At 45.8% G+C, this 72,089-nt stretch overlaps 2 long non-coding RNA genes across 2 annotated transcripts; one reads left to right on the top strand and one right to left on the bottom strand.

Annotated features, from left to right (window-relative positions):
• Window positions 1-22,306: 22,306 nt before the first annotated feature.
• On the bottom strand, window positions 22,307-30,847 carry LOC146337723 (uncharacterized). The gene is made up of 4 exons (XR_014785065.1): window positions 30,702-30,847; window positions 26,082-26,168; window positions 25,914-25,985; window positions 22,307-23,623 (listed from the first exon to the last, which is right to left on the bottom strand). It is a non-coding gene; the product is annotated as an uncharacterized LOC146337723 (long non-coding RNA).
• A 5,618-nt stretch (window positions 30,848-36,465) lies between these two features.
• Window positions 36,466-42,469, top strand: LOC146337722 (uncharacterized). The gene is made up of 4 exons (XR_014785064.1): window positions 36,466-36,530; window positions 38,536-38,688; window positions 39,653-39,802; window positions 42,026-42,469. It is a non-coding gene; the product is annotated as an uncharacterized LOC146337722 (long non-coding RNA).
• Window positions 42,470-72,089: the final 29,620 nt, after the last annotated feature.

Here is a 72,089-nt window from a genome sequence, read left to right as displayed (position 1 = left end):
ATGAATGGTGGTATATATAAATTAGGAGTGCTCGAAAGTCACTTACCTCATCTCGCAGCTTGCTTCGCGGTGGGGGGGAGGCGCTTTGCTTCTCCCCCCGAAATTCAGGCCGGGGGGCAGGCGCCTCGCCCGACCGAAATTCAGGCCGGGGAGGAGGCGCCTCGCCCGGCCACGAAATGAAAAGTTAAAAAAAAAAAAAAACACCCCCGTGATAGGCTACGTGATGATTTACATAGCCTATCATGGCTAGATCTGCAAAGTCAGCCGTGATAGGCTATGTTAATCATCACGTAGCCTATCACGGGTGACTTAAAAAAAAAAAAAGCGCGTACGCTAATGGCGGCCCCCATAGGGAGCCGCCATTCACATTCCTTATTTGGTCGCTGTAGTCTACGTAAATCTTTACGTAGACTACGGTGAAAATAAGGGCAACGCAAATAGCATTGCCCTTATTTTCGCCATAGTCTACGTAATCATTACGTAGACTACAGCGACCAAATAAGGAACGCGAATGGCGGCTCCCTATGGGGGCCGCCATTAGCCGTACGCCTTTTTTTTTTTTTTTAAGTCACCCATGATAGATTACGTGACGATTTACGTAGCCTATCATGGCTGACTTTGCAGATCTAGCCATGATAGGCTATGTAAATCATCACGTAGCCTATCACGGGGGTGTTTTTTTTTTTTACTTTTCTTGGAATGGCGGCGGCAGCTGCCGCCCCCGCCCCTGTCGAAGCCCTGCCGAACTGCCGCTGCGACCCGCCACCGGGAGCGACATTTGGGAAAGGTAAGTCCCATCCTGGGGGGGGTGTGGGGTGCGGGGGGGGGGTGCGGAGAATTTCTCCCCGAAACTACTTCAGGGGGCTGAATACGTTGGCACTCGGCCCCCCGAAGTTTTGGCAAGAAATTCTCTGACACCCCTAATATAAATGTCCTAAATAAGCAAGGATGTCTGGAAACTGCACCATTCTTACCATGCAGAATTTCTTCTACCATGCTTCTGAGAGCTCCAACTGAATTGGGGGGGTGGCCTAAGTACTCCCAGCGGCTGAGTGGGCGGGAAGCTTCAGTCAGCTCCCAGCTGAGCACAGCAGAGCAAGCTGCTCCAGGGACTACAGAAGCAAGCAAACTCCCAGAGAGCGAGCGACCAGAGCGAGCCAACAGGGGGAGCAAACAGGAGTTGGCCAGGGGAGTTGCAGTGGTTGAAGAGACAAAGGAGACAAAGGAGGCAGAGGCTAAGAGGTAAGCAGGCTGCAGGAAGCCCAGGGGGCTGCCCTTTATCCTTCCGAGTGGCTGTGAGCTCACCAGATGCCTCTGAGAGCTCCAACTGAATTGGGGGGGGGGGTGGCCTGAGTACTCCCAGCAGCTGAGTGGGCGGGAATCTTCAGTCAGCTCCCAGCTGAGCAGAGCAGAGCATGCTGCTCCAGCTGGTCCAGGGACTACAGAAGCAAGCAAGCTCCCAGAGAGCGAGTGACCAGAGCGAGAGAACAGGGGGAGCAAACAGGAGTTGGCCAGGGGAGTTGCAGTGGTTGAAGAGACAAAGGAGACAAAGGAGGCAGAGGCTAAGAGGTAAGCGGGCTGCAGGAAGCCCTGGGGCTGCCATTTATCCTTCTGAGTGGCTGTGAGCTCACCAGGTGCTTCTGAGAGCTCCAACTGAATTGGGAGTGTGTGGCCTGAGTACTCTCAGCAGCTGAGTGGGCAGGAAGCTTCAGTCTGTTTCCCGCCTCCCAGCTGAGCAGAGCAGAGCAGAGCAGAGCAGAGCAAGCTGCTCCAGCTGGTTCAGGAACTACAGAAGCAAGCAAGCTCCCAGAGAGCAAGTGACCAGAGCGAGCGAACAGGGGGAGCAAACAGGAGTTGGCCAGGGGAGTTCGGCAGGGAAGGTCAAGGGGAAGGCCCCTAACATTTTTTTTCATTTTTTTTCAATTTTTTAACTATTTTTTTCCATTTATTTGTCTTGTAACACACACTTCCACACCAGTGGGACTCTGCTTTTAACCTCTACTGAGTAGAGGAGCAGGCACAGGCTAGTCTAGAACAATCACAAAGCTAGACACAAAAAGGGAAAAGAGGCAATGGAAGGACAGGACTCTCCAGTGGTGGTGACCTGCAAGGTGTGTGCAATGTTTGTTTTCTTGCCTGAGAACAACATGGCCTACCTGCAACAAGTGCAAGTTGATCACGCTGCTGGAAGAAAAAGTAAGTGGACTGGAGCAGCGACTGTCGACCCTCCGGGGAATAAGAGAACACGAAGAGTTCTTGGACAGAATGGGGGAACTACAGCAGCAAAGGGAAGACCAGAAGCTTGAAAAGCATCAGCAAGATGAGGCAGTGGGAAATGCTGAGATGAAGAAAAATGGAGTAGAGGATACTCCTTGGAAAAGGGTGGCAGTTAGGAGAAGAAGAACTAGATGTCACTCTAGTATGTCGCGAAGACCCGTGGACTCGCCAGGTATGTTGTCTCCCGGCGGGACGAATTAGAGACTGAAAGGTTGCCTGCACTCATAAAGCCCACTGACAGGTATCCCTTTCTTATCATCCATGTGGAAACAAATGATACCGCCAAGCGGAGCTACAAAGACATCACGAAAGAATTTTGAAGCTTTGGGAAGGAAACTCAAGAACTTTGGGGCCCAGATAGTTTTCTCATCCATCCTTCCAGTAGTTCGAAGAGGGATAGAAAGGGAAAGACAAATACTCCGGGTGAATGACTGGCTACAAAGGTGGTGCCGGAATTTGGATTCTGGGACTACGGGCTACACTTCCTGGAAGATGGGCTGTTGGCAAGGGACAGGTTTCACCTCACAAAACCTGGGAAGGATGTGTTTGGCCACAGCATGAAGAACTTCATCAGGAGGGCTTTAAACTGAATCCTATGGGGAAGGGAGATATAATGTTGGGGGTAACAATGGACGTAGGCGTGTGCACTACGATGGAGAGAACAGCTCTGATAGCGCCCAATAATAGTCTTCAGTCACATGTAGGAAGAAAGCCAGACTATGAAGCACATGGTCTTCGATGTCTATATACTAATGCCCAGAGTATGGGAAACAAACAGAACAAACTTGAACTCTTAATACAAGAGGGAAATTATGACTTGATAGGGTTAACTGAGACTTGGAGGAATGACTCTTATGACTGGAATACAACAATTGAAGGATATAACTTGTTCAAAAAGAATAGGAGGAACAGAAAGGGAGGTGGGTTGCACTGTATGTGAAAAATACATATCTCTGCACAGAAATACAGGATGATGAGCTTGGTAGCCCCATCAAGAGCATCTGGATCAAATTAAATGGTGCAAAGAATAAAAGGAACCTGGTGGTCAGAGTCTACTACCTGCCACCCAACCAAGGAAAAGACGAGGATGAAACTTTTGAAAAGCAAATAGCCAGTGTTTTAAAGGAGCATGATGTAGTAGTAATGGGGGACTTCAATTTCCCCGAAATTTGTTCGGAGACAAATTCTGCAAACCATGGCCCCTCCAGGAAATTCCTGACTTGTGTGGCAGATAACTTCCTCCTACAGAAAGTAGAGGAAGGAACTAGAGGATCAGCTATCCTTGATTTGATCCTAACCAACAGAGATGACTTAGTGGATAAAGTAGCAGTTACAGGAACTCTGGGGGAAAGCGACCATGTTGTACTTATTTTATTTATTTATTTATTTATTTATTTATTTCTATACCACCCAATAGCCGAAGCTCTCTGGGCAGTTCACAAAGATTAAAACCAAACAGCACACAATAAAATATGTACTTGAGTTCTTGGTTCTAAGGGAAGCAAAAGCCGAGTGTAGCCAAACGCGTAGCCTGGATTTTAGGAAAGCTGATTTTAATAAACTCAGAACAATGATCAGTAAGATCCTATGGCAAGTGACGCTAAGGAGAAAAGGAGTCCTAGATGGGTGGGAGCTTTTAAAAAAGGAAATTCTCAAGGCACAATCACAAACAATTCCAACAAGAAGAAAAGGTGGAAGACAACAGAAGAAGCCAATGTGGCTTCACAAAAAGCTTAGGGATGACCTGAAAACAAAAAAGGACACATATAGGAAGTGGAAAGAAGGCCAAGTAACAAAGGAAGAGTGCAGGCAGGTAGCACAGATTTGCAGGGATGGCGTCAGGAAGGCTAAAGCTGAGAACGAGCTGAGGTTAGCAAGGGATGTTAAAAACAACAAAAAGGCTTTCTTCAGCTACGTGCGTAGTAAAAGGCAGAGGAAAGAAATGGTGGTTCAGCTATTAAATAAGGATGGCAAAATGATAACAGATGACAAAGAAAAGGCAGAGGTGCTCAATTCCTACTTTGGCTCAGTCTTCTCCCAAAGGCGGTCTATGACCCCCCTGGCAAAGGCGAAGTACAGGCTGAAGGGGCAGGACTGCAGCTTGAGATCGATAGGCATATGGTCAAGGAACACCTAATTACTTGGAATGAGTTCAGATCTCCAGGGCCAAATAAACTCCATCCTAGAGTAATAAAGGAACTGGCAGAAGAACTCTCAGAACCGCTGTCTATTCTCTTTGAGAAATCATGGAGGACGGGGGAAGTGCCAGATGACTGGAGGAGGGCTAACGTTGTCCCTATCTTCAAAAAGGGTAAAAAGGAGGAACCTGGGAACTACAGACCAGTCAGTCTGACATCAGTCCCTGGGAAAATTCTGGAGTGGATGATAAAGCAATCCATCTAGAAGCACCTTGAAAACAATGCCATGATTACTCGAAGCCAACATGGATTTGTCAAAAACAAGTCCTGCCAGACAAATCTAATTTTTTATCAAGTAACCTCCCTTGTAGACTGTGGGAATGCTGTAGACATTATACCTTGACTTCAGCAAAGCTTTCGACAAAGTGCCCCATGATATCCTGATGAGCAAACTAGCTCAAAGTGGGCTAGCTTATCAATGGGACCTTCTCAAACTGGGCAGAGGTAATGAGTGGGGTACCGCAGGGCTCAGTCCTGGGCCCAGTGCTCTTCAACATTTTTATTAATGACTTGGAGGAGGAGGTGCAGGGAATGCTGATCAAATTTGCAGATGACACAAAATTGGGAGGGATAGCTAATACTTTGGAAGATAGAAACAAAATTCAAAGTGATCTGGATACACTGGAGCGCTGGGCAGAAAACAACAGAATGACATGTAATAGGGATAAATGCCAAGTTCTGCACCTAGGAAAAAGAAACCAAATGCACAGTTACAAGATGGGGGATACGTGGCTCAACAACACTACAAGTGAGAAAGATCTTGGAATTGTTGTCGATCACAAGCTGCATATGAGCCAACAATGTGATGTGGCTGCAAAAAAGGCCAATGCTCTTTTGGGCTGCATTAATAGAAGCATAGCTTCCAAATCCCGGGAAGTACTAGTTCCCCTCTACTCAGCACTGGTTAGGCCTCATCTGGAGTACTGTGTCCAGTTCTGGGCACCACAATTCAAGAAGGATGCAGACAAACTTGAGAAGGTTCAGAGGAGGGCAACAAAGATGATCAGGGGACTGGAAACAAAGCCCTGAGAAGAGAGACTGAAAGAACTGGGCATGTTTAGCCTTGAAGAGAAGACTGAGGGGAGATATGATAGCACTCTTCAAGTACTTGAAAGGTTGTGACAGAGAAGAAGGCCAGGATCTCTTCTTGATCATCCCAGAGTGCAGGACACGGAATAATGGGCTCAAGTGACAGGAAGCCAGATTCCGGCTGAACATCAGGAAAAACTTCCTGACTGTTAGAGCAATATGACAATGGAACCAATTCCCTAGGGAGGTGGTGGGCTCTCCCACACTGGAGGCCTTCAAGACGAGGCTGGACAGCCATCTGTCAGGGATGCTCTGACTTGGATTCCTGCATTGAGCAGGGGGTTGGACTCAATGGCCTTGTAGGCCCCTTCCAACCCTACTATTCTATGATTCTATAATTCTAGGTCAGACTGACTCAGTATTTCTAAGAACTCTTCTTCCTATAGTGACTTGGCTGGAAACAATGACAGTTTTCATCTATATTGTAACCAGATATAGTATTGGGATAGACCTGTTAAATAACCTTGCTTTGATATTTGCAAAATGATAAAAAGAGAATTTATTGGACATGGGTTAAACTATGAAAAGTAGGAAAAATAGTTTTGTAACACACTGAAAACAACAACACTCCTAACCCTTCCAAATGACTTTAAGCTGCATTCTAAAGCACACTTCTTAGGGAGTTATCAGTGGAATAGTTATGGATAATTGTGGAGAAAAGGAAAGGGACGCTGGTTTTAGCTGTGAAGTATAGTATGACCTATGTATGTGACCCTGAGGTTTTACAACCCTTTCTCCTGTCTGCAGTGGCACCTTTGAGATGCAAAACATGTTTTGGCTGTGGAGAAAAATGTAGAGATGAAGATGTGAGGATGGAGATGTGCAAAGAAGGTCAAGATGCTTGCCTTGCCATGGTTAGTGAAGTACGAAAGTCACTTACCTTTTAGAGGAATCTTTTGCGGTGGCGGGGGGAGGTGCTCCATCCCTCCTCCCGGATTCATCGATGGGGGGGCGGTGATCCGGTCCTCCCCCCTGGAATCCTTGACAGCCGGCTCCGGGCTGTCTGCCGCTGGATTTCCGGCTGTGGACGGGCTGCTGCGGATGCAAATGGCAGACGCCGTAGCGGCTGCCATTTGCGTCCAGCCAGGCAGCCGTGATAGGCTACGTAAGAATTTACAGCTACCCCCGCCCCCCCCCAAAAACACCGAGCATACGCAAATGGCGGCGGCTATGGCGTCTTCCATTTGCGTATGCTCGGTGTTTTTTTGGGGGGGTTAGCCGTGATAGGCTATTTAAATTCTTAAGTAGCCTACCATGGCTGCAAGGATGGCAATGGTGGCGGCAGCAGCCCGGCCATGGCCGGCCAGGAGACCGGCCGCTGCTGCCGCCGGAGCCACCGCCGCTGGAGCCACCAGAGCTGCTGCCGCTGGAGCTGCCGGAGCCGCCGGTGCCAGAGCCACCGGAACCGCCACCGGAACTGTTGACGCCGGAACCACCGAATCCGCCCCAGGTAAGTGCTGTCCCAGGGGGATTCCGCGGGAGGGCGGGGGGGCAGGAGGCCATTCTGCCATGGATTTCGGGGGGCCGAATGCACTGGCATTCAGTCTCATTGAAATCCGTGGCGGAATTCTCCGCCATCCCTACCCATGGTTGCTAATTACGCAGTGTTGTTGTTGTTGTTGTTGTTCAGTCGTTCAGTCATGTCCGACTCTTCATGACCCCATGGACCATAGCACGCCAGGCCTTCTTGTCCTGCGCTCTCTCCTGGAGTGTGCTCAAGTTCATATTCATTGCAGCGGTGATGCTATCTAGCCATCTCATCCTCTGCCGTCCCTTTCTCCTTTTACCTTCAATCTTTCCCAGCATCAGGGTCTTTTCCAGGGAGTTTTCTCTTTTCATTAGGTAGCCAAAATATTTGAGCTTCAGCTTCAGTATCTGCCCTTCCAATGAGCACTCGGGGTTGATTTCCTTCAGGATTGACTGATTTGACCTCCTCGCAGTCCAGGGGACTCGTAAGAGTCTTCTCCAGCACCACAGTTCGAAAGCATCAATTCTTGATCAATTCGAAATCACCGTCTGCGGTGATCTTGGAGCCCAAGAAAATAAAATCTGTCACTGCTTCCATTTCTTCCCCTTCTATATGCCAGGAAGTGATAGGGCCAGGTGCCATGATTTTAGTTTTTTTAATGTTGAGTTTCAAACCAGCTTTTGCACTCTCCACTTTCACTCTCAACAAGAGACTCTTTAGATCCTCTTCGCTTTCTGCCATTAGGGTGGTATCATCTGCGTATCTGAGGTTGTTGAGAATTCTCCAGGCAATCTTAATTCTGACCTGTGATTCATCCAACCTGGCGTTTCTCATGATGTACTCTGCATATAAGTTAAATAAGCAGGGCGACAATATACAGCCTTGTCGTACTCCTTTCCCAACTGTGAACCAATCGGTTGTTCCATGTCCGGTTCTTACTGTTGTATTTTGACCCTCGTACAGGTTTCTCAGGAGACAGGTAAGGTGGTCTGGTAGTCCCATCTCTTTAAGAATTTGCCACAGTTTGTTGTGATCCACACAATCAAAGGAGTGAGAAAAAACTTTGTCCGTGCTTTCATCATTTGGTCTCTGGGACATCCAGGAATGACTGACATGTGTCCGTGGGGATCACTACGACCTGAGTTCTCCTAAAGTCTTATCTGTAAAGTTATAGCTGTGCATTCTTCACTCAGTCATGGCTTTATACTATAATAGTGACTACTTTTAACTCGGATACATTAAAGTTTCTAACACGTATGATTTACACTTAAGTTTTTAAACCCTAGAAATTGCAGGTTGTTCCTTCATCATTTTATACGTGACGTAACCTCCTAGACCCAGGGTCAGATCTTGCTCCATTTATTTACTTAATTTTAACCTTAATGTCCACCATGTGAAGTGTTAATTTGGTCCTGCTCAATTTCAGAACTTAGAATATTTGGGTTCAAAACACCCTAGTGGGTAAGCATACCATTCATTCATTCATTCATTCATTCATTCATTCATTTATTTATTTATACATACATACATACATACACACACACACACACACACACACAGATTCAGAATTTAAATGAAATGCACACATTTTTTATTTTATAATAATTTTTATTTGCATTTAAAAACAAAAGGGGAAACAAAAACAGCAACAGAAAAAAAGAAAGAACATGACAAAAAACATATCTATTAACAATAACTGTTCACATCCACAGTGAAAAGAAAAAAAAAGAAAAGAAAAGAAAAGAAAAGGGGGGGGGAAGGCGTCAATAGTACAGTTTTAAATATATACATTAAATAAATAAGCATCCAGATGAAATTGATGACCATTTGGATACATGTAGAAGAACAGTAAGGGCGCAATCCTATGTCCCTTAGATGGTATTTGGGGGACATAGGATAATTTTGTTTCTGGGATCCGAGGGCAGAACCAGGGCTCTGACCTCAGAGCCCTGAAACTGTGCTCCCCACCCCTCCCCGGCCTTCTCATGGCTGGTGTGGTTCTCTCCATGCTGGCTACATCTCTGCGCTCAGAAACAGAGTGCGGAGATAGCAAAAAGGGTGCATTCCCAGGGGTGGGGTGGGGAGACCACGGAACCTACATTACACAGCTTTCTATGTGCATCCTGGCCTCCTTCCCCCCCCCTTGCACCTAAGTGGGTGAAAGTGCCCATCTCGGGAAAATGAAGGGTGACCAGAGAATGGAGGCTAGGATCGTCACTGTGCTCTGGCCGCCTTGCACTGGATACCCGGCAGCCTCCAACTGCGGAGGCTGCCGACTGTCATGGTAGGATTGCGCCCTCCAAACTTCTGCCCATTGAATGATAGGTAGAGGGTGCTTATCCTTCCATGCTTGGAGTATGGATCTCTTTGCAACTGTAAGGGCTCTCAAAGTCCACTTTTGCTGTCCATTTATTAAATCACAGGAATATAATTTAAAAGCACACAAACCTGGGCAATTATTACAAATAGGAGTGTCAGAGAATTTCTCGCCGAAACTTCGGGGGGCCGAGTGCCAACGTATCCGGCCCCCCGAAGTAGTTTCGGGGAGAAATTCTCCACACACCCCCGCCCCCCGCAACCCCCCCGGGATGGGACTTACCTTTCCCGAATGTCGCTCCTGATGGCGGGTCGCAGTGGCGGTTCGGCAGGGCTGCCGCCGCCGTTCCAAGAAAAGTAAAAAAAAAAAAAAAAAAACGCCCCCGTGATAGGCTATGTGACGATTAACGTAGCCTATGATGGCTAGATTTGCAAAGTCAGCCGTGATAGGCTACGTAAATCGTCACGTAGCCTATCATGGGTGACTTAAAAAAAAAAAAAGCGCGTACGGCTAATGGCGGCCCCCATAGGGAGCCGCCATTCGCGTTCCTTATTTGGTCGCTGTAGTCTACGTAAAGATTACGTAGACTACGGTGAAAATAAGGGCAACGCTATTTGCGTTGCCCTTATTTTCGCAGTAGTCTATGTAAAGATATTTGCGTACGCGCTTTTTTTTTTTAAGTCACCCGTGATAGGCTATATTAATCGTCACGTAGCCTATCATGGCTGACTTTGCAGATCTAGCCGTGATAGGCTACGTAAATCGTCACGTAGCCTATCACGGGGGCATTTTTTTTTAACTTTTTATTTCGCGGCTGGGTGAGGCGAGGCGCCTCCTCCCCGGCCTGAATTTCGGCCGGGTGAGGCGAGACGCCTCCCCCCGGCCTGAATTTCGGCCAGGCGAGGCGCCTCCCCCCCCGTCCTGAATTTCGGGGGGAGAAGCGAAGCGCCTCCCCCCCACCGTGAAGCAAGCTGCGAGACGAGGTAAGTGACTTTCGAGCACTCCTAATTACAAATTCTTCAAGAACAAAATTTACGCATGCAATGACTTCCAAACAGAAAGATGCCACCACAGAGCATGCCCACACCATATGCCTCAATGAGGCATTGTCCTCATTACATTGGCAGCATCTAGCAGAGGTAGCCAGCCTCTTCTTAAGAAGCCTCTGTGGTGTCCAACATTTGCAAAAGAACCTTTTTCACTGTATCAGCCTCCATTTTAAATCTACAAAAATAGCACATATGGAAGCAAGGGCAACTTTCCATTGCTCAGGTTCGATAGAGCCTTCCAGTTCCCTATCCCATTCCTCTCTAACGTTCTGAACTAGGGGTGCACGAAAGCCACTTACTTGGTCTCGCAGCTTGCTTCGCGGTGGGGGGAGGCGCTTCGCTGCTCCCCCCAAAGTTCAGGCTGGGGGGGAGGCTTCCCTCGTCGCCCGGCCAAAATTCAGGCCGGGGAGGAGGCGCCTCGCCTCACCTGGCCGCGAAATAAAAAGTAAAAAAGACCCAACACCCCCATGATAGGCTACGTGACGATTAACGTAGCCTATCACGGCTAGATCTGCAAAGTCACCCGTGATAGGCTACGTGACGATTTACGTAGCCTATCATGGCTGACTTTGCAAATCTAGCTGTGATAGGCTACGTTAATCGTCACGTAGCCTATCACGGGGGCATTTTTGTTTTTTTTTTACTTTTATTGGAATAAAAGACACTGCCCCTGTCGAAGGCCTACCGAACCGCCGCCGGGACCCACCGCCGGGAGGGACATTCGGGAAAGGTAAGTCCCATCCTGGGGGGGCAGGGGGCAGGGTGTGTGTGGAGAATTTCTCCCCGAAACTACTTCGGGGGGCCGAATACGTTGGCACTCGGCCCCCCAAAGTTTCGGGGAGAAATCCTCCCCCATCTTATTCTGAACATCCACTTTATTACATTCCAAAAGAAAGTGACAAAAAGCTATAGGCCCAGCTTTATGTAAAGAACCAGTTAGCTCTTCCAGCAATGCAGGGGAGCTGAAGCACTCGTTGCAGGCTGTATGTAGACACAAGCAGGTGCTGTAGTTGAAGATATTGCCTCCCAGCATTAGACATTAAATTATATGTCAGCCACAGTGCTGACTGAGGTAAAAACTATTCATTCAGTCTTATTAGTTGATCTAGGACACAATCCTACACATAGAGAAAAGACCTACAACTCCCAGCATTCCCCAGCCAGCATGGCTAGCTGTCTAAACATGCATTTCCCTGTCTAAACACGCATAGGATTGTGCCCCTAAAGTATAACGTACGAAACTGACCAAGAAGTACTAACATTCAGAGTATGTTCCCCTAAATTTATCTTACGTGTTTCAGTTTCTGGTAGGGATGGAAGAAGTCCCTTACCTGGTCCCGCAGCTTTTTTTGGGGGGGGAGGCGCTTCGTTTCTCCCCCCGAAATTCTTGGCGGGTGGGGAGGTGCTTCGTTTCTCCCCACCAAAATTCTGGCCATGGGGGAGGCGCCCCATCCCTCCCCGCCGAAATTCTGGCTGGGGGGGAGCGCCCCATCTCCCCGGCCACGAAAGAAAAAAGTAAAGTAAAAAAAAAAGTGATAAGACTACATAAAGATTTACGTAGCCTATCACGGCTAGATTTTCAAAGTCAGCCCTGATAGGCTACGGAAATCTTTACATAGCCTATCACGGCTGACTTTGAAAAAAAAAAAAAGTGCGTACGCAAATGGCGGCGCCCATGGGCGCCACCATTTGCATTCCTTATTTGGGCACGGGTAGTCTACGTAAAGATTTACGTAGACCACGGCGAAAATAAGGGCAATGCTTATTCCCGTGCCCAAATAAGGAACGCAAATGGCGGCGCCCATGGGCGCCGCCATTTGCGTATCCACTTTTTTTTCCAAAGTCAGCCGTGATAGCCTACGTAAAGATTTACGTAGCCTATCACAGCTGACTTTGAAAATCTAGCCGTGATAGGCTACGTAAATCTTTACGTAGCCTATCACGTGTTTTTTTTTTTTTTAACTTTACTTGGAAATGGCAGCGGCGGCAGCCAGTCAGAAGACTGGCTGCCGCCGCCGCTGGGACCCGCCGCTGGGACCCGCCGCCGGGACCTGCCGCCGCGAGGGACATTCGGCCATGGTAAGTCCCATCCCGGGGGGGCAGCGGGTTGTTGGAGAATTTCCCCATCTATTTCGCGGGGCCGAATGCATTGGCATTCGGCCTCCCGGAGATTCGTGGAGAAATTCTCCGACATCTCTAGTTTCTGGTGTTCATCCCTTCTGGTGGATGGCTTGATACCCAAGACTAGAGACAGGAACACCTAAGACGAGGGACAGGTGAGAATTTATTTTCAGTTTGGTTTTGATAGGATTTTGTCAAAATTTGCGAAGTTCTCCATATTAGATAGCTATTAGAAACTAGAAATTAGAAACAACTGAAAGTGGGAGAAATCAAAACTGACAGATTTGTCCATCCAAGCCCAGGGCTTGAGTGCTTAGCTCTTAAAAGTCTGGCTTTGATTCTCTGTGTACTCAACCATGTTAGTGCTGATTTAGGGTTGCCATCTCTCTTTTTTCTGACAGGTTCCACATCTTTCTCTCTCTCTCTGTCACACACACACACACACACAGACACACACACATATGTCAAGCAGGTACAACATGCTCCTCTCCATGCCTGGAATAGCTGTATCTATTGAGTTTGGCTGGTGTGGAAGGGTTAGACTTTTGTTTTGGTTCATTTTGATAAGAATTTACTAAAATTCACAAATTTCTTCATATTCAGAATGGAAAGCACTTAAGATTTTTTTTAAAAATGAAATGCATGAAGGGGGGCAGATTTGACCATCCCCAAATGAGACCACAATCACCCAGTCATGCTGTACTAGGTCTACCCAATCCAACACCAGCTCCACCTTTCCCCCCCATGCTTCTTGTGCTGAAGAACATTCTTTTACAAAAAGGTGTGTGTGTGTGTGTGTGTAACTGTTCTTTGATATTTCAGCCTCATGCAGCCTTGAGGGGAAAAAAACAAGCCATGGGGTAAGCAAAATGGGAGTTTTATCAGGAATGTTGGAGAAATCCACAATGGAACCAAATGAGTTTGGATTTTATGAATCTGATCTGTGGATTCCACAGTGGACCAGTTTTACCCCTGCTGGGCAGATTCTGTGGACACATGGAGCATTCATTTAACCTTTGGGAATTTTGCACAAATTTCATCCTAGAAAAAAATAACCTGGCTGAAAATCCACATTTCCCCTGTAGGCTAAAGCATAAAAATGCTCGTGGGGGGGGGGGATTTTTGCATTTTGGAGGAATTTGTGCATTTCTGCATGTGCCAATTTGTGCCAATTCAGAAACTAAAAAAAAAAAAGGATCCTGTCCATGGGTGAATGATGGCATCTGACAATTGGCAAGACACAGATGGAACTGATTACACAATTGGTACATCCCTAAGTTCTATTCCAAAAAGATAAACTGCTCCAATCTTGGCTAAAACAATACAACTATTAAAAAAACACACATGCACATCTAATGAAAGGGTCAATGATCCAAACATAATTTCCTTATAATCTATATATGACCATAACACAGATTTCATTAATAACACCCCCCAGGAGTGAATACACTTACACTGTGTAACCCAATTTGATAGTGCTTGCGTTTCAGTCTCCAATCTCCTGTGCTAAAATGGATCAAGGAGAAGAAGCCAAGCTAATATGTGTTCAAATCCTGATTAGAGACAGCTGTATTTCAGAGTATCAATACAAGGCCAAGAAACTCATTCAAGCCAAAGGGAGTCATTGTATTTAGCCTCAAAACCTATTTGGCCTCTTTCTCCAAAACAACCTTGTCTATCTGTTTATAACTTCTCTCTATTGTTCTGAAACAAAGATTTCTTACTCTGTGGGATTTGTCTTCCCAATAATGGACCAATAGTGGATGTCTAATATTACTGATCTAGTCTCATGTTCTGATTTTCATATTTCATCTAGTATTGTATGTAAATACAAAATTAATTCCAAGGAAAATTCTAGCATATACCACAAATCTGCCTTCTTCCCATCAGCAGGATTTACACACTATATCGATTTTAAACAATGCTCACAATATCTACTGTGTCCACTGGGAAAATTTCCTGTTGGAACACTTGATCTTAGTAAGAGAAATGTCCATGAGTGTTTTTTTCCCCCTGAGATTTATCACTTCTTTTTTTAAAAAAATACTTCTTATTCTATTTTTTAACTTTATAAATGAAATAAACAATACCAACAACCTAATCAATAACTACAATTTCCCAACAATACAGTATTCTTAGGAGGACACAGCAATAATGAAAAAGAAAAAGAAAACAGAAGAAGGAGAAGGAGAAGAAGGAGAAGGAAGGGGGAAAAAACATGAAAAAAATATAAAAAAATATTTTAAAGAATTAATTTTAAACTACATTACACAGAAACTTCAAATCCCATTCTGCTTAAAAATTATACCTATAACATTGGCAATATTACAATTCAATACAGCATAAATAATCAACCTAACATTTCAATATCATATCATCAGTCTTATAGCAAGGAAGCAGGCCTACAATTAATTTCCAGTAACCATACTGTATATTGCCCTTCGGCTAGCATATAATAATAAAGCTTAACAATTTAACCAGGCAAAAATCTTACTAACCAGTAATTATAGTAATAATAATAAAAAAGGAAGGAGATTTAAAAGGATACATAATAATAATAATAATAATAATAATAACAAATCACTAATAAGTTTTATAATGTTATATAATAATAAAGCTTAAAATCAACCTCACAACAATCACTAATATATTTTGTACTAGATATATAAATAAGTGTACACATTTCTATACTCCCTCAGACAGTAAATTTAAGTATGGTATATCATATCCATTTTAAAAAGAAAGGATTTAAAGAAAAGAGAAAAAGAGAGGAAAAATAAGACAAGGGGAAAAAAGAGAGAGAGAGAGAGAGAGAAAAAAAAATCTCTGGCCTAGCCTGAATCTTCCAGACTAAACATAGCCAGTTAGCAAAACATGTTTGTAGATTCATGGTGCTGGAACAGAAATCTCACGTGATTTTCCATTTAGCCATGCCTCCACCATTTCATGATTTAGGAACTTCTTCATCTGGCCTTCAGAAAAAAATGCAAAATGCATGTTTAGACAGAGAAAAGCTGGCTGGGGAATGCTGGGAGTTGTAGGCCTTTTCTTGGTCTAAACATGCATAGGATTGTGCCCACAGAAAACTCCATCACCTCCTCCAGATTTCCTTGCCAGATCAGAAAGATATCATCCATGTATCTGCCCCCAAATTTGACAAAGTTGGAGAAAAGATTGCCAGAAGAATTTATGTACAGATCTTCAAAGTGTCCCATCTATATCTGTATCTTCATCAGCCAATTCTGCTTCCATGGGGGCCCCATTGCTATTCCTTGTGCCTGCCAACAGAACTGTCTGTGGAATGACAAATATTTTTAGAGAGAACCAGTTACGTGAGAGCGGCTATGTGATGCATAGGTGTCTTTCTTGCTCTAGAATCCTGAACACAGAATAATGCTTCTGCTTGGGCTATATTTCTATATAACAAGGTGACATCTAAGGTTACCTTCATTAGAGCTAATAAGGTCCAACTGTTACAAAAATTGTGTTCTTTTCCCTGGTAGACCTTCCAATTCGTTTACCAAGAACGAGAGGAGGCAGAGATCTGGTCCAACACGATTTTATTCTGCAGAATAAGGCAACCCTTGGGGCTAACACTCCATCAAAGGTTACAATCAAGTGATGTGATTCAAAAGTTTATATAGGCAAGACCTTTGGGGCTGTCTTACGCTTGCGCTGTACTAATCTCTTTGTCTAGCTGAGAGGGAAACAGAAGACAGGCAGCACCTTTGACATATCTAGGCATGCGCAGAGAGGTAGCCTTGTACTCTAGTAAACACATTCTTGGCATTCCTGAGTCTCTGATAAGACGCTGTGTCTTTGTTTAGCATGGCAGTCTCACACTGAGGTAAAACAGACATAGCCTAGCTTATAAAATCATGGGATAACAGACATACTACAACTGAAATTTCTATAACAGTCCCCCCTCAAAAGGCTTTTCTTAAATCTCATACCTCTCTTTGGTCCAGCAGTGGACTACACACTTAAAGGCACAAACCAGCATCAATAGTATCATAACAAACAAGACTGCATTGATTACAAGTTGTTTTAACCATGCAAAATCAGGGAGCCAGGAAGTCAACTATAACCAAGGATCACTTGCTCCTGAATAATTCTGTCCAATCATATCTTGTAGTTTGGCAATTTCATCTTCTATGGTTTTGTTTAAATCATGGAACTTTACTCTACACCCTTGCTTCACTAGGGTGCAGAAGCCACCTTGGCGTGCTAAGAGATAATCTAAAACAAACTGATACTGGGCCACTAGCTGGCTGAGATCTTCAATTTCAGATTTCATGGCCCTTACCATTATGGCTGTGGCACTGATGGTCTCTTCTAAATGGCAAGTGAGGCCTAGGATACTTTTTCTGCAATAATTTCTGGGTATAAACCCAGGGTAAGCAATCCTGTAACTAGTTCACCCCCTACCTTGTTTGGTTCTGAATGTGACAGTTGTTTTCCAATTATTACAGTGTCATCACAGTTTTTACTCATTTGTTTTATAAGTTGCCCTATTTTTCTAGTGGTTTGCTACTTTAACAGTGGCCTTCAGGTGGGTCAGCTTCCAGTGTGACCCTCTCTGGTGCAGGTGATGCTTTTATGTGGGTGTGGTGGATCCACTTCTTTCTTCTAGCGACTTTTATAGCCGTGTGAGTGGTGAGTAGAACCTGGAATGGACCCTTTCATTTTTCAGTAAGTGGTTCATCTTTCCAGGACTGGATCAGCACCTAATTACCAGGACTGAAATTATGCACTGGAGCATCTAAAGGCAAGGATTCGTATGGTGCTAGGAACCTGTGAAGACAAGACAAAACAGACTGCAAGGCAGTAACATATTCATGGATCTTTAAAGCCCTTACTTTTAAGTTTATATTTAAGCTATCAGCCATAGGTAACATCTGAGGTGGGCGCCCATATAACATTTTAAACGGTGTCAATTTAATACTTCCCCTGGGGGTGCACTGTATTCGAGTTAAGGCGATTGGCAAGGCCTGTGGCCATTTTAATTTAGGGGCTACACTGTGTCTCACGAGTAGATCTTCTATTGCAATTTTTCTTAGATGTGTAGCCTGGTGCAAGTCTCTCACTATAAAGCTCAGAAGAGGCCTGGATATGAACACTTTGCCTCTTGGGACTATCTACCATCCATCTTTAGTTTGCTTTGCTTTGTATTCAAGAGCTCTCTCATGCTCAGCTGGAGAGTAGATTGGAACCAAATCTGTACTCAAATATGGGATTAGGTCTCTTTCATAATGCACCTCCTCACTTCTCATTTGTGCAGCTTCTTTTGCAGCCTTATCTGCCAAAGCATTGCCTCTTATTTTTTCGGGATTGGCACTCTTTCCATGCGCTTTTTCGAGAGTAACTACTGCACATCTTGTGTATCTACAAACACCTTAAGGTTTGGCTTTGGTAACAAGGAATCAGTGAGGTCAGGCCTGATCAGAGTCACCTGACTTAAAATTTTTAAACAGTCATGACAATTTAGATCTGGCTTAGGGAGCAAGGTGGCAGGATGAGGCCTGGGCTTGAAAGCAGGGAGATCTCATAGCGTGACTGGCGTGACCGATAAAAGCACAGTTGCTGCCACGGCCCTTAAGCAAGCAGGCCATCTCTTTGCGGTTGGATCCAGAGTCTTCGAGTAGTATCCTACAGGTCTCCAGGAAGGACCTGTCCTTTGGGTCAAAACCCCTGATGCCACTCCTTTATTTCCATGTACATAGAGCCGGTACGTTTTGTCGGGATCTGGTAAGGCCAGAGCAGGTGGCGACACCAAGGCTTGCTTCAGCTTAAGAAAAGCCTTTTCCATTTTATTTGTCCATTTTCAGTGGATGATATTTTTTTTTTTTTTGTCAAAGCTTCATACAGGGGTTTCACTTTCCCTCCATAATCAGGTATCCACATTGTAAAAAAAAACCCGGTGAGCCCAAGGAAAGCTCGCAACTCTCGAGGGTCTGTAGGCCTCTGTGTCTTCTGTATGACGTCCAACCGAGCAGTGCTCAGGTCTCTGGTTCTCTTTTGAATCAGGTAGACCAAGAAGGTGACATGGGTCTGGCAAATCTGAGCCTTTTCTCTTGACACTTTATAGCCTTTCAAGTTTAATTTTTGCAAGAGGGAGATAGTAGCTTTAGCACATGAGTCCTCTGTCTTGGTGGCCAGAAGAAGGTCATTTGAATATTGAAGCAAGGACACCCACGGCTGGTCCTCTTTCCCTTTTATGGCCACCATCACCCCCCTCTTCTTCCCCTTTCGCTTTGGGCAGTCTTTTCGCCAATGTCCCTTCTCTTTATAGTAAGCGCATTCATTTCTTCCCAAATGCAGCTTTCTCTGATTCCCAAAATCTTTCTTTAAAACTTTATCTGCCCAATCAGGGACTTGCCCTGTGATTGCCATTGCAATCAAAGCTGCATTCTGTCTGCCCTTCTTATCTGCTTCCTTCTTCTCTACTTTCTCACGATTCACAAACACCTTATAAGCAATCTCCATCAACTGGGGCAGAGACATTGCTGCTGCCCCATCAGTCTTCTGCAACTTTCTCTTTTTTTTTTCTTTGCCTTTTCTGCTTTACACCATTGAAATCTAACAGCATGACTGAAAAACATTTTTTTTTTCATTGCAGGGCATGGTGGAGCAGATCTGGCAATCATACTGTTCTTCTGGCTACACAGCCAGGGCCCATTAAGATCAAAGGAAGGGCATTTTTATATATGCAAAAAGTTTTAAGCCACCATTTTTGCATCGGCAACTCCACACTTTATGAATTTTGACAGAGTGACAAGCTTGCCTCTGAGCATTTAGATTGTCCAGACAGTTCAGATTTTGAGAAAGAGCTGGAACACTTGGGGCAGGAACTTTCTCAGGCTTTAGAAGCACAGCTGGGCTTAGAGATGCCACAGGAGAAGGGGAGGGGGAATTTTCCTCTCTCACTTTTTAATACAATTTATTGGCCCCCTTTTTTTCTAAACGGAAACTAACTTTCGTAGTTTCTCTTTGAACTTTTTGAAGGCTGCTTCCTTTGTAGTCTGTGAATCTCTCAAAGCCTTGGAAATACAGCTTTTTATCTGAGTGTTGAAGTTACAAATCAAACTGTGCACTGAGCTGATCACAAACAAACACACAATTTACAACAAGTGGAGTTTATGGCTATGACAAGCCTCACAGTACTGTTCATGGCAAATCTCTAACAGTCTAAAGTTCTAATCCATGTGCAGAGTGCCTCTCAAAAATCCAAACAATAATGGATCCAAACAAAAAGCTTTGGGCAATAAAAATGGGATGTTAGCAAAGGCTGTCTGTCTTTTCTTTAATTTAAGAGTGGAAGGTGTAACCTTACACCTCTTTTAGATTCTTCGACAGATAAGAGCAAGGTCTGCTCAGCTTTCCAGCTGTGATGCTTTAACTTGGGCAATTCTTTTGCAAATCTTACTGTTTCTATTAGGTCCTTACAGACATCTTCTGGTGGGGCCGGGCAACCCCCCCTTAGCTCTGCTCTCAATAGACTGGCAGAGATAAGCTTACACAGACCCAGACATTGCTCTGTCTTTGTTCCTTTAATTTTGCCACAGTCTTTAAGACTTCGAACAAATCTCTTTCTTCAGAGTTTACAACTTTTTTGTTGTTGTTGTAGCTGTTCTTGCTTCCTCTAACAAACTTGAATACACTGGAAGATGTTTCAACTTAGAAGGAGCTAGACCGAGCGAGACGTGGGGATGTAACAGATGGGTTCTCTGTGGGGGGGGCTTCTCTCCCTCCTCCCCCCAGCAACCTCTCCTCCCAACCTAACAGGCCGATTAGGGCAGGGGAAACCCAGGGAGCCTTGGGCAGGATCTCTTAATCTCCAAGCTCTTTCTGTGGGGCTTGAGTCAGGGAGAACAGGGGCTTTGGGCTTCATCTCGGAGCATACCATCATGACTTTACAATATTGACCTTTATGTTTTCTTATTCAGTCAGGATTTTTCAATATCCACATTTGCCAAGCATCAATATAAGGCAGCTGATCCCCATGGTTATCAACAATCACTTTATTATATACCTTGGACCCAACATTTTTTTTCAGCTTCCCCCAGTTGGCCAGCCAACACTAAATGTCACCCATTCCCCATTACAAAACTTTATGAGCTCATCTTTTGTCATTAAACAACTTAAAATTCTTAAGCATGCATCCCAGTGGGTCTTGGCTATTTTCTCCTACGAAAGTTTTGATCCTATCCTGTCGGCCAATTTTTTTTATTTTTTCTTTCCCAACTGCTGCTTAAGCAAGGCTCAGTTAGACAAGAATGGGAGATTTGCACTCCCCAGACAGCCCAGACAGTGCGATCCAACTTACCTCGTAGCTCAGCCTCCAAACGACCCCAGAGTCGGACAGCGTTTCGTCCTGTCCTCCAAAGACCTCCACTCGCCTCGTCTCTTCAGGAGTCCTTTGCTAGCTGGGTTGCCAGGCAACAGCTGCCTCAAACCTCACGGTGAACCAAACAAGGTCCAGGGCGCCCTCCGCTTGGGTTGATCCAGCGTTTGCCTAGCTCCCAGGTCACACAGGGCTGTCCTGCCGCGGTCGCCAAATTTGTTACAAAAATTGTGTTCTTTTCCCTGGTAGACCTTCCAATTCGTTTACCAAGAACGAGAGGAGGCAGAGATCTGGTCCAACACGATTTTATTCTGCAGAATAAGGCAACCCTTGGGGCTAACGCTCCATCAAAGGTTACAATCAAGTGATGTGATTCAAAAGTTTATATAGGCAAGACCTTTGGGGCTGTCTTACGCTTGCGCTGTACTAATCTCTTTGTCTAGCTGAGAGGGAAACAGAAGACAGGCAGCACCTTTGACATATCTAGGCATGCACAGAGAGGTAGCCTTGTACTCTAGTAAACACATTCTTGGCATTCCTGAGTCTCTGATAAGACGCTGTGTCTTTGTTTAGCATGGCAGTCTCACACTGAGGTAAAACAGACATAGCCTAGCTTATAAAATCATGGGATAACAGACATACTACAACTGAAATTTCTATAACACAACCTCATCTGTTTTTTCATAAAGACCATATAATCTCTTATATACAATTTATTTGTACCACAAAGGAGGCAAAACTAACCTTATATATTTTGATAAGGATTCCAGGTCAGAATTACTGCCTGAGAATACGGGTCTCCATGGAGGCAGACTAATTGCTGTTTATGGTAAAATATTTTTGGGTAATATATAAAATACAAGAGTTTGTTGTTGTTGTTGTCATTAAGTTGTGTCCAACTCATCGTGACTCCATGGACCATAGCATGCCAGGCCTTCCTGTCCTCCTCTCTCTCCCGGAGTGTGCTCAAATATTCATTGCATCGGTGATGCTCTAGCCATCTCATCCTCTGCCGTCACCTTCTCCTTTTGCCTTCAATCTTTCCCAGGCAGCATCAGGGTCTTTTCCAGTGAGTAAATACAAGAGTACGGAGCTCCATATTTTGCAAAATATTTAACTTTCCAGTTAAATACTCCAAACTTATCCCTTCCTCCAACAAATCTCCAATCTCTCTCTGTTTATGTTTTGAGGACCATCTTTTGTACATGGTTAAAATGATTTCTTTCACTGAGTCATCTGTATGCTTCCTTTTCACAATCTATTGTATAGAGGAAAACAGTAACCTCACCTTTATCTGCAGGTTTAGTAATTATCCTATCATCACTGGCCAAATGATCTCCTGCCTGTCTCTCTCTCAATTTCCAGTTCACCCACTGATTTTTCTGTGTTCTTCTTTCACATTCTCTCTTAGTATGAAATCATCAAAAGCTTGGATACAAGGTTTGATACCACCTGGCAGAATAAATGTGTATTTAGGTTGAAAAGGAGTGTCAGAATATATTTCCTGATTATCTTTGAAATAATCTCTAAGTTTCATGTTCTCTACAAGTTTACACAGTTCAATCCTAACAGATAAGGAATCATACAATGGTGTCCAAATAAAACAAACCCTGGTTCGAAATGCTGTTTCAAGCTGATCAAGATTTATTTTCTGATTCTTTTTCACAGTAGATGTTCTACTTCTGTTCACTTACAAGGGATGCGTCAAACTTGCTGAATGTCCAGCAGGGTATTTTTCTCTGACTTCAGTATCTGGTAAATCCATTTTTACCACAGACCCTGTGCCAGGAGAAATATCACTGCTGCCAGACTGATGAGTGTAATGCACAAAATCTCCATTGTAAGTATCTACATTATTTTAGACTGCATCTGCATTTATATAAAACCCAGTCTCAATTATTCCTGCATAAGAAAGAAAAGACAGGATGGTGCTATGCCAGGGAGAGACAATGACTTGATTCTCAATGGCTGAAATCACCATGGGCGGGAACCAGGCTGCGTGAACACAACTCACTCCTGCGTGAGTGAATGGCTGCCATTCATTCTATGGAGAGAATTAAAGGCCTGCATTCGGGGACACCATTGCAGTGAGTGCAATACCTAACCTTCACCCCATGCACTGGGAGTCTCACCAACAGGAATCCCATATGGGTTGCAAAGGGCATCTTATCCCCTCTGGCCCTTGCAATATGCAAGCTCCAATAACACACAAAGACATATACAAAGTCCATGATATTGATGGCTATTTCTTCAAGTTAGAAATAGAAGACTGCAACCTTGAGTCTAAGACTATTCATTTTTTTCCATTATTAATAGCAATCTTTTGTTCCCTTATACAGAGATCTTTCTTTAGGAGTTGGGATTATCATGGAGAAGAACAAATAATTTCTCTGTAGAAATTGTAAATTGTAGTGCAGAAAGTAACATTTTACCAGCAACTGCTGCTATCCAATGAAGGTTTAAATATCATCAGGGCTCCATGTATCTTCCCGCCTCTCCTGAAGATGGCTGCAGTGAGAACAGGCTTCAGTTCTGGCAAAACGCCTGGGCCTGGCTGAAAATGCTAACTTTCCCTAACAGACGATGAGTCAGATGCTGTGTTCCTGGGAGCTGGTCCTTGATAGCCAGATTCAAGAACTCTGTCTGGGCGTATCAGTGACTCTTGGGAGATGAAGCATTCACAAACAGAAAGGGAATTAGTCTTGGGCCTGGCCTTGTCAGAATGATGGGCTCTTTTCCTCCACAGAGTAGGTTGGAACCCTGAAAAAGAGCACTCCTCTTGTTAGATGAGGATATATAGTTTTGCAGGTCCCATAATCCTCATTAAACCACAATTCCCAGGATTCTTAGTCAGCTGCCAAGACAGTTAAAGTATTATACTATGAATATAAATGTACAGTATTGTTGGAACACATATTTGCTTGCTGGAATACATTTTAAACATTTAGGAGACTTTGTATCAAAGTCTTTTAAAAAAAATTATCGTGAAATTTCAACAAAACAAAAAAGAGGAAGAAAATTAACTACATTAATTTGATTATATCAATTTCAATAGTTCCATAGTGTGTGTGTGTGTGTGTGTGTGTGTGTAGACATGTATATATGAAAAATATGGCTAAAAATTATACGTAAACTTCACCAAAAGCTGACCAAATATCCAGATAAGTATCCAGGCTATACACCACCCATTCAAATGTGGAAAGCATTGTAAGATCTTCAATCTATTGCATTACAGGAGATTATTGTTTAACCTTCCATTGTTGTAAGATCAGTCTTTTATCTGTCAAAAGGGCATGAGGAATCCATTTGTGCTGACTGTGGTTATCATTCCAGAAATCAGGTGAATACATTAAAAGGACATGTATGGAAGAGCATTCCAATACAATGTTTATCCATATAATAATCTCCTTCCCCAAAGTGGCAAATATTGGACATTACCAACAGACATGTTAACAGAAGCATTAGCTGTGTTACAGCTCCAACCATTAGCTGACGTAGACAGAACCTTATTAAAGAGACATTGCAGCATCCGGTAGGCATGAAACAAAAGGTTTTGCTATATAAGGTAAAAAAGATAAAGGTGTCCCCAACCAGTCGTGTCCGACTCTAGGGTGTGGTGCTCATCCCCGTTTCTAAGCCGAAGAGCCAGCGCTGTCCGAAGACACTTCCGTGGTCATGTGGCCGGCATGACTGAACACCGAGGTGCACGGAACGCTGTTACCTTTCCCGCCGAGGTGGTACCTATTTATCTACTTGCTATTTCTTGCTTCGAACTGCTAGGTTGGCAGAAGCTGGGACTGAAGACGGGAGCTCACTCCGTCACGCAGCACTCGGGTCTCGAACTGCTGACCTGCCGACCTTCCAGTCTGCAGTTCAGCATCTTAACTACTAAGCCACCGCGGTCCCTTTTTTTTTGGCTATATAAGACCTAATCTCATATCCATAGATGCATCAGATAGAGATGATAAAGCAGTGATCCATTGATTAGACAAAATGCAACAATCCAGTTCCCTATTCCATTCTTGCTGAAGACTAGGGATGGCGGAGAATTTCTCCCCGAAACTTCGGGGGGCCGAGCGCCAACGTGTTCGGCCCCCCGAACAAGTTTCGGGGAGAAATCCTCCGCCCCCCCACCCCCCGCCCCCCCCCGGGACGGGACTTACCTTCCCTGAATGTCCCTCCCGGCGGCGGGTCCGGCTGGCGGTTCGTCCGGTGTTCGAGCGGGGCAGGAGCGGCAGCCGGTCTTTCGACCGGCTGCCGCCCCTGCCATTGCAATGAAAGAAAAAAAAAAAAGTCCCCTGATAGGCTATGTGACGATTCACGTAGCCTATCACGGCAAGATTTGTAAAGTCAGCCGTGATAGGCTACGTGAATCGTCACGTAGCCTATCACGGGTGACTTTAAAAAAAAAAAAAGTGTGTACGGATAATGGCGGCCCTTATATAGCGTTGCCCTTATTTTCGCCGTGGTCTACGTAAACATTGACGTAGACTACAGCGACCAAATAAGGAATGCGAATGGCGGCTCCCTACGGGGGCCGCCATTCGCGTACGCGCTTTTTTTTTTTTTAAGTCGCCCGTGATAGGCTACGTGACGATTCACGTAGCCTATCACAGCTGACTTTCCAGATCTAGCCGTGATAGGCTACGTGAATCGTCACGTAGCCTATCAGGGGACTTTTTTTTTTTTTTTTACTTTCGTGTTCGCGGCCGGGCGAGGCGGGAAGCTTCCTCCCCGGCCTGAATTTCGGCCGGGCGAGGCGGGAAGCCTCCCCCCCCCGGCCTGAATTTCGGCCGGGCGAGGCGGGAAGCCTCCCCCCCCCGGCCTGAACTTCGCGGGGGGAGCAGCGAAGCGCTCCCCCCCACCGCGAAAAAGCTGCAAGAAAAGGTAAGTGACTTTCGTTCACCCCTACTGAAGACCCTGTGTATTGTATTTATTCACTGATAATTATTATTTGTAAACATAGATCGTGGGTCAGTATAACTGATGGGCTGCAATAAGTGCTTCCAATAGTGGAGGACTCTGAAACTGTAAAAGCAGCAGTACCTACCTAGTTTCTAGCAAATGTTGCAATTGCAAGTATCGCCATTCAGCCATAGTTAGTCATCTCTGGCACACAAAGCTGAGAATGACAAAAACTCATCATCAGCACCCAGTAGTTCATCCAAGGTAAAAATTGACTTATTGGTCCAAGTCCACCATAAACATATTTTCTTACCAATTGTGTGAAACTCATTGGGAGGTACTTGGTTGATTGATCCCAGCATCTAGGAGGGATCACAATACCGCCCTGTCGGTTTTCCCCCTGTAAGACAGGAGACTCCAGATCAGCCTACACAATCCAGACCACATTTTGTGCCACAAGCAGAAAGAAGGAGGGCTGCAAGAGGTGCTTCTAGAGCAAGAGCTCCAAGGGAACCATAGAAAGAAGATTGTCCCAGGCAAAAGGCTTTCGAAACCCACGTCAAGATATTTGTAAAATTTCATATCACAGCGCAGTAGATGCGACCGTCTTTAGGACTAGACATCCTAGGGCAGAAGATACAAGAGATGGAAAGAATGTGATGGTCATGGAGCTTTGCACTGACTCTGGGGTTTGGTTTTTGCAGTGCCAAGTGAGAAGAGCCTTAAACCCAATGGGATGCAATGCCCGGGCTGCTTCTCAAAGAATTCAGATCATTGCGACACCTTGGGAAAAACTGTCCAGTGCCTCGGCATTGAGAATCAATGTGTCAAAGATACATTTGTCCTCAGTGCACGTGAGTAGAGTTACCAATCCACACCAGGGCACTGTACTGTATCCACTGCACTGTTTCTCTCATTCTTTCTTCATTTTATTTTAACTGAGTGACATAGGAACTTTGCTTGGAATAGCTGTTGATACTAGTGCTGCTCTTATCCTCTGCACCGGATGGCAGGAAGATGATATCTCTTAGTTCTTTGGTTGTGATAGAGGTGCTGCCAGGTTGACCTCTCCCTGCTTGTCCACATTCACACATCAAGCCAGTGTGGTGTAGTGGCTAGAGTGTTGGACTGGGAGTCGAGTTCCCACTTGTCCATGGAAGCTCACTGGGTGACTTTGGGGCCAGTCACAGACCCTCAGCCCAACCTAATTCACAGGGTTGTTGTTGTGAAGATAAAATGGAGAGGAGGGGGATAATGTAAGCCACCTTGGGTTCCTTGCAAGAGGAAAGTGCAATGAATAAATGAATAAAATAATTGTTTCAGAGGTCATTAGGCCTTTTGTTAAATATTTGGCAGGAGAGTAACTGAGCTGTCAGGCATCGAGCAGCACTTTCAGAGCTCTCGCTGTGTTTTTCTTGATATTTCCATGATTGCTCTTGGTGTGTGCTTACACAGTCTGGCTGCATGAAGACCTGGGGGCAGGGTGGGGAAGCAGCTTCATGAATGACTGAAAGGCCTGTCACTCATCACAGCTTACCTGTGGGATGAAGCTTACCTGGGGTGGATGTTCCAGCAGCGGCAATGGCAGCTGGTCTCTCGGCCGGCTGCTGCAGACTCAAATGGTGGCCACCACACCATTTGCATAGCTGCCTTTGCTGTGATAGGATACGTAAATACTTAGGTAGTCTATCACAGCAAGCAAAAAACAAAACAAAACAGCGTATGCAAATGGCGGCGGCTACGGCAGCCGCCATTTGCATTCCCTTTTTTTCACTGTTTTAGCCTACGTAAATATTTACATAAGCTGTTACGGTGAAAAAAGGGGGAACGCAAATAGCGTAGTGGGTTTTTCTTCCCCCGTCATTTGTGTACACGTGTTTTTTTTTTCCCCCGGAAGGCTGCCCAGAGGCCAGATGTCTGGCTGCGGGCGGCCCCGGCTGGCGGCTCCGCAGAATCTCTGTGGAGCGGAGCCGGCCGGATTAGGATTTCGGAGCCGGCTGGATTAGGATTAGCCAGACGGATTAGGATTTCGGGGGGAAGTGCGGCGCGCCTCCCCCCCACCGTGAATCACCCCATCGAAAAGGTAAGTGACTTTCGTACATCCCTAGTTCAAAACTAAACATAAATAATTCAACCCACCCATGGCCTCCTCCTGATTCTTACCTGAATACAAAAGTTATGCTGAAGCATTACTAAATTCCTCTAGGCATAGGAAGAGTAGAGGAAGGAGTTGGAGTGAACAGAAAACTCAAGACTTGGGAATAATTACAGTTCTCACCTTTGAAGATGGGATTCCAAATCCCCTCTTCAGACACAACCTCCAAGTCTCAAGCTTAGAAAACACTCCAAGTCCCAAACCCAGAAATCATTCTAAGTCCCAGACCCAGAAATTACTCTTAAGTCCCAAAGTCTAAGAGTCAAAAAAGGTCCATAGTTACCTAAATCCGTGGGTCCGGTGGCACAGCAGAAAGGGGGAAGTGGAGCAGCAGCAGCAGGAACAAAAGACACCAACACCCTGGAGCTCCCATTCCCTGGGCTTTTATATCGCTGCTCTGGTCAAAGGTGGGGCCCAAGGTGCAATGAGACAATCAGCCTCCAACAGGAAATGCGGTGCATGTGGTTAGAGCATTTGCTCACCAATCAGAAACAAAGTGTCCCATCTATCTCCCATGATTTCATGTGTCTGGGGAACGTGTTTGGCACTATTACAGACAGGCTACTTTGAAATGTCTCAACATATGACCCAAAGTCTTATCTGGCCATACTGTCTTTGGCCATTTTTGGTCATATCCGCCCAAACACCTCCTCCTAGTTGTTGCTTGTGCTCAGGGCTACACTTCCCCGCCCAACTAGCATCGAGTAGGGACATTCTCTTATCAGCCAGTGTACACCACGAGAAGTCAAAACAGTATTTTTCCTCCTCTCAGTAGGCATCTAAGCATGCTCAGTTCTGCTGTTCATCTCATTTAGACACTCTGCCAGCACGTCGTGGCCTTGAGCAACCTTTGTGAAGCTGCTTGTAAAGACTGCTGCATTTTTTTCCCTTCTTCAAAAACAGTCCTGAAAAATCTCAGAGTCTCAGCTAGTGAAATAACATCATTTAGTATAGAATCAAACTTCATGGTCTTCTCGCTCAGGGGTCAAGAGTCTGGAATATAAAGCTGCCTATGATTCTGGAGTCTTCAAGGGTCTGTTCTTGTAGTCCTCTCCCAGATTAAATCAGCCACCTTTACTCTTTGTGAACCCTTTCAGTACCAGATTAATGCCATCTTTGGGTCTGACTTTGTGCAGGAAGAATGGTTCACTGACCCAACATGCTTGAGTCTCTTGACCCTTCCTAAATAAAAAAGGGATTGTGTCTTTTCATGAGTTCACCTTCAGTCCCTCTTGAGTTCAGGCTTCCAGAGTTCATTTTCATGGGCACTCATAGAAGGTCCCCCCCCCCCGGCAGCCTCAGTTACTGATAGGGATGTACGAAAGTTCCGCCATGGATCTCGGGGAGGCCGAATGCCAGCGCATTTGGCCCCCCGAAATCGGTGGCGGAATGGCCCGTCACCCCCCTGGGACGGGACTTACCTGGGGCGGATCTTCCTGGCGGCGGCGGCTCTGGCGGCGGCTTCGGTGGCGGTTCGGCGGCGGCCGGTCTTCCGACCAGCTGCCACCGCCACCATTTCCAGGTTTAAAAAAAAAAAAAACACGTGATAGGCTACATAAAGATTTACATAGCCTATCATGGCTAGATTTTAAAAAAACACCGTGATAGGCTACGTAAATCTTTACGTAGCCTATCATGGCTGATTTAAAAAACACACACGCGCGTACGCAAATGGCGACGCCCATGGCTACCGCCATTTGCGTTCCTTATTTTGGCTAGGGTTGGCAGAGACATTCTCCCCGAAACTTCGGGGGGCCGAGTGCCAACGTGTTCGGCCCCCCGAACAAGCTTCGGGGAGAAATTCTCCGCACCCCCCCGCACCCCGCACCCCCCCCAGGACGGGACTTACCTTTCCCGAATGTCCCTCCTGGCGGCGGGTCCCGGAGGCGGTTCCTCGGGTCTTCGTCAGGGGCGGGGGTGGCAGCCGATCTTTCGACCGGCTGCCGCCGCCGCCATTCCAATAAAACTAAAAAAAAAAAACGCCTCCGTGATAGGCTACGTGACGATTAACGTAGCCTATCATGGCTGACTTTGCAGTTCTAGCCGTGATAGGCTACGTTAATCGTCACGTAGCCTATCACGGGGGCATTTTTTTTTTAACTTTTAATTTCGCGGCCGGGCGAGGCGAGAAGCCTCCCCCCCCCGGACTGAACTTCAGGGGGAGAGCAGCGAAGCGCCTCCCCCCCACCGCGAAAAGCTGCGAGACCAGGTAAGTGGGTTTCGTGCACCCCTAATTTTGGCACGTCTTAGTCTACGTAGATGCCATGGGTGCCGCCATTTGCCTACGCGCGTTTGTTTGTTTTTATCAGCCATGATAGGCCACATAAACATTTACGTAGCCTATCATGGCTGACTGCAGGGACGCAAACGGCGGCAGCTACGGCCGCCGCCATTTGCGTCCCTGCTAGCCAGCAGCCGGATGTCCAGCTGCTGGCGGAGCTGGCCGGCGGCTCCGCAGAATTGCTGCAGAGCACAGCTGGCCGGCCAGGATTCCGGGGGGGGGGGAGGAACGGAGCGCCTCCCCCCCCGGCGAGGATTCTGGGGGGAGGGACGGAACGCCTCCCCCCGCACCCTCAGCATAATCCCCGAAAGGTAAGTACCTTTCGTACACCCCTAGTTACTGATAAGCGTGGTTGTTTTTCCATCCTTAGCTGCAAATTGAAACAGGATGCAGGAAAATGCCTTCTCAGGCCCCAAACAAAATGCCCAACTCCCTGCCTGTTTACTCAAAAGCAAGCATGCAGCAGGAGGAAACAACAAATGAAGAAGGCCTCTCACATGCCACGCGATATGAGAGCAGCCAGCGCGCCTGCTCTTCCCCTCCTCAGGGCCTCGCGGCCTACAAGGCCCAAGCCACGAGTGCAATTGCCCAGGACCAATTGGCTAGGCAGGCCTCTGCAGAGTCAGGCACACTCCGAGACTCTGAGGTTTGGTGCTGTTAGCTAATTGTGGACTCTGGACTTAATGAAAATAATGAGCACACTGTGGAAGGGAAGCTGGCAGTCTCCCCTCTGGGTTAGAGAAGTGCCCGGAAGCAGTTTCATGACAGATATCAGGGGCACTAGATTGCCAGGTAGAAAAGTTCATGTAAAATTAAATTACTGTGGAGCTTTGTATGGTCCTGTTTTCCTGCATCTGAAGTAGTGAAACAGGTTTTATGGTAAATTGGATCTGTAGTCTGGCACCATTTATCAAGTTCCCCAAAACTTCTGAGACACTTCAAATGCTGAGGTGTATTCAATTAAAGGCATTCCTGCTCCACGCCAAAACAGCTGTTGCCAGCTGTTGCCTTTGGGCTCCTCTCTTTGACTATAAATTATTCTGCACAGGGCACTTCTGACATCAGTTGCTGTGGTCAGTCCAGCTCTGATCCAAGTCGTCCTGGCTCTTGACCTTCCCATCATGATGAAGGTGCTCGTGAGCGTGTGCCTCCTTTTTGTCTTACTTTCTCCAGGTGAGTATTTCATTGCATTTATTATATTTCTATACTGCCCCACAGACGAAGCTCTTTATGAACCAGATGTTCTGTGTTCTTCTTCTTGTTTCTGAAAGGAATATATAGGGCTGGCTCGAGAGAAGCCAAGAACGTCTATGGTTCCTGAAGGCAAAATGGGAATCAGAGAGCCACGAAAATAATGTTCTTATACCGAAGGGAAACTGGAAGAGTAGTAGGCAACAGTTTGAAGGCAGGGAGCCAAGAATTATGGGTTGGAAATGGAGGTGTGGAAAGGACCCAGGAGTTCTTTGGAAATGAGGAGACAGTGGGGAGTGCTTTCTAGCAGGAGAGAGAGAGAGAGAGAGAGAGAGAGAGAGAGAGAATGCATGTGTTACTTAGAGGCAGTAGGGTAAATTATGTATTTTTAGGTCAGCTTCAGCATTTGTCTATTAGTGGCACAATATAATATACAGCATTAAATTGCACGTACCATCCATCTGATGAAGTAGTCTGCTGCTTAGCAAATACCAGGTATAAGAATTAGTCTGAGTTGGAGAAAAGGAATGACAATGCAGGACTACCTAGAAGTGGAATGCCATCTAGGTGTTTTGAGAATTAAACTGGCTTTCCATTCCTCCTAGGAAAATTTGGGCATTGTGGTTCTGTGGGAGGGTTAGAGTATCTTCGCACAGAATGCTTAGACTTTGCACCAAACTACAATTCCCAGGAACCTTTGGAGGGAGCCTCGATCACTAAACTGGCATAGAGCCAATGTAAATCAATAGTACAGATATGCCCTGAGAGGTAATGAATGTCAACATCTCTTTTTAGGCACAGGCACGTTACTTATATGTTGCAGCTGTTCTGAAATCTATTAATCTGCTCCACAAAGAGGAATGTAGAGTATGAATGGTGATGTATAACTGTCCTAAATAAATAATGAACTTTGGAAATCGAACCTTTCTTACCATGCAGAATTTCTAGTCCAGATTGACTAATCCCTTTCAAGAACTGTTCTTCCTAGGGTGACTTGAATGGAAATAATGGTAGATATTATCTACACTGTAATGATTTAAATAACCATTAAATAACCTTGCTCAGACATTTGCAAAAATGATGACAGCAGAATTTTCAATTAGGAGTAGCAAAAATTAGTGCTGTATCACATTGGAAAATAACAAAGTCTAACACTTCCAAATGACTTCAGGCTGCAATCTGAAACAGACTTCCTAGGGAGTTTTCAGTGGAATACTTATAGGTATATTTCTGGGGAAAAGGAAAGAAATGCTGGTCGTATTTGTGAAGATTTTGGAGACCTATGTAGGTGGCCCTGAGGAATTTCAACCCTTTCCCTGTCTGCAGTGGCACTTTTGAGATGTAAAACGTGTTTTGGCTGTGGCAAAAAAATGCAGACCTCAAGATGTGAGGACCGAGCAGTGCAAACCGGGTCAAGATGCTTGCCTTACCTTCGTTCTTCATACAACAACAGGTGAGTGGGAAGTGCTTTCAGTCCATTTCACATATGTAAGATCTTATTTAAGGAAACTGAGAAAACGTAATAATCAGCATGATGGCCACGTAAACTTACGAAACTCGTAAGCTTTTCTGTGGTTACATTCCCAGATGTGAGAGGAAATGTAACATAAATTTGAGATTAGCTAAAAGAAATGCCGTTGATGAAGCTGACATTAAAATGGCGCAAGCAAGAGAGCTCACTGGATTGCCGCTTGAATAATATGACTCCTCCACAACATCCTCCAGTACTCTACTTTTGCTTCATAATCTAAACTAAAACGTGCCAAGGCTGCAATCCTGTGCATGTTTAGAGAGAAAAAAGTCCTATAACTCCCAGTACTCCAAGCCTGGGTTCAACACAGTTCTTATTTGGAAATGGTTTTAAGACCCAGCTGCAGAAATGCGTCTTAGACCTATCTTCAGAACTGAGATTAAGGTTTGATCCGGTATACGCTTACCTGAGAGCAAGCACCGTGGACCTCAGTGGTGCTTATAGCTGAGCAGACACGTGTAGCTCTGCATGGTAAGTAAGGAGGGGTGAATCTGACCGTTCCACTTGCTCATGGATTTGATTTTTAAAAAATCTTTCTCTCTCTCCTGAATATGAAGGACTTCACGCATTTTAGTAAATGCTTATCAAAAATGACCCAAACCAAGACTCTCATCCCTCTGCAACAGCCAAATTCAATAGGGACAGCTCTTCCCATCATGGACAGGACCATGCTGTGGCTGTCTGCCATGTAGCTGTTAAAGAAGAGAAACCTGTCAGGAAAAAAAAGCAGGCTACCCCAATTCAGCACCATAAATATGGTTGAATATACAGGTATTCGAAGGCAGACTTCTAAGAGGTAAGCTCTCAGAGCCCTCTGCCATGGATGGCCCTGTCAGTTTTGCTTCCTCCCACATTGATTTATTTTTTTTTTATCTCACGTTCCTTTCATCCCATAGAGAAATTTTGAACGTTGGGGAATTCTCCTCAACAACAATCTGAAATGAAATCCTCTGTCAGCCTTAGTATTTGGGGAGAAGGTTGTCATGACTTGGCACTACAAAAACCAACCCCTTGAGTCAGTGCCCAGCTCCATGGCCATCCCATTTGTTAATGTCTAGTACACGGTACACCCCAAAAGCAGAATTTGAAAAGTAGTGCTCCAAACAAGAATTGTGCAGTGTAAATGCAAAACCTGTCAACCTGAGTAACTTGCTGTCCCCTTGTTACAAATGTGTGAATGCACAATATTTGTTTGTTTCATTTTTATACCATCCAATATCCAAAGTGCTGTTTACTTATAGGGGAAACATGCTCCCCTGCTTTGTTATTTCTTTGCATGTTCCAGAAATTAGGGCTGTGTTTGTACCCCCAAACTGCTTCAGAGACCGATTAGGAACTTCAGATTTGGCCCCAATCTGCTTTGGATTGATTCAGACCTGATCTGACCCTCTTTGAACTTTGGATCCAGAGCGAGATTTGGAAATCCAAATTATTTGGATTTTACATTTTCCCATTGACTTGCACTGGGAAACAGAAATGGCCATAGCTTTTTTAGTTTGTATGATAAATACCTGAAATTTGGGGACCTGGCAACAGGGGTGGATGAAAGTCACTTACCTTTTCTCGCAGCTTGTTCGCGGTGGGGGGGAGTGCTTCGCTGCTCCCCCCGCGAAGTTCAGGCCGGGGGGGAGGCTTCCCGCCTCGCCCGGCCGAAATTCAGGCCGGGGGGGAGGCTTCCCGCCTCACCCGGCCGAAATTCAGGCCGGGGAGGAGGCTTGCCGCCTCGCCCGGCCGCGAACGCGAAAGTAAAAAAAAAAAGCCCCCTGATAGGCTACGTGACGATTCACTTAGCCTATCACGGCTAGATCTGCAAAGTCAGCCGTGATAGGCTACGTGAATCGTCACGTAGCCTATCACGGGCGACTTAAAAAGAAAAAAAAGTGTGTACGGATAATGGCGGCCCCCATAGGGAGCCGCCATTCGCGTTCCTTATTTAGTCGCTGTAGTCTACGTAAATGTTTACGTAGACTACGGCGAAAATAAGGGCAACGCAAATAGCGTTTTTTTTTACTTTTATTGCAATGGCGGCGGCGGCAGCCGGTCGAAAGACCGGCTGCCGCTCCCGCCCCGCTCGAACACCCGACGAACCGCCAGCCGGACCCGCCGCCGGGAGGGACATTCAGGGAAGGTAAGTCCCATCCCAGGGGGGGGTGCGGGGGGGGTGCGGAGAATTTCTCCCTGAAACTTGTTCGGGGGGCCGAACATGTTGGCGCTCGGCCCCCCGAAGTTTCGGGGAGAAATTCTCCGCCATCCCTACCTGGCAACCCCTATGGAGGTGACAGAATGTGCCAAATTTCGACAATTACATCCAGTGGCTTTTGTGTTAGCTACAGGTAAAATCTGCTTTTTTCAAGAAAATCTGTCAAAGCAAAGTGCTATAATTTTTCAGTTCTTCTGCATAATTGCATGGAATTTGGGGACATGGCAGCCCCTATGGAGGTGACTGAACCTGCCAAATTTCAGACAGTTAGGTCTAGTGGCCTTTGTGTTAGCCATTCATTCGTTTTCCTTCTCTTGAAAACTAAAACAAAAGGTAAAAAAAAAAAAAATCTGTCAAGCCACATAGGGGATTAGAGACCCTAATCAGAAGGTGTTTAAGGTGACAATTAGGTGGGCACTATCCCTAACCTCTTGTGTAGGGTTTCTGAAGTGAAAAATAAGCCCTCTGCCCTAGTACTTTCCTTTTGTCTGTCCTGGATTTGCCACCATGCAGCTTCACTGGATGACCTGAGGCTCTTCTCATTATGAGAAGAAAAAGTTAGACCTCTCTTTGGCTGCAATACTCATTATCTGGGAGTAAGTCACACTGAAATCACTGGAGCTTATTTACTGTACTTCTCCACTTTCTCTGCTCCATAAAATTGTATAAACCTCCCCCCGCATTTGACTTTTTTTCTAAATTAAATAGCCCAAACATTATAGAATAATTTTCCCCCTGAATCTCCACCATGCTGAGGACATCTGACACCTCTGACATGATGTCCAGGCTCCCCTCACACTACCGAAGGAGGAGGAGATACTCCTCATGGTGGGCTGCTGCTGCTAACCTGCCTCCTGAAGCAGTGACTTCCTGGCACTACTCTGACTGATGCTGCTGGTCCCACCAGCACCTCATCCCCACCCACCTCTGCCCCTGCCAAGAGCAGCACCATGGGTGGTGGTACCCCTAAGGGGCTTCATACATGTATCGTGTGTAGTGCTTTGCCCCATGTTATATATCGGACTGTGTATGCACTGCTTTGGCCACACACAGTTTTCTCGTGCACAAAAATAATGTGTATGCATCACTCACACAGCACGTACAAGACCCAAAGAAAAGCAGATGCAGACAGACAGACAGACAGAGAACCTACGCAAGCTAAGGGGTGGGAGGAAGGCAAATAACACTAACACTACCGAGGCATCTAAAGTCTAACAGAAGAGAAAAGGGGAGTGCATTTTTTGGTTTTGATAAGAAAGAGAACATAGATGAAGAGTTGAACAATGGGAAGGGAGGACTAGTAATTGAGATGGGCAGCGGGGTGGGGGGCGGGGAGATTAGCCAAAGAATGAGCAGCAAACAAAGCAAGGACACAAACTGAAGCCTAACAACTGGAAGAGAGAGGTAAGAATCTAGGAGAAGGATTTGAGGGGAAGGGAAGACTAAGAAATGTAAGGGCGCAATCCTATGCATGTTTAGACAGGAAAAAGTCCTTCAACTCCCAGCATTCCCCAGCCAGCTGTGCATAGGATTGTGTGGTAATGAAATTTAAAGAATCTAGCAAAAGGATATAAGTGAAAGGGAAGACTAAGAAATGGAATTAATAAGGGCTGGGTAGGTGTTGGGAACGGCTGCACAAGCACAATCCAGGAATAAAGAACTCTCCCCCTCCTCTCAACTCCCTCCCAGGAGCAACTGAGTGTCACCAAGAACAGCAACTCCACAACTCCTCCACACAGGTCTCTCCAACTAACATCTTGTGGATCACAACTTGCGCTGTGGTATCATCACAGTCAGAGTGCCCCACCTCCCATCCTTGGCAGACAAAGAAGACGTGAACTTGGGGGTAGGGCAACTCTGTGCATGGTGATGACATCATTTCTACATGTCCTTTTACAAGATGTTACTGGGGAAGAGGCTGGGGTTGCTGCTCTCAGTTGCAGCACGAGTTCCTCATCAAGCCTGGCCCTGAATTCACAGAAGATGGACCAGAAAACCTTCATGCTGTGGGTGCCACAATGGCTGCCAATCTCTGTGCAGCAACTTCCTGATTTCTTAGTTGAGCACCTGCATTCTAAGCCAAGAAGCTTTCCTCTTTTCATGAATCTATGCACAGGCAGAGCAAAGTCAGTAGATGGACCTCTGTAGGTCCCTGTAACAGAAGAGTGGAGGGAAAGATTGACAAGTTGAGCCCAGAACAGAATGTTGGGTTAGCTGGTGTTAGAGAAAGTCAGATGGAAGGAGGACAGGGTCAGGTAGTGAGAGGCCAGGGAAGGAAGAGGCTGGTTAGGATGGACAGAGATAATGAGAGGAGGAATTAAGGTCCAGTGGTCATCCAGTTAAGTAGAATAAGAGCCAGGGAGTGAATGAGAAGGGCAAGAGAAAAGGTACTGAAACCAGATATGTGGTGTTAGATTCTTTAGAATATTATTATGATTATTTATCAATCATAATTTGTTCTTAATATATTTATTTTTTTAAAAGATCTTCATTTGGTTTTGACAATATACATACACCATACACAATAATCAACAAGTTCCATCATATAAAATAAGACTAATAAACAAAGAAGAGGGAAAAGAAGAAAAAGAGAAAAAGAAAAGAAAAAGAAAACACATCTCACCCCATGTACTAAGTATATTAAGAGTAGAGTCCTATTGCGGTCTCTAACGCCAGACCTACACCTTGTGCCACATCGTTACAATCCCATCATGGTAACACTACATCCCTCTTGTGCATTTATACCTCGGAAGGCACACAATGACATTTGTTGCAGTAAATTAGATAATGTGGAATAAAAAGCAGGAAATACGATAACGGCATATACAATGTGCAATGTGCCCCAACACTTATCAGTGCACTTCAGTACCGTTATAAAGCAGTAGCGTAGATCTAGCCTAAATCAGTAGTTGGTGGCAGCTGGTGTTTTGGGGGCATCCTGGGAAAAGTCTGGAGCCAGTGATCTGTAGGGACCAGGGCCCTATAGGGGACCTCTCACTTACATCGCCTGATCATGTCTGTTACAAGATGAAGCCGGGGAATACGTGACCTATGATGGGGCGTTAACATGACTCAGTGAAGGTGGTGTTGGGGAGCATGTCAGCTGGATGGTGGGGTATTATCCATCTTGCTGTGGTCAAGACTGTAAGGATGTCTTGCATCTATTTGAACTTCAGTGAATTTTCACTCACTTTCAGAAGATGCAGTGAAAAACCTGTAACTTGTGCTGATCAGTTTTTAATCAATAACCTTAAGAAATAACTTGCCAGATTCAATTATTTACACAAAAATAAACCTTCAGAACTGGCTAACATACAAACCTCAGCGCATCATAACTAGAAAGTTAAGGGCAGATGGACTTCTTTGTTTTTTGCCAGTCTAGACATTTTTTCCTGATTCTCTTTCACAGAGGCATTTCCAATTGGTGTGGCTTACAAAGGGTGTACCAGCCAAAGACATTGTTATCAAGGTTCTTATGCCTGGACAGCAGGAAATGGTAAATACCTCCTGCTAGAATCGCAGTGCTGCCAGACTGATGAGTGCAATGTACAGGACCTCCACTGTAAGTATATGCATCTATTTAGACATTGTCTCAATTTATGTAAAGCCAGTTGCAAAAATTCCAGCACAAATAAGAGAAGCCAGGATGAGGCTATGTGGAGAGGTGGCTGCTTGGTTCTCAATGGTTGAGGTCACTAGGGCCTGGGAGCAGGATTGTCTGAACTTGACTCTCTCCTGTGTGAGTGAGTTTCTGCCATTCATTTCTATGCACAAAAGCAAAGACTTGCATTTGGGGACACTGTTGCAGTGAGTGCAGAACCTGCCCTTTAATCCCTGCACTGGGTGTCTCACCAACAGGAATATCATGTGGGGTGCTAAGGGTATCTTACCCCTTCTGGTCAGTGCAATACGGAAGCCCAAGTACCCCCCGCCCCAACACACACACACACACACACACACACACAGATCCCATGATAATGATGGCTATGCTGCCAGTTAGAAATAGACAACTGGAATCCTGGATCGAAGACAATTGTTTTCCATTATTAGTTTTTAATAAGAATCTTTCCTTCTTTCATAAAGAAGATTTTGTTTAATATTTGGAATAATTTCAGAGAAGAACCAAGAAATTTCTGCATAACTGACAATCTTCTTGCAGATTTCTATGCAGTAATGGTGAAATCTTTTTAATGTGTGTCTTAGGCCCATTTTCTATTAAAAGAGCAAAGCTACAGATCTGTAGGGTCATTATTATTACACCCACAAGCAGAAGGCAGGAAGACTGCAAGAAGTGTTTGTAGAAGAACATGAGCTCCAGGTGACCCACAGAAAAATAATGTCCCAGACAAAAGTTCTTGGTGATTCAAAGAACAGCTGAAAGATGTTTGCCATTTCGCTGTATGGCTCAGTGTATGGGTGATGCAGCTGTCTATATGACTGAACATTGTGGGAGAGACTGTAAGAGATGTGGGGGGAAATAGGATGGTCATGGAAGCAAATACTCACTCTATGGGTTGGTTTTGCAGTGCCAGATTATGACACCCTTCCACTCAATGGGGTGCGGTGCCCAGCTTGCTTCGCAACAGATACAGATTATTGCGACAGCCAGGAGACAACCATCCAGTGCCGGGGCTCTCAGAAGCACTGTGCCAGCGGTCTTCTTGATTTCCGTCTACGTGAGTAGAGTTACCAGTCAGCATGGGGGCATGAGAAAGTCCACACTGCTTCTCTCGTTCTGTCTGGCTTGCTTGGTTTAACATTCTGTTTTGTTTTATTTATTGCATTACTAGACTGCACAATAGCTCCCTGCATGGTTGACACAGCTTAAACTACTAATATATATAAAAGCAATGTGCAGAAATATAACCATTTTAAAACAGTCAAGAGTAATACGTTTTATTTTAAGCAAAGAAGTGCCTTTGCTTAGGACAAAAACTTACATTACCAGTCTTATCCTCTACACTGGATGGCAGGAAGGTGAAGGCTCCCAGTTCTATGGGTGGAGCAGAGCAGCTGCTAGTTCTGCCTCTCCCTGTTTGTCTGCATTCATACATCAAGCCTTCATTTCACAGCTCATTGGGCCTTTTATTCAGGATTTGGCAGGAGAGTACCTGACCTGTCACACATCCAACAGACCTCTGAGAATGCCTGTTGTTTTTGGTTTTTATATTTAAATGACTGCCTTGTATGTGTGCTCATGGCCTTCGCTGCCATGAGACCTGGGGTGGTGGTATCTTCCTGATGGACCCAGGGGCCAGTCCTTCAGCATGGTTGTCCTACTTATGATGGTCTTGGAACAGGTCTCCAGGGATCCCGTCAGGCTCAGTTCAAATAGCAACATCAGTCGGCAGTCAAACATCCAGCACAGGGAGATCCAGGGAAGAGCTGAGTTCTCAGGGAAAACAAGGCGGGGATCTCTAAGTCTGAAACATCTGCCACGACGTCCAAGACAAGAGGGGGCTAAAACTATGTTGTGGACGTTAGGGTTGATGGCTGTCTCTCCTGAAGGCCCAGGACCCCCTGATCTGCCTTTGGGTCCCCTGGGTTCTCCATGTCATCCACCAAAGAGGAGTCCTCCAGAGGGAGAATGACAATGGTGCACAGGGGAATTCAAGGCAGGAGTCCGAGAGCTGGCACTCAGCTGCTAGTGTCTGGACCGGAAAGCTTTTAAGCCTGAGCCTTCAGACCCTTACCTAGATCACAGCTGCTGGCCATTGGTGCTCACGGGTGTACCTTTACTCATGAGTCATTATTCCTTAGCAGACCCTCTGTCCCATTCCAGGTAGGTCAGACTTACCATTAAGGTAACTGAGGGGCAAATTCAAGGGCAGCTCAATGAACAAACAAAAGCCGAAGGCACATTTTCACCAGACAGTCTCCAAATGCAAGGTGTGACCAAGGTCAACATCCAGGAGATCAGTCAAGTGAAAGCACAGTCCAAAAGCAGAGTCAAGCAGGATTGGAGTGATCAGTAGCAAGGAGGTCCAAATACAAGTCAGGGTCAAGGAACCAAGAGCAAAAGGCACTGGAAGCTGAGGTAACGTGTTGTTTTCAACAGCTCTCAAGTTCCAGCTGAGAGCTGATATATCCAGAGCACCCAGAGCCCCACCCAGGGCTCAGCTGAAGTTCATCACTGGCTTGTGAAAAGAGTCCTCCTCATGAAAAAGGCCTTACTCATGAGGACTCCAGTTGCTGTGGTACTTGAGGCATGTGCTTTGCCTCCAGATGGTGTCCTCGTGGTGCCGGAGTGTTCTAAGATGAGGTGGATGCTCAGCCCCCTCCTTAGAGTCTACGGGGGGTGGATGATCCTTAGGGGCCTCATCCAGGGATTCTTCAATGTTCACCAGTACTGGAGAATATGGTGTAGCTTCTCTGAAGGTGCCAGGTGTGCCACTGTCAGAATGATGCACAAGGCCATGGACTCCACAGTCTCAGACTCCTCCTCATCCAATGACTCATCTTGGCCTGGATCAAGCCTGACAGCCAGGAGTGTGAGACATTCCTACATTGTGCAGCTGATGGAGCCATGACAGCTGCACCCCATGGCTTTGCACCCCAGAGCTGGGTGGCTGCTTGTCATTTGCCTCCAAGTCCCAGAGGGGGCAACCTGTGTTGTGAGGTGTAAGGCCCATTGTCGTCTCTCCTGAGGACCCAGGGCTCCCCTGATCTCCTCCAGGTCTCCAGTCACAGGCAGCTCTTCTGTAATATTTTGCTCGGGTGGTTCCAGCTCATCCTCCAAAGAGGTGTCCTCCCGAGGGAACATGACAATGGTGCACAAACCTGCCCTGGGAAATGGCTCCAGTGCTTGGGGGTGGGGGAGGTCTGTCAAGACCCCTCATTGTTTTACGATACTTACATGATATTGTTCTCATATGTATATTCTCCTTTTTCTTTTCCAGTTGGATTACCTCATCATGCCATTGCTGCAAAAGGCTGTGCAAACAAGGCTGTATGTAATTTCCCCCTTGGACTGGCACCATTAGGTAATGGCATATTGCTATCCACTGTCTACGACGTGCAATGTTCAGGTGTCAAGGGATCATCCCAGGAGCCCAAATATAAGGTGTAGATAGAAGAGAGCAAAGGCACGCTCCTCCCTGTGTATCCCACCATTTTCAGAACTCGGGAGTAAGTTGTGGCCCTAGAGGCGAGAGCAGTGAGGGTCTGGGAAATTTTTGGTTTTCTTCTTAGAGGCTGGTGGAGGATCAGTCATATTTGCAGGGGGGGGGGAGATAATAGTGGGTTTAGATTTGCTTTTTAGGGCCTCTGTTTCAAGAAAATACGGTGCATGGGTTACTATACCCTGAACCATGATCATTCAAAATAAATTTATATGGCAAATGAGGTCTGTGTTTTGTATTTTTTCCCCTCATGTATATTTGTTGACAAAGACAGCGGTGTTGCAGGATGCCATTTAGGGCTTGGGTTTGCGCAGAAGAAATGGTTCATTGACCTGAGATGCTTGAGGCTCTTGACTGTTCCTCATGAGGGGCAACTAATTCAATTCTTGGGAACCAAAACCATCTCCGCACCATCTCTGGACATTGCCATCATGGAGCACTACTCTGAGCCCAGCTATCCTGGGCCAAGTCTGGCACTCCAGTCACTCCTCTGCACTGGCTGATGCAGGTGACCTGTCAATCTGTTCCCAGGCCATGATTGGGCCTCTGCAGAACAGGATCCCCGTATCATGGTTTGATGACTGCACAATATGCCTTCTTCTCTGACACAGTGTGAACGGGGACCTGTGTGTGTGGACAACATCCAGAGTTCAGATTATTCTTGCTGCTTACAGCAGTAGCTTACCTGGCAGCCAGAGCCCAACTGAACCTCTCACAGAATAGAGGGGATCAAAGAACAGATGTAAAGTTCAAGAAGGAAAAGGAATAAACAAGACAATGGTAGAAGGGAAGCGCTTGCCCATTAATTTTAAGCATATCTTATTTTCCCCAAGTTGATCCTTTCCATCAGACTAAGAATGTGCAGTTGTAGTCCATGCGTTGTGTATCCCTGAATGTTCAGAACCTTTCAGCCATTACAGCCACTCAAGTAATCTAAATTTGGGATTCGTTTTGTTAGATGTATCCGCACTACACTAATCAAATCCAGGAAATGGGAGACCTCTTAGTACGTCTTGTTTATTCTAAACTCTCTTAACAGACTCTCGCTTAGAGCTATGTGTAAGTGGTCTCTTGAAAATTCCACTCTATGTGCAGGCAGAGAAAAGGGGGTGGGAAGAGTACCAATTTCCTCCAGGGGAAAGAAATTCTCCAAACACTTCTCAGGGCTTGGGTTTTTAGCAGACAGTTGGAGTAGCACAGTTTATTCATTTTTCCCAAAGGTTTTTTTTTCTTCCCCCTCCGTGAGCCCCCGCCCCTCTCCGTGAGCCCATGCCAAAGGAAGTGAGGTGAGTGGCTACTAGGAGGAGGGCTTTTTCTGCTGTGGCTCCCCAGCTGTGAAATGAGCTCCCTAGTGAGGTTCACCTGGCACCTACATTGTATTCTTTCCGGTGCCAGGTGAAGACCTTTTTATTTTCCTAGGCATTTTAGCGTTTTAGCTCTTTAGACCAGAGCTTTCCAAACTTTTCTTGTTGGTGACACACTTTTTAGACATGCACCATTTCACGACACAGTAATTCAGTTTTACTAGCAAACCGGAGGTTAAACTAAGCCGTTATAAGAGATGAGGACACATACATAAATTGTAATAACGAAATGTATAGGGACACAACATATCTCATGAAAACCCTTCATTTATATTTTTAAAAATAATAATAAATATATGATTTGTAAGATAATAACACACATTGTTGTCATTTATGAGTAACAGTATATAAATATGTGCAAGAATTAAAAAAAGTTGAATAACACCAATAACTACTTACCATTTTAATGGGATGTATGAGGTCAATGGGATGAACACAGCTTTTCAATATTTGGTGGAATATTAGATAAAGACACTCCCATTTTGTCATCAAGCATTTTTAAGCTTCCACGTTTCAGTGTCAGGGATTGTTTTCATTACCAGAAAATGTGAACCCCAGTTTCATATAATCTTTATGTATAAACGAGGCTTGGAAACTTTTCCCTTACATTTCTTACGTACTAATACAGGCAGTTCAACAGTTGATTCTTGCGTAGTTTCCTCTATAGCAGCTACATTTTGTTCATCGCAAATGTCATCTTCACCAGCTTTCTAGGGATGTATGAAACACTTACCTGGTTTCGTCCAGGGACATCCGTGGTAGGGGGGAGGTGCGCCGTCCCTCCCCCTGAAATCCTCAATGGAGGGGGGATCCATTACTCCCCCCCGGAATCCTGTCCAGCCAGCTCCGCTCTGTGGCCAGGTTGTGGAGCTGCCGGCCAGGCCAACTCGCAGCAGGTCCTCCAGCTGCTGCCGGGCTGCTGCGGATGCAAATGGCATCCTGAGTAGGGGACGCCATGTGTGTCCCTATGGTAGCCCGTGATAGGCTATGTAAATATTAATGTAGCCTATCACGGCTAAAGTGGAGATGCAAATGGCATCCCCTATGCCATTTGCCTTCCCGTCTTCTCCGTGATAGGCTACGTAAATATTTACATAGCCTATCTCGGAGAAAACGGGAAGGCAAATGGCGTAGGGGACGCCATTTGCATCCCCGCTTTAGCCGTGATAGGCTACGTAAATATTTACGTAGCCTATCACGGGCTACCATAGGGATGCAAATGGCGTCCCCTATTCAGGATGCCATTTGCATCCCCAGCAGCCCAGCAGCGGCTGGAGCCGCCGCCGCCGCTGGAGCCACTGCTGGAGCTGAAGCCGCAGCCACTGCCAGGTAGGCTCCATTCCGGGGGGCTTTCACAGGGTGGTGGGGCAGGTTGCTCCTTTCCGCCATGGATTCCGGGGGGCCAAATTCACTGGAATTCGGCCCCCCCTGGGATCCGTGGCAGAATTCTCTAACATCCCTACAGCTTTCCCTCTTAATTAGAAACGTATTCAACCATTTTATGGGTAATTCAACTGCAATTTAATGAATAAATCTATGCAAATTTATTTTTAGGTTTTAGCATTAACTGAATATGAAAATAACAGGACTGTTTTAACGCTTATCTTTCTCTGTTTTTTCTTATGAAAATAACAGCACCTGCGCTCCACTCCCACAGTGATAAAGTGAGATAAAGATAGGAATCAGGACCAGGAGAGAATGTGAAAAATAAACAAAATTAACTGAATTATACATATTAGACCACACATAGGCCCAGGTAGGAGCTCAGCAGCAAAAACACATGAAGTAGAGAAGCAAATGTCCAACAAAAATGGTGTAAATGTATATGTCTCACTACAAGGCAATATTGCTGCAAATATTTGCAATGTCCAGAGTCCAGTTCCAGCACTCTCTGGTGGTACACTGCCGGTGGGTGGTCAATCCACGATTACAGCAGAGTAAAAATAAAAATAAATGGCAGACGTCAAATTATAAGTGCCACGTGGTGGGTGGCTTGCTGTTTGCCACATTGGGTTTGGGAGGGTGGCCTCCCTTCAGCCAGCAGCAGGTGGGTTGACTGGGTGACAGCCTGCAGCTGCGTGCACCTGGGTGATCGGGAGCATGCTGATTCTGAGGCTTCTGGCCTCCACTGAGCTCCGTTCTGACTGGCCAAGATGGTGGATGGCCCACGCGGTGCAGCCCTAGTCCAGGACCTCCGAGGGACTCCTCCGCTCAGCACAGCCGAGAGTGGCAGGTGATGTAACCCACAACTAATGGCTCCGTTAAAGGAGTCTCCAATGAGAATTCCGAATTCTCCACATTCCTTGTTCAGCCAGCGTCACCACGCTCCTCGCTGCACCGCTCCGACACCGCCAATCACGTGCATCCTGCGTCAAGACACCACACGATCCTAAAGCAGCTAATGTTAAAGCAGCTAAGCCTTAGCTGCTAAGGCTTAGGTGCTTTAACATTAGCTGCTTTAGGAAGTTCCAAGGGAGGGGCCAAGGGCAGCAAATGCGAATAAGGGAGCTCCTGGGGCCCTTCCACACAATTTTCTGCATTTCGCGTGACACGTCGCCTACACAGTGCCACCGACACACTAATGTGTCACGGCACGCAGTTCGGAAAACTCTGCTTTAGATTTTTAGCTTTGCTGTTTTAAATCTGTATTAAATCCCTGCACTGATGCTAGGTTTTATTCTGGTTTTATTTTGGTTGTATTGTTTACTGTAGTTTTAATGTTTTATATATTTTGTAATGTTTTATTGTGTGCTCTTTGGTTTTAATTTTTGTGAACTGCCCAGAGAGTTGGGTGGTGTAGAAATGAATGAATGAATGAATGAATGAATAAATAAATAAATAAATAAATAAATTTCCTTTTTCAATGCCACCGCAAATGGCGACAGGAGCAAGTGTGTCAGTAGTCTGGCCACCATTTTGCTTGTCTGCAATGCCCTGAACCAACCATAATTCCAGGACATTTTGTTGTTGGGGGAGAATGGCAGCAAATGGGGAACCTTTGGAGAAACATCTGTGAAGTGGCCTTATATTTTGCTGGGGATGAGAAAAAGAGAAATCTCAGACATCCCCCCCCCCCGAAAAAAAGATTGTGACGGAGCTCTTCCCTTCCACAGCCCAAATCAAATGGCTTGGTATTGTTGCTCAATGTTTAGGCCACAGGGGAGGGAAAACCCTCTGCCTGGGGTCTTGCTTGGAAACCTCAGGAACACATAGAAAAAGTACATTTCATATCAAAAGAGCTTTCATAAAGACAGAAAGAGAACGGAGGGTACATGAAACAGAAAAAGAAGCATAACCTTTTAAACCATCTAATCCTAACACGCTCCAAACTTACTCCCGCATGACAGTCACCAGGGAATACCTCACGAACCCCCACAGGGTCCAAAACCATAAAACATCCAGCTACCAACAGATCCCTCAGTCCCAAAGGAGTAAGAACTCCACATCCTGTTATTAGGGCTAGCCAAAAGAGGAGGGCAAAGGAGTCACACACACCCTGTAAATCCTATTCTACCATCTGGACTTGTAGGCATAAAGGAGAAGTCCCAGAAAACAGGGTCTGCTGCCGCTGGTGAACGGGGCCATTTGGAGCATGTGCGTGGGGATGCTCCTGAGGAATAGGTTTAGAGAATGCATACAGATGGGCGGGATAATCCACTTGGTGGAATTCTGGGAGATGTGGCCAGGGGCAAGCGTCATCAAGGAGATCAGAACACAAAGTGTAACCTGTGCTTCAAAGCAATCTAGTGCAACTGGAACAAAGAAAAGCATTTGAAAGCATTCTGGAAAGCATGTCATCAAGATCCATCAAGGACCTTGCAGTTCCAGAACAACACTGTGAATGCTTGTCAGACTTGCTCTCCGCTCCAAATTCTGTTTTTGGAAGGAAATTCTTTCAGTCAACGCTTCAGTCTTCCCAGTGTTGCCATGAGTACAAGGAGCCTAGTGGAGCCAATCTGCATATATAATCCCTACGATAAGTTAGTACAATGGAGTGTCTGGGTGCTCAGGATTTTTGCCCCATGTTTTAAATTTAGAGCCCAAACCTGGGAGATGAGAGCATAACCTTTACCCTCTGCGAGTTTCCAAACAGCCGTGACCAACCAGGAAATGAAGTGCATGATGTTTCTCTTGTTCTTTTACACACCAACTATTGTATTATTGATTGATTTTAAACACTTCTGGGCCGCCTTTCGGGGCAGAAGCCCTCCCAAGGCGTCTTACAGCAATACTTAAAAACAGTTAAAATATAAAAAGCGACAAAAACAATAAAAACATCAATAAAAGCCAACAATAAAACCAGCAACAACAACTTGCTCCAAGGTCCTGCAGCTAGACAGCCGAAATTGGCTGTCTAGCCATGAAAGCAGGGCGGGGGGAGCGAGGAGGAGATCCGCTCATCACCACTCCTCCCGCCCTGCTGGATAGGCGGGATCGGAGGCAACTGTTGATCCACATAGGATTGTTCCCTTAGACCCCCAGGGATTCTTTTGCTTTTACATTACTCTCCAGCATGTGTTTCTAGTTTCATAATTCCGATATTCATCCTTTTAAACCTGTCCCACAGCCAGGTACCTCTGTCATCTACAGGTTCCTTCTTAGTGAAAAATGTAGGTGCATCTAGTAACGTAGCTATCTGCTCCTATGTGTAACTAAACATATCAATATTTCTTGACATTGTACCCCACTAACAAAAAGAAAGGGGGGCTGAACAACCAAAAACAAAAATCCTCTCAGAAAAAAAGGTAATATCCTAAATCACACAAAAAAGGCACCATCTTCTTCTTTCTTGAAATAGAGCTAGAGTTAGATACAGTTCTGCTCAGTATATATTGATGGAAGAACTTTGCCATCTTGGTGAGAAACCAACAATCTTACTACTTTAAAAACTGTTGGTAAATATACCTTTTCTTATTTTTTTAGTTATTTTTGAGCTATTTCACAAATTGTGTCAGTGGTAATATTTTAGATATTTTGGCCACCTAATGCGAAGAGAAAACTCCCTGGAAAAGACCCTGATGCTGGGAAAGACTGAAGGCAAAAGGAGAAGGGGACGGCAGAGGATGAGATGGCTACATAGCATCACTGATGCAATGAATATGAACTTGAGCACGCTCCGGGAGAGAGCACAGGACAGGAAGGCCTGGCGTGCTTTGGTCCATGGGGTCACGAAGAGTCGGACACGACTGAACGACTGAACAACAACAAAAACTTGTTTATTTTTGTTTTCCAGGCTTTATGTAGAATCTCTGCAATTATGAGACATAATTTGTAACTGGTGATTCTACGGGCTGTAATTTGTGTTTATTTTTCCACTGATGAAGACTGTTTAGGTCGAAACGCATATGGGACAGGAGTACTGCAAAAATTTGTATAGCCCAGTAAAGATACCAGCCATTATAATATATATGTAGGGAATACTTGATGACTGTTTATTAGGGATGCGTAGGGACCCCCCGATCTGGCTCGGAAGCCACTTCGCAGCTTCTGAGGTGGGCCCAATTTGTCTCAGGCAGATTCGGCCCCCCCCGACCTGACTCGGCCCCGAACCCGAAGCAGGATTTGGATGGTGAACCCCACTTCAGGTCCTGCCCTGACACCCCCATGCAGCGCCCCAGCTCCTTACCTGGGCCTCCTCCTCCTCCACCACCGCCTTTTCCATTGCCTTTTCTGCTGCCATGCCACTGCTGTGCCGCCACAGCTGCCTTCTCCACCGCCATGATCTCCTCGCTGCCTCTGCCTTCTCCATCGCCGCTGCTACTGCCGCCCTCTCTGTTGCCGCCACTGCTGCTGCTGCCTTCTCCGCCACCATCTGCCACCACAGCTGCCATCTCCTGAGGTCTGGATGCACCGTGACTCTTCTTGCAGAGAGTCACCCTTTTTAAAATAGCGACAGTGACGGGGAAGGCAGCACTGGTGTCAGCCGCAAAATCGGGAGCGATGTGCCACCGCTGCCCACTGCCACCCACCTCTGCTGCCATCTCCTGTGGCCCGGACATGCGGCAACTCCTCCAGAAACTTCCAGGAGGTTGCCATTTTAAAATTGGCAACACCCTGCAAGTAGGGGTGGACAAAAGTCACTTACCTGTCGTCAAAGGCCGTTCGCGGTGGGGGGGAGGCGCTTCGCTGCTCCCCCCGCGAAGTTCAGGCCGGGCGGGAAGGCTTCCCGCCTCGCCCGGCCGAAAATCAGGCCGGGGGGGAGGCTTCCCGCCTCGCCCGGCCGAAATTCAGGCCGGGGAGGAGGCGCCTCGCCTCGCCCGGCTGCAAACGCGAAAGTAAAAAAAACAAAAAAAAAACTTCCCCTGATAGGCTACGTGACGATTCACGTAGCCTATCACGGCTAGATCTGCAAAGTCAGCCATGATAGGCTACGTGAATCGTCACGTGGCCTATCACAGGTGACTTTAAAAAAAAAAGAGTGTACGGATAAAGGCGGCCCCCATAGGGAGCCGCCATTCCCGTTCCTTATTTGGTCGCTGTAGTCTACGTAAATGTTTACGTAGACTACAGCGACCAAATAAGGAACGGGAATGGCGGCTCCCTATGGGGGCCGCCATTATCCGTACACTCTTTTTTTTTTAAAGTCACCCGTGATAGGCTAGGTGACGATTCACATAGCCTAACACGGCTGACTTTGCAAATCTAGCCGTGATAGGCTACGTGAATCGTCACGTAGCCTATCAGGGGAAGTTTTTTTTTTTTTTCTTTCATTGCAATGGTGGCGGCGGCAGCCGGTCAAAAGACCGGCTGCCGCTCCCGCCTCGCTCGAACACCCGCCGAACCGCCGGCCGGACCAGCCACCGGGAGGGACATTCGGTGAAGGTAAGTCCCGTCCCGGGTGGGGGGTGCGGGGTGCGGGGGGGGGTGCGGAGGATTTCTCCCCGAAACTTGTTCGGGGGGCCGAACACGTTGGTGCTCGGCCCCCCGAAGTTTCGGGGAGAAATTCTCCGCCATCCCTACCTGCAAGAAGATAAGTCGCCGTGCAGCCAGGCCTCAGGAGATGGCGGCGGGCAGTGGGCGGTGGCAGAAAGGCAGCAGTGGTGGAGGTGGTGAAGGCAGCAGTGCAGCGGCAGGTGGCGGCAAAGGTGGCGGAGAAGGTGGAAGCAGCGGAGAAGGCGGCTCAGGTAAGGACCTAGAGGGGCCAGGGGGCAGGGCTGGGGGCTGGGAGATCCGAAGCACATGGAGTGCTTTGGAGAGCCCCTGACCTGCTCTGGGTCTCTTTGTGCCCCCGCCACTTCACTTTGGAAGGGGCTCAAAGTAGGGATGGTGGAGAATTCCGCCACAGACATCCGGCCCCCCAGAGTCCGTGGCGGAATGAAACGCTCACCTCTGCCACCCCGCAAAGACTGCGCTGGCCAGATCCTATCTGGCGTCTGCTACGCCATTTGTGTCCCTGCCCTTTGCCGTAATAGGCTACTTAAAGATTTACGTAGCCTATCACGTCAAAGAGCAGGGACACAAATGGCATCTGCTACACTGGACACCATTTGCATCCGCAATCCGGCAGTCTGGCAGCGGACGGACCCGGCCGGTAGCTCTGCGGACTCGCTGTAGGGCGGAGCCGGCTGGTGAGGATTCCGGGGGGGGAGGGACGGATCACCTCCCCCCCATCTGCGGACACCCCCTGTGGACTGCAGGTAAAGGGTTTTGTACATCCCTAGCTAGGGATGTATGAAAGTCACTTACCTTTTCACGGATTCTGTTCATGGTGGGGGGGAGGCGTTCCGTCCCTCACCCTGGAATCCTTGAAGGGGGGGAGGCAATCCGGTCCTCCCCCCCGGAATCCTCGATGGCTGGCTGTGCTCCGTGGTGGCTCTGCAGAGCAGCCAGCCAGGCCCAGGCCAGGGCCATCCGCAGCGGGATTTCCAGCCGTGGAGGGCTCTGGGTAAAAAAAAAAATAACGTGTACACAAATGCATGCCTTATTTTTCATTCCTTATTTGCGTTGCTTATTTTTCGCCGTCGAATTTGCTTTCCTTATTTTTCGCCGTCTTAGTCTACGTCAATATTTACGTAGACTAAGATGAAGAAAAGAAAGGGGAACGCAAATAGCGTACTGGGCGCTATTTGCGTTCCCCTTTCTTGTCTTTGTCTTAGTCTTTTACGTAGACTAAATGTTTACGTAGACTAAGACGGCGAAAAATAAGGAACGCAAATGGAGGCGGCTGTAGCTGCTGCCATTTGAGTACGCTTTTTTTTTTTTACCCAGACGTGATAGGTTACGTAAGTCTTTACATAGCGTATCACATCTATGGGGGGAAAAAAAACGAAAAAAACACAGACTGCAAATGGCGGTGGCGGTAGCCAGTCGGAAGACCAGCCGCCGCCGCCACTGCCAAAGCTGCCGCTGGAGCTGCCGCCGTCCGAAACATCTGCCCCGGGTAAGTCTCATCCCGGGGGGGATCTGCGGGGGGGCGGGGGGGTGGCAGGCCGTTCCGTGATGGATTTCGGGGGGGCAAATGCACTGGCATTCGGCCTCACCAAGATCTGTCGCGGAATTCTCTGACACCCCTAGCCCTAGCTCAAAGTGACCCGAAGCTGCCCTCTTTGACTCGGGTTTGGGTCTTGGGCCGAAGCGGTGTGCAGATGTACTGTTTATAGATGTTTTTAACATTGTTTATAATCTTTTATTAAAAACTTGTTTTTAATTGTATATTAGAAATGTTCAGTTTGCAATTAATCAGTCAACGTTGAAGGTGCCATACAGCTCTTTGCTGGTCCTGTTACTCCAACCTCCCCATCTGGATTTTAGCCTGGAAGACCTGGAAGTGTGGCTGCTTGGAGGGTAAGTTTTAAGCAAGCGCAATTTGGGACATTGCACAGCTTGATTAGCTTGCCTTTCATAAACTGTAAATTATAGGAATTGCTTCTAAGTATGCACATATATTTTCATCTGTACGTTGTCATATGCCAATTTGTGAGATATTGTGTTCTATGGACCTGAGCCCCGGATCTTTTCAGTACCTAGCACCACCCCTGAGTGTGCTGGTGAACTGGGAAGGCAGGGCTTGGGAAGCTGCATGTGGGGTGTTTTGTCCACAGATGCTTCCCGTCTTGCTACCTCCCTTGGCTCTTTCTGCTTGGGGCTTTTTTGCCTGAGGGAGCTTCAGTGCAGGTGACATCAGGTGGGTGACAAGGGGGGCAGAATGGATGTAAACAAAGAAATACTAGGAGGAAGAGAAGGAAGGAGAGCTGAAGCAGCTATATTTAAAAGGAAGCTCTCGTTTCCACCTGCACATCCCAGGGAGGCTGTGGAACTCTTGAACCAGTGTCTGGAGGCTGTTTTGGGATGGATCAGGGTGAACAAGCAGAGACTTAATCCAGACAAGATGGAGGTACTACGGGTTGGGAAACCAACTTCTTTGGATGGAGGTTTACAACTGGTCTTAGACGGGGTTGCACTCCCTCTGAAAGACCAAGTGCGCAATCTGGGAGTCTTCCTGGACTCTGAGCTAAATGGGGAAGTGGTGTCCAGGAGTGCATTTTACTAGGGATGTACGAAAGTCACTTACCTTTTTGCAGGGGTGCTTCGTGGGGGGGGGGAGGCACTTCGCCTCTCCCCCCGAAGTTCAGGTGGGGGGGGAGGCGTCCCGCCTCGCCCGGCCGAAACTCAGGCCGGGGAGAAGCGCCCCGTCTCCCCGGCCACGAAACAAAGTGTAAAAACAAAAACAACCCCCCCCCCCATGATAGGCTACGTAACGATTAACGTAGCCTATCATGGCTAGATTTCCAAAGTCAGCCGTGATAGGCTATGTAAATCTTTATGTAGCCTATCATGGGTGACTTTGAAAAAAAAAAAGCACGTATGCAAATGGCGGCGCCCATTTGCGTTCCTCAGTTGGCCCCGGTAGTCTACGTAAAGATTTACGTAGACTACACTGTAGTCTATGTAAATCTTTACGTAGACTACCGGGACCAAATACGGAACGCAAATGGCCATTTGCGTACGTACTTTTTTTTTCAAAGTCACCCGTGATAGGCTACGTAACGATTTGCGTAGCCTATCATGGCTGACTTTGGAAATCTAGCCGTGATAGGCTACGTTAATCGTTACGTAGCCTATCACGGGGTTTTGTGTTTTTTTTACACTTTGTAATGGTGGCGGCGGCAGTCAGTCGGAAGACCAGCTGCCGCCCCCGACGAAAGGCCGCCAAACCGCCGCCGGGACCCACCGTCGGGAGGGACATTCACCAAAGGTAAGTCCCATCCCGGGAGGGGCGGGGGGCGGAGAATTTCACCGTGGATTTCGGGGGGCCGAATGCGTTGGCGCTCGGCTCCCAGAAGATTCGGGGAGAAATTCTCTGCCATCCCTACATTTTACCAACTTAGGCTCCACCTGAAGATGAACCTTACCTCAGTTCTCCACACCTCAGTTCTCCACACATCCAGGCTGGACTGCTGTAATGCGCTGTAAATTTGGCTGCCATTGAAGGCGTTTCAGAAACTCCAGCTCATGCAGAATGCAGCAGCTTGAGTATTGGTGGGGGCAAGGCAATTTGAACACGTAATGTAGGGATGTACGAAAGTGACTTACCTTTAACGAAACTTGATTCAAGGTGGGGGGGAGGCGCTCCGTCCCTCCCCCCCTGAATCCTGGCCGGCCAGGTGCGCAAATGGCGGCGGTCGTAGCCGCCGCCATTTGCGTCCCTGCAGTCAGCCGTGATAGGCTACGTAAATGTTTACATAGCCTATCATGGCTGAGTAAACCCCCCCCAAAACCGTGCATATGCAAATGGCGGTGCCCATGGGCACCGCCATTTGCATACCTTATTTTGGCATGTCTAGTCTACGTAAACATTTACGTAGAGTACAGCAAAAATAAGGGGAACGCAAATAGCATAGACGCTACGCTATTTGTGTTCCCCTTATTTTCGCCGTAGTCTACGTAAATGTTTATGTAGACTAGACATGCCAAAATAAGGAACGCAAATGGCAGTGCCCATGGGCGCCTCCATTTGCGTACGCGCGGTTTTTTTTTTTTTTTTTACTCAGCCGTGATAGGCTACGTAAACTTTTACGTAGCCTATCACGGTATTTTTTAAAAATCTAGCCGTGATAGGCTATGTAAATCTTTACGTAGCCTATCACGTTTGTTGTTGTTGTTGTTGTTGTTTTACTGGAAATGGCGGTGGCGGCGGCAGCCGGTCGGAAGACCGGCTGCCACCGCACCGCTGCCAGAGCCGCTGCCGCCAGGAGGATTCGCCCAAGTTAAGTCCTGTCCCGGGTGTGGTGGTGGGGCAGACCGTTTCACCACCAATTTCGGGGGGCTGAATGCGCTGGCATTTGGCCTCCCTGAGATTCATGGCGAAATTCTCTGACATCCCTAACGTAATGCCTATATTGTGTCAGTTGCACTGGTTACAGGTGTGTTTCTGAGCCCAATTCAAACTGCAGTTTTTGACCATTAAAGCCTTGAATGGTTTGGGACGAAGTTATTTGAAGGACCGCTTTCACCCATTTCACGTTTCACCACTCCGCACTGCTCTTATGGGAGCGGAGCACAGGGCCAAACCACGCTGCCTACGAGGTGGTGCAGAAGGGAGTGGGGGTTGGTTCTCCGGGAACCAACCAATCGTATGACCATCTAACCACCATAGGACTGTGCCCTAAGAGTGTTAAAGGAACCAGGTATGTTTCCAAATAATGAAAAATTCAAAGAAAAGTGGTTTGCTATCTGAAATGTTCCTTGGACCTCATGGTTCTCTTAAGTGAAGCATCTAAGGAGGAGATTAACAAACTTAATCTCGAGGTAAAACATACTAAAGAGAAATTAAAGGAAAGTTTGGAAGAAAACACCTTTGAGGGGCAGTGTGAAAGATTTGACAGGGAGCTACAGAAACAATATCAGGAACTGAAAGAGTCCAAATTTAGTAAATCCCAGAGGGATCTCTGGAACTATGAGGAAAATAAATAAAATTGGCATAAACAGGGAAGGCCCGCACAGGTCAGAAAGTCAGAGTCCTTCAACAGAACTATAGACACGAGTAAGGAAGAAGAGGATACTGATGGATTGGAATGTGACTCCACCGATGGTTCCTTGTCAGAACCTTCTGTTTCCAGTTCTGACAGATCTTTTTTTAACATCAAATCAAGCAAGAGGCTATGGAAAGAGGCACAGACCAATAGAAAACAAAACATACAGAAGGAAAATCCTGAAAACCTAACAGTAGTTAACTTGTCTAGTAGACCTTTAAGTGTAGCTGAACCTAAGGTATTCCAGAAAGGACTTTCCTTTGTACCCACCCCTAGACACAATTCCTTCATATTGATGGTAGAACTTCAACAACTTTTCAGAAACCTCGACTAGCAGATGGGGGGGGGGGGAATATGGGAGGACAGTCCATATTGCCATTCAGACCCAAATCTACATTTAATCCTGTTTCTAAAAATCCTAGGATACAGGTATTTGAAGATTTGGTGTTAAGAGAAGTACATAAATTTTTTTTGGGGGGAGGGAAACACACAGCAACAGCAGCAGCAACAACAACAACTTGTCCATGGCAAAACCTGACCAGGGAAGAAAACTTATTTGAATAAATGTCAAAATATCATCTTCAAGCTGGCAGATAAAGGTGTGCACTGGTGATTATGAATAAGGAAGACTATGTTAAAGAGGCCAAAAGAGAATTATAGAATGAAAAACATTATAGAAAATGCAGGTTAAACCCTACCAATAACATTAAGAAGGATATTGGAAGAAGGGTTGATAGAAGTCAGATTTCAAAAGCTACTTATGTTTTTTTTTTTTATTGGAAATGGAAACACAGAGGAAAGAGTCCCTCGATTTTATCTTCTACCTAAGAATCATAAGAATGTCTTTCCAGTACCAGGCTGCCCAATTATTTCATGATGTGGCTCCATGTTGGAACCGCTATCTACTTTTGTGGATTCTTTTCTTAAACCATTGATTCCATTGATTAGCTCCCATATAAGGGACACCATGCACTCCCTACAGTGCCTTAAGAAGTTCAGTCTACAGGGGCAAGATGCTTGGTTAGTCACTATGGATGTAGTATGTTTGTACACTAATATCTAGGGATGTACGAAAGTGACTTACCTTTCCGCGGATTCTGTTCATGGTGGGGGGAGAGGCGTTCTGTCCCTCCCCCCAGGATCCTCGACGGGGGGGGAGGCAATCCGGTCCTCCCCCCCGGAATCCTCGATGGCCGGTTCTGCTCCGTGGCGGCTCTGCGGAGCAGCCAGCCAGGTCCAGGCCAGGGCCGTCCGCAGCCGGATTTCCAGCCGCGGTGGCTGCTGGATAAAAAAAAAAAAAAGCGTACACAAATGGCGGCTATGGCCGCCGCCATTTGTGTTCCTTATTTTGGCACATCTTAGTCTACGTAAACATTTACATAGACTAAGACGGCGAAAATAAGGGGAACGCAAATAGCGCCGCCATTTGCGTACGCGCGTTTTTTTTCCCCTTTTAAATCAGCCGTGATAGGCTACGTAAACATTTACGTAGCCTATCACGGCTGACTGCAGGGACGCAAATGGCGGCAGCTACGGCCGCCGCCATTTGCGTCCCTGCTAGCCAGCTGGCAGCTCCGCAGAATCCCTGTGGAGCGTGGCTGGCTGGCCAGGATTCGGGGGGGAGGGACAGAGTGCCTCCCCCCCGGCCAGAATTTTGGAGGGAGGGATGGAGCGCCTCCCCCCCACCGTGAATGTCACCCTTCGAAAAGTTAAGTGACTTTCGTACATCCCTAACATAGGCTAAAACGGCAAATCAAAAAGGGACACAAATAGCGCCCACTATGCTTTTTGCGTTCCCCTTTATTTTCGCCGTAATAGTCTAGGTAAATACTTACGTAGACTAAGATGGCGAAAAATAAGGAACGCAAATGGCGGAGGCCGTAGCCGCCATTTGCGTATGTGTTTTTTTTTTTTTTTTAAAAAGGGATGTGATAGGCTACATAAGTCTTTACATAGCCTATCACGTCTCTGTAAAAAAAAAACAACCCCCCCAAAAAAGACAAGACTGCAAATGGCAGCAATGGCAGCCGGTCAGAAGACCAGCCCCCGAAGCCGCCACTGGAGCCACCGCCGCTTGGAACATCCACCCCAGGTAAGTCTCGTCCCGGGGGGGATCCGTGGGGGGCGGGGGGCAGGCCGTTCCGCCACAGATTTCCACAGATCCGTGGTGGAATTCTCTGACATCCTTACTAATATCCCACAATCACAAGGAATGGAAGTGATTGAGTATACGTTAAATAAGAGGACAGTTGGATCATCCCCATCTACACATTTCATTTGTTGTTTAGCAGAAATGTATCTCAAGAAACATTTATTTCAGTTTGATGATTCAATTCTACTGGCAATTTTCAGGCACAGCCATGGGGTGCAAATTTGCCCCATAGCTAGCAAATTTCTACATGGACTAATGGGAACATCAACATATTTCAGCCAACAGTGAATTTTTCAATCACATTGCTGTGTACAAAAGGTTTCTGGATGATATATATGTCATTTGCAGGGGATCAGTAGAAAAAATGAGGGATTTTGGAAACTATGTTAATAGTCTGCAGGAGACCATTCAATTTGTGGTGAACTATCACCAAGGTAGGATTAACTTTCTGGATGTGGAGGTGAGAATCAAAGATCATAGAATCGAAACAGATGTATACAGAAAAGCAACAGATGCCAATTCTTTTTTTTTCGTTTGTCTTATGATAGTTTCCTAGCTATCTGAAAAGGAATCTACCATATTCCCAGCTGATCAGATTATGTAGAAACTGCAGTTATGAGAGGGATTTCTGCATACAGGCTAACATCCTTCTTGAACAACTCAAACATAGGGGCTACCCACCCACGGACCCCCACCCCCACCCCCCGATTATTGAAACAAGCATTTTGTATAGGGATGGCAGAGAATTCTGCCACGGATCTCGGGGAGGCCGAATGCCACTGCATTTGGCCCCCCAAAATCTGTGGCGGAACAGCCTGCCCCCCCGCCCCCCCCCCGTGGATCCCCTGGGACGAGACTTACCTGGATCTTCCAGGTGGCAGCAGCTCCAGCGCCAGCTGCAGCGGCGGCTGGTCTTCCGACCGGCTGCTGCCTCCGCCATTTGTAGTTTTGTTTTGGTTTTTTACACACACGTGATAGGCTACGTAAGTTTTTACATAGCCTAAAACGTCTGGGTAAAAAAAAAAAAAAAAGGCATACGCAAATGGCAGGGGCTACGGCCGCTGCCATTTGCGTATGCGTTTTTTTTTTTACCCAGGTGTTTTAGGCTACGTAAAAACTTACGTAGCCTAAAACGACTGGGTTAAAAAAAAAAAAGGCATACGCAAATGGCGGCAGCTATGGCCACTATGCTATTTGCATTCCCCTTATTTTCACCATCTTAGTCTACGTAAATATTTACATAGATTAAGATGTCAAAAATAAGGAACGCAAATGGCGGCGGCCATAGCAGCTGCCATTTGGGTATGCGGTTTTTTGTTGTTCTTTTTTCCCGGAGCCCTCTGCGGAGCACAGCTGGCCACGGAGGATTCCGGGGGGGAGGAACGGAGTGCTGCCACTACACCACCACCTCCTGAGGCCTGGACACGTGGCAACTCTTCTTCCAGGGAGTCGCCATTTTTAAAATGGCAATTTCCTGGAATTTCCACAGCTACTCCAGGGGGATCCGATGCAACAGAGATCATCGGGGGCCCTGTAGCTCTATTTTGGCAAGTGCCATTTTTCTCATTACATGAAAAGCAACATCTTTCAAAATAACCTTCTGTACAGTGGAAAGTTTCCTGTCCATGAAAACTTACTATGCCACAGTACATTAGTGAGTCTTTAAGGTGCCACAAGTCTTTGTGGCTTTTGAGCACAAAAGAGCAAGAGGCCCCATCCTCCTCCCACAGCAATTCAGCTTTCTCTAGCCTAGCACAAACCCTGATTCCAAGGAGAAATATGAACCCACCAGAATCTGGCCACCTGGATCACACAAAACACAGGTGCACTCCAGAAAGATGACTGCAGAGCCAAGGAGCTCCAGAAATACTCAAGCAAGCCAGGGCCAGCCATACACTCATACTGTACTTTCTCCCAAATTGAGATGCTGTTGCTCATTCAAACCTTTTCTGACTAAATGCTACTTCTGTTCTCCCCCAGGGCAAGGGGCCTGGGCCCTCTCGGAGGAAGCAACAGACGAAGAAGGCCTCTCACATGCCACATGATATGAGAGCAGCCGACGCGCCTGCTCTTCCCCTCCTCAGGGCCTCGCGGCCTACAACGGCCCAAGCCACGAGTGCAATTGCCCAGGACCAACTGGCTAGGCAGGCCTCTGCAGAGTCAGGCACACTCCGAGACTCTGAGGTTTGGTGCTGTTAGCTAATTTTGGAGTCTGGACTTAATGAAAATAATGAGCACACTGTGGAAGAGAAGCTGGCAGTCTCCCCTCTGGGTTAAAGAAGTGTCCGGAAGCACTGCCGTGACAGATATCAGGGGCCCCAGATTGCCAGAAGAGAAGTTCATGCGTTGTCAAATTAGATTACTCTGGAGCTTTGTATGGTCCTGTTTTCCTGCATCCAGAGTAGTGAAACAGGTTTTATGCTAAATTGGATCTGTAGTCTGGCACCATTTTATCAAGTTCCCAAAAACTTCTGAGACACTTCAAATGCTGAGGTGTATTCAATTACAGTCGTTCTGCTCTACCCGAAACCAGTTGTTCCCAACTTTTGCCTTTGGGCTCCTCTCTTTGACCTATAAATCGTTCTGCATAAGGCACTTCTTACATCAGTTGCCGTGGTTGGTCCAGCTCTGATCCAAGTCACCCTGGCTCTTGACCTTCCCGTCACTATGAAGGCGCTCGTGAGCGTGTGCCTCCTTTTTGCCTTACTTTCTCCAGGTGATTATGAACCCGTTCAATATTGTTGTTCCTTTTTCTGGTAGGGCAGGGAATATATAGGCATGGCTGGAGAAAAGCCAAGAACTTCTACAGTTCCTGAAGCCAAAGAGGAGAGTCAGCATATCTGGAAAATAAGGTTCCTATTCCCATTGGAAACTGGAAGAGCAGTAGGAACAGGTAGGGAAGGCAGGGAACCACAAATAAGAGGTTAGAAATGGAGATGAGGAAAGGACCCAGGAGTTCTTTGGAAGAGAGGCGAGAATGGTGAGGGCAGAAGAGAGAAACACAATTCATGGGTTACTTGGAGGCAGTAGGCAAACCTTTACATCTTCAGGTCAGTGTCAGCACTAGGCTACTTTTGGGCGGCTCAACATAATAGACAGCATTCCTTTGGGTGTACTATGATTAAGTAGCCTGCTGCTTATCAAGGCTCAGGTGTAATAACCCAGTGTGTCATCAAGGTGCCACAGCATTTCATGTCCAATGCAGTTGAGCCAGAGAATATGGACAGAGGACTCCACAGGCTTGAATGCAGTCTCAGTGTTTAGAGTGGGGAAGAGGCACCTGACACCAGATTAACAGAGTTTATGTAAATTATAGAAATGAACTGGTTTTACATTCTTCCCCAGGAACCTTGGGCATTGCAGTTCTCTGGGAAGAGCAGGAGATCTCTAGTACAGAATGCTCAGCCTTTGTTCCAATTGCAATTCCCAGGATGCTTTGGCAGGCCTGCTGGGGCAATTCCCCCCCCCCACACACACACAGCAGGGCTCCCCCTCGTCCCTCATGACTGGAAAAAAGAAAAAAAAAACCTTTAAGCTAGAAATTGCTTTCTCTGTGTTGCTATTCCGGATAAATTGAGGTGGGGCTGGGCTGGGGTGGTCTGAGCTGGTTTTAAATTGGGGCCTTTTTTGTCTTCCATTGTACTTGCCTTAAGTAATTCTTTGGCCTCCATTTTGTGGTGCTGTACATCACTTTTCAGACTGTTTTTACCTTTTCCCTTCTTTTTGGTGCAAAGTAATCCTTTAGAACACGTATTTCTGGCTGAATTCCTCCTGTTTTGTATTTGCTGTATTTGAAAAAGTATTATTTTAAACCCTGTGATTATGTAACCCAAACTCAGCATTGACTTCAATTGCCTGCTTCCTCAGTTTTCCTGGGTGTGAAATGGGTTCCCTCTCTCCTCCCCTGCTTTTAGTCATTGATAAGGGGCCTCTGCCAGAAATTGCTTTCTCTGTGCTGCTATTCTGGATAAATTGGGGTGGGAGATGGGAGCGGGTCTGATTTGCTTTTACATTGGGGAGTGTTGCCTTAAGTGATGAATTGAGACCCATGCCTGGCTTCCATTTTGTGGTGCTGTACAATGCTTCTCAGTCTGTTGTTGTTTTTACCCTATCCTTTTTTTTGGTGGTGGCATGTAATGCCTTGCAACACACATTTCTGACTAAATCCCTCCTGTTTTCTATTTGCTGGTCAAAATTATTGTTTTCAACCCTGTGACTATGGAAGCCATACTCAAATTGCCTGCTGCCTCAGTTTTCCTGTGTGTGAAACGGGCTCCCTCCCTTCTTCCAGTCATTGAGAAGTTGCCTTAGAACACATATCCCTGGCTAAATTCCTCCTTTTTCTGCTTGCTGGGCCACACATTTTAAAAAAAAAAGCCTGTGATTATCTATACCAAATATTCAAAGGCAACCTTTCAATCCTTTCTTCCTAAAAATCGAGTTCCCCGCTTGTCAGGGAGCCGCCATTGTGAGCGTGCGCAGGTCCTGTGGCAGGAAAAGGAGGCAGCTAGGAGGCCTGTGTAGCAGTAGCGGTGCCTCTCTGTGGCCCAACAGTGCTGATCCCGTCGAAAGGCTGATTGTCTCAACTGGTGTGTGGCTGCAAGGAGACAAGCTCAATGGGAACGGTGGCAGGCAGTTCCCTCTCTGGTCTGCCTGGGCCCACAGAAAAGTGAGTCCTCATGTGTTGGCTGGAGGAGGAAACCATACACCTTTTCTCCCAGCAAATTTAGCTAAAAAAAAAAAAAAAGCGATGTTTTTAACCATTTCCCACCAAAATTCCCTTTAAAATTTGTCAATTTGTAAGGGATAAACAACATATATTTAAACATGACAATACTTGGCCCAGTAACAGAGGGGATGTTGCTCTCCAACCCCACTTTAAGATTAGGTCTGAAATATTTTTGCATTACCTATTGAAGAAAGATTAAATGTACTAAGAATTAGTTATTAGGTACAAATATTTTGATATCTGCTTTTTAATTACGTAGGTATTTATGTGTATGCTACAGTTGTTTGAGAAGCTGGGAAGTTTTATGGAATTTATGGTCTTTCAGTTATATATCTTTTCAAAATCACAGTAATTTTTGTGTGTAACAGCCCCACCCCTGCCAAAAACACACACACAAAAAAAACATTGCCCTGGAGCTCCAGATTGCTCTGGGCAGCCCTGTGCTTGGAGGGAGCCTTGATCACTAAACTGGCATTAAACCAATGTAAATTTATAGTGCAGATATTCCTGAGGAGATAATGACTGTCAACGCCCTTTTTCAGGCACAGAAAAAGTCTATATGTCTATATATATGTCACTTATATGTGTCCACTCTTCTGAAATCTGTTGATCAGCTCTCCATAAAATAAAGTATAGAGTATGAATGGTGGTACACAAGTGTCCTAAATAAACAAGGAAGTCTGGAAATGGTGCTTTTCCTATCATGCAGAATATCTAAGTCAGATTGACTAATCCCTTTCAAGAACTAGTTCTCTTAGTCTGACTTGGCTGGACACAATGGCAGTTTCCATCTATACTGTAATGTGATCCAATAATGTTATAGATCTGTTAAATGTAATTGTTCTACTATTTGCAAAATGATGAAAACAGAATGTATTTGACATAGATTTCCATTTATACAGTAATGGGATACAATTAAAGGGGCACAGGAGGGCCTCTTCGGTTAAGGTGAGTGGCACAAAAAAAAGGTTCCATTCTATAAACCTCAAGATTCAGGTACAGAACGTTACAAAGTACTGAAAATTGACACTTTCATCCTTTTTTTCTCCAGCTTGACGTATCACATGTTTCTTTCAAATGTTGGTGAAAACTACAGATGTACTCTGTTCAGGTTTGTCAAGGAGATGTGCCTTCCATTGGTGTGGTGATGTTCTGAGCAATGCTTCTAAAGCTGTTAAGGTTTTTCTGTTCCATGAAAGGCCATGGAAGCAAGTGCTGGCCAAGTTATGTCAGGCATGCTCAGTTTTACTCTGAAGCTGTAATGCTGTCAGTATTCCTCAGTGGGAATTCCAGTGTTCCTGTCAGCATTGTGGTGGTGGGGGAGTAGGAGGAAACTGTCAAGTGAGATCAGAAAGAGTGAGGGAATTTTGAAGGCTGGGGGACTCACTCTGCTTGACAGATTTGGCTACTGAGGCATACACTTCTTATAGACATCAGCAACGGTTTTGAAAATGATCACCAGCAATAGCAAAGGTAGCTGTAAGGACCATCAGCAAAATTTTAAGTTCCATATTGTTGTCATACCTTGGTTAGGCCAACCAAAAGATCAGAAAAAAATGGGCAAGCTTTTGAGATTGCCAGATCTCTTTATCAGACAAGATGTCATAAAAGGCAGGCTGGGGGTGGGGGAGGAAAACCACTGACTAGGGCCCCATCTATATAGCACTGCTTTGACCCCCCACCCCATCGCAACTGCGCAGCAATGCGGCTTCGAGTCGGCATGCCCTGTGATCCACTCACGATGTACCACACTTAGGGTTGGCGGAGAATTTCTCCCCGAAACTTCGGGGGTCCGAGCGCCAACGTGTTCGGCCCCCCGAACAAGTTTCGGGGAGAAATCCTCCGCACCCCCCCGCCCCCCGCCCCCTCCCCCGGGACGGGACTTACCTTACCCCCCCACCGCGAACGTCCTTCGAGGACAGGTAAGTGACTTTCGTCCACCCCTAACCACACTCTTTCCTAAGAGACTCGCCATGCCCTTTTTTTTTTTGCCATTATACTGAAATGTGCATCTGTGCAGTCCCATGAGCATGGAGGTCCAACAGTTCAGTGGCTCTTTTATATTTGAGGGGCTCTGCTGTGTCTTTCTGACCCTGTTTCAGGTAAAAAAATGGGTGTTTTGTGCTCCTTCATATCCGCACCATCAGTTTGTCAGTTCCCGAGCCTGAGACTCTCGCAATGGTTCACACTCACAAGCGTGAACACTACATGCCTGGCTATTGAGCAGGGGGTTGGACTCGATGGCCTTGTAGGCCCCTTCCAACCCTACTATTCTATGATTCTATGATCACTCTGAAATGGTGCCCGGAGCGAACATTAATATTAATTTATCCCCCCCTCCCAAATCAAATCAAGAAATGTTTACATACAGTATGCTGGATTCTGGATTTTCCTCCCCGCAAACAAAGGTAAAAATAGAAAGTTTGCTTTGTAATTTCATTTTCAAATGCAAAGCAACAAAAAGACAGAAATTCAATCAAATACTGACAGACAGTGGGAGCAAAGAGGGACTTGAGACTGAGAGCACTTGAAAGGTTATGTTGACTAACAGAATATGGCAGGTCTGAAAGTATGGTCATTCAAGGTCAAGGGGATGGGCTCCCCAATAAAAGGGCAAGTGTACAGATGTTGATAAAAAAGAAGAATCTGGATGTCATCTTTTTACAAGCGAGAACATCAGAAACAAAATCAGAAAGGCTTATTTCGGATAAGGGAGTCTTTTGCTGCAGAAGGAAACTCAAAATCACATGGGATGCTGAGAGCAATAATGAACAAATGTGAAATCACAATTTCAGATACATTGACAGGCAGTGGGGACAATATGTGTTTGCTAAAGGCACGTTAAGAGGTCAAAAGTAGGGATGTCATGGGAGCCCAGTTGAATCCAGGAGTCCAACGAACCCTCCTCCCCCCCCCCACACACACACACTGGTGAGCCATGCTTGCCAAGCCCCAGCCCCCACTCACTGCCCCCCACGCTCGCTGAGCCACTGTACTACTGACCCAGGAGCTGTCAGAGAGCGCTGTGAGTGCCATTTTACGCAAAAACCGGCACTTGCAAAATATGCACACATCAGGTTGTGTGCAAATGGGGGCAGTGAATGGCTCATCTACACAAGAATACAGTCTTAAGTGCCTGCATTCTTGCATATATGGGCCATTCATGCCCCCCTTTTGTGCACAACTAGATGTGCGCATATTTTATGAGTGCCATTTTTTTTAAAAAAAATGGTGCTCGCGGCACTCGCCACCAGGTCCTGGATGACTATGGGCGGCTTGGCAAGCGTGGGCAGGGGTGAACACAGGTCTGGCAGCATGCGGGCAGGGGCAGGGGCTAGGAGGGCACCCGGCAAACCCAGGCTGGGGGTGGGAACGGCGCCTGATGCCTGTTCATCCTTGGTCAAAAGATAACCCTAGGATGGATTTACTCACCAAATTCTGGTCAAACTCAGTTTCTGAGAGAAACATTACAAATCAGGATCAGTGCTGGGGGGGGGGGGTTGAATGAAGTAGTTGACCCATTCCTAGACAGGAGTGGAAGTAGGGAACATTAAAAGCAAAAGAATGGCAAATCAGAAATGGAGTGTGTTTTTCATGAGTTTGAACTTTGTAATGTTTGGCGAACTCTACAATCATCAGAAAGGGATTAGATCTTCCTGTCCAGGTGCCTTGGCTTGTAGTCACATACATACTACATTTTATCTTCAAACATGGGTGGGCCAAAATAGATTCCATAACAATATGGGATTATTGGAAACTTCACTTCTGCTCTTACAAAAACAGAAAATTTGACCCCAGAATTACCAAACAACAACAACCTAAAGGCATTAAAAACATGGGGAGGGAAGGCAGTACTCAGGGACCATTATGTACAAGAAATGAGCACTCTCAAAAAAAAAATAAAAGAGGCTCAAAGGAAGAAGATGGAGTGAGATATTAAAGAGCTGGAAGATCATCTTAAGAAAACAGGTAGTCCTCATCCTCTGAAACAACTGACAAGTGAAAAAGCTGAAGTGCAAACTCTAAATTTATATAAAATTACAATGAATTTAAATATACCCTGATCAAACATATTATGCATTTGGCAACAAACCATCTAAACCTTTAGCAAGTTTTATCAGGGGGAAAAGCACAGAGAATATACTCAGTTAGAGACAGCAATGGAAAGAGTCTTTATTCCATCTCAAATCAATGAAAGATTTAGCAAATACTTTAATGAACTATACACTTCAATTAATCCGGACAAAAATCGGATCAAGTCACTTTTAAATAAATCTTTAATTTCTAAAATATCATCAGAGCATAAGCACTTCTTATTAAAGAAATCACACAAGAGGAAATTCTGGTAGCCATTAAAAACACTAAAGAAAAATAAGGCTCTGGGGAGAGATGGCTTCACTGGAGGTCTTTCTAAGACCGTCAGGCCCCTACTAATGCCATTCTTGCTGAAATTATTCAATGACATCTTGGACAACAAGCCCATCCCGGAGACATAGAAAACCTCCAGGGTAATTTTATTGCCTCAACCAAATATAAACGTAGAGGAAGTAGAAAATTATAGACCAACTGCATTGCTCAACCAAGGTTATAATTTTTGTAAGGGATTTTGGCTTTGAGGTTAAATGAAATCGCATCTAAATATATTAAGGAAGATCATTTTGGGTCAGCTTGCTCTTATATTTGCAAAATGATGAAAACAGAACTTGGTGTTAGCCTTATTAGAAGTAGAAAAATGGAGTTTTGTATGACATTGGAAAACATCAACATACCTAACCCTTCCGAATCACTTTAGGCTGCAATCCAAAGCGTACTTCCAAAGGAGTTATCAGCTGAATAATTATGGGTATATTCCTGAAGAAAAGGAAAGAAATGCTGCTCTTTATTTGTGAAGCAATGTGTGACCTATGTAGGTGGCACTGAGGTTTTACAACCCTCTCTCTATCTGCAGTGGCACCTTTGAGATGTAAAACATGTTTTGGCTGTGAAGAACAATGCAGAGATGAAGATGTGATGACTGAGGAGTGCAAAGAGGATCAAGATGCTTGCCTTACCATGGTTGCTAATTACACAATATGTGAGTGAAAGTTACTTTCAGGCAGTGTTTTCATTATTTGGTCTCTGGAGCATCCAGAGAATGACTTGTATGGGTCAGTGGGGAATCACTACAATAACCTGAGCTCTCCTGAAGTCCATGTTCTTTTCAGTGAAGACCTGGCTGCTACACATTGTGTAGAACAGTGGCAGGGAAACTTTGGCTGTCCCGATGCTGTGGAAGATCATGGTAAAACAAAATTAAAAAACAAAGTATTCACAACCCAAACACAAAAATCCATTTTAAAAAGGACTTAAATTAGTGACTTCACTCAGTCACTAATTAATTCAATCATACTGACTACTTTAACTGAGGAACATTATAATCTGTAAAGGAACTATATCCTGATTAGAGACAACTGTCTTTCAGAGCAGCAATGCCAAGTCTAGAAACTCATTACAGTCAAAGGGAGTCAATGTCTTTAACCTCAAAATCCACCTGTCTTCTTTCTCCCAAAGAACCTTATCTGCTCATAACTTGTCTCTATTACACTGAAAGATCTTATACTATGGGATTTGTCTTCCTAATGTTGTGCCATGGTGTTCCTACATTTCAATGTCTATTGTTACTGATAGGTTCTCCTATTCAGCAGCTGTAAGATTTCTTGTAGCTTTGTCTATATACCATTTCTTGCAAGGACAAGGTATGGCAAATGCCACACATCTACTGTTACTCACTGTGAAATCACTCAGCATATATTTCTTCCCATCAGCAGGATTTACAAACTGTTTCAGTCTTAAACAATGTTCACAATAGTGACAATGTCCACAGGGAAAATCCAAACAAGAGAAGTAGTGAGTGGGTTTGTTTCTGAGATGTATAACTTCTAACTGCCCAATCCCCTATATTTCTAGTTCTTTTGTAAGCTGTATGGGTTTTTTTCTTTGCGTTCAGCTCTATCTTTTATCAGATACCAGAATCTATTGATGGGATCATCTTAAAGAAACACTGATACTATTAAAGGGCAAATGACACGACATACCATTCTATCATTGGAAGCTTTTTATTTGGGTAACAGTAATGATCTTCTACTTATATTATCCACCCTCTTTCTAGTTCTCTTAACAATCTCTCGATAGCCCCTTTGTATACAGGCTGGGTGCAAGTTGTCAGATTAATTTCTATGAATTGTTCATAAGGAGCACTTTCTCTCATATGTTTAGGATGTGAACTATCATCCCTGAGGAGCATGTTCTTCTCTGTACTTTCCCTATAAATTGTAGTGTTTAAAATTCCTTCTTCCCTTTTCACCATCTAAGGATGCAGTCCTATAGACTGGTCCCTCTCTGCTTGAAAGCCCCTGAACTTGGAGGCTTCTGAGATTCCTGTGCCCTGCTGGGCTGAAGCCAGCAGAGCTGATCTCTGCCTCTTTGTCCTCCAATTTCCTTTATTTTCACTAGATGGGCTTTTCAGCCTATCTAGTGAGGGTGCTTTGGAGGGGAAGGGAAGGAGGCTGGAGGAAGCTCAGGATAAATTGTATCCTGGCCTCTCTGGACACCTCCCCTGCCCACCCACCAGAACACCCCCTTCCCCCATCTCGGAGGTTGATCTGCCAACCTCAAAGAACCAGCCAGCACAGTTCACTCCATGCCAACTGTGAGGGGCTGAGGCTGGTGGGTGGATCTCTGTCTCCCCCTTCTGAGGTCAGAGCACTGTGTCCGACCTTGGAAAGGTTTTCTGAGCCATCCTATGTTCCCTGGGATGCATGCCCAGGTACCATAGGATGGCTCTCTAAAAGACTGACATTCTGGTAGTCCTTAGTCATTTGAGATTTGATATGCTCAGCTCTAACATCCACCCACTCAGTGGGTGACTCAGTGGTACAGTTTTTCTTAATATTTATGAATTGTGCATAAAGAACATTTGCTCTGATATGATTAGGATGAGAACTATCCTACAAGAGGAGCATGCTCTGATCTGCACTTTCCGTATAAATTGTAGTGCTTCAAACTCCTCCTTTTTCACTAAGCCATCTAAAAAGTTGATATTCTGCTAGTCCTTAGTCAACTGAGATTTGATATGCTCAGTTCTAATATTCGCCCACTTAGAAAACTCAATCACCTCCTCCATACATCCTTGCCAGATCAAAAATAGATCAATTATGTATCTACCCCCAAATTTGACAAAGTTGGAGAAAAGATTGTCAGAAGAATTTATGTACAGATCTTCAAATTGTTCCATCTATATGTACATCTACATCAACCAATTCCAGTGCCGGGGGGGGGGGGGACATTGCTACTCCTTCTGTCTGCCAATAGAACTGTGTGAGGTATGAAAAAAATATTCTTTGAAAGAACCAATTACATGACAGCTACTATGTCATGTATAGGTGGTGTCTTTCTTGCACTAGAATCATGAACTCTCTCTACCCAGAGTAATGCTTCCACTTCTGGTATATTTGTGTATAACTAAGTGATATCTAAGCTTACCGATATATCATTGGAACTAATATTGTCCAGTCTCACAAGTTTCTTCATAATGTCCATGGAATCTCTTATATATTATTTAATTGTGCTAAAAAGGGATTTTGGATAAGTGTTTCAAAGCAGAATTACTGCCCAAGAGTATGAGTCTTCTTGGAGGTAGACTAAACACTAAGCTGCTGTGAATTTGGGACAATATATAAAATACAGGCTCCATATTTCACAAAGATCACATTCTTTTCATGTTAAATAGACCAGAGTTACCCATTCCTCCAACAAATAGCCAATCTCTCTCTGTGGGCTTCACTACTCCAGGTTTTCTGTTCTGCAATTTCCTAGGGCTTCTGCTTCCAGTTTCTGTGCAGGATTAAGGATCAGCTCCTTACACAAGCTGGCACAGGCTGCAAATTCTCCACAGCCTTTGGGGCAGAGAGCGAGAAAGTGAGACCCGAGTCAGTGGGTCTCTCGACAGATCTAAGTATCTCCCGATCTCTGCAAAGCAGCACAGCACTTCTAAAAGTTTCTGACAGCTGTTTACGCGGGGTGGGGGTGGGGTGGGGTGTCACCATCTTCTTAATCCTCCCCCCATCAGCTCTGCACTAATTGGTGCTTCTTAGAGCCCGGCCAGATAAATTCTCCTCCCAGCGCAGGTCAACAGGCAGACATGCTGGAGGAGGGGTAGTGGGGCAAAAGGGGCAGTTGTACTGACTGGGACAGAGCAGGAAAATCATGCTTTGCTTCTTCTTCCCAGGCTGTGCTTATAGCAAACTGCACAATTACACACAGCCATTAAAGCAGATTTACATTTAAATAGTGCATTATCTTTGATCTTTTAAAAAGTGGGCTAAAATTCAAAAACCTCTGGATGTGAAGAACTTGCAGACTTCTGTGAGTGACCCATCATGAGCATGCAATAAAAACCTTGTGTAGAAATGCTCTGTATCTCCTGAGCAGGGTCCTTTGCACATGTTTTATAATTATTTCTGTCTTTCAGTCATCTGTACACTTCCTTTTCACAATCAATTCTGTCCATCGAAACAATAATCCCACCTTTATCTGCAGGTTTAGCAGTTATACTATCATCTTTGACCAACTTATCTAGTACCTGTCTGTCTATATATTCACCCACTGATTTCTCTGTGTTCTTTCAAAATCTCTAAGGTTGCAATCCAATGTATGACAGAAAGAAGTCCTACAACTCCCAGCATTCCCCAGGCCTCATGGTTGGCTGGGGAATGCTAGAAGTTATAGGAGGTTTTTTCTCTCTCTCAATATGTATAGGATTGTTCCCTTGGTCTCTTAGTATTAAAACCTCAAGGACTTCAATACAAAATTTTACATCACTTGAGGCAATAAATGTGGATTTAGGTTGGAATTATATTCCTGACTTCCAGTGTCTTTAAAACTAGTGTAAACCTTCTGTTGCCATGGATATTAGTCATCTGAGAATGACTGGATAAAAATATGTTTGAGCAGTTCCCTTTGAACTGGAACAGCTTTACATGGGATCCATCAATGTAATTTTTTTAAAATAAACTGGCGTATTAAACTTAATCAAATGTTAAAATAAATCTGCTACAAATAAAATGGCAAATGTGAAAACAAAAATATGGTGTGTGTGTGTGTGTGTTTTTTAAAAGGTCATTTAGCTAGGAGTGTACGAAACATATTCACCAGTCCTCTGGGGGAGTCCACGGAGGGGGGAGGCTGGACGCCATTTTGTTCCGCAGCCCGGCAGCGCATGGCTGCGGAACAAAGACGGTGATCCGGAGCAGCCGACACCAACACCACCAGGTAGGGTCCGTCCCAGGGGGGATTTCGGGGGGTGGTGGGGGGTAGTCCATTCCACCATGGACTCCGGGGGATTCTTTAGAATCCGGACTCACTGGAGCCTGTGGTGGATTTCTCCGCCATCCCTATTTTTAGCATTTCTTTAAGTTTGAGGTCAAAAATACATGATATCAGATTGGGTGCTGTTTGGCACATTCTTTTTTTAAAAGATCATGTAGCATTTCTTTAAATGTCAGGTTGAAAACAGGTGATGTCAGATGAGGCATTATTTGGTAGGGATGTATGAATCCCTTACCTGGTTCTGGTCGGGGCATCCGCT

Source organism: Heloderma suspectum, chromosome 10, assembly GCF_057233095.1.
Source record: "Heloderma suspectum isolate Gila_16-S chromosome 10, 16-S_ref, whole genome shotgun sequence".
Classification (NCBI taxonomy): Eukaryota; Metazoa; Chordata; class Lepidosauria; order Squamata; family Helodermatidae; genus Heloderma; species Heloderma suspectum.
The sequence above is the reverse complement of the archived record's forward strand: the minus strand, read 5'-3'. Positions and strand labels throughout refer to the sequence as shown.